The 72,089-nt window shown below is 42.9% G+C and overlaps 3 long non-coding RNA genes across 6 annotated transcripts in view; 1 reads left to right on the top strand and 2 right to left on the bottom strand.

Moving 5' to 3' along the window:
* Positions 1–285, top strand: part of LOC112194788 — a 1,484-nt gene extending 1,199 nt beyond the window's left edge. The window contains exon 3 of the long non-coding RNA XR_005808606.1: positions 1–285. This exon is cut by the window's left edge and continues 53 nt beyond it. This is a non-coding gene — a long non-coding RNA (uncharacterized LOC112194788).
* Positions 286–706: 421 nt separating this feature from the next.
* Positions 707–1,346, bottom strand: LOC121052086. Its single transcript, XR_005807941.1, has 2 exons — positions 1,105–1,346; positions 707–1,012 (listed from the first exon to the last, which is right to left on the bottom strand). It is a non-coding gene; the product is annotated as an uncharacterized LOC121052086 (long non-coding RNA).
* Positions 1,347–45,351: 44,005 nt separating this feature from the next.
* On the bottom strand, positions 45,352–48,292 carry LOC112194937. 4 transcript variants are annotated; one of them, XR_005808156.1, is made up of 6 exons: positions 48,077–48,292; positions 47,750–47,815; positions 47,529–47,576; positions 46,816–46,988; positions 46,069–46,154; positions 45,352–45,598 (listed from the first exon to the last, which is right to left on the bottom strand). It is a non-coding gene; the product is annotated as an uncharacterized LOC112194937 (long non-coding RNA). The 4 variants fall into 4 exon arrangements; XR_005808154.1 differs by lacking the exon at positions 46,069–46,154 and having other exon boundaries at positions 48,077–48,289; XR_005808155.1 differs by lacking the exon at positions 45,352–45,598 and having other exon boundaries at positions 45,612–46,154; positions 48,077–48,290.
* Positions 48,293–72,089: the final 23,797 nt, after the last annotated feature.

Raw genomic sequence — 72,089 nt, 5'->3', positions numbered from 1 at the left:
AGGATGAGATTTTGGATGACGACCTGCTGAAGCTTATTTGCTTTTGGATACTGCTGAAGCTTATTTGTCTATAGAAGCTTTAGTCAACAGCTGATATTGTATTGAACTAGCAACCGTTAACTTTTCTAAAGGGTCCTTTTTATAGTTTAAGTTATTTTGGAGAAGACCGTGTATGAATGAATGTGCTTCAGTTTTGCTATCTGATTTTGGTGCAAAAGGTGTTCTGTGAAATGGAAAGTCCGTAAATTTAATAGAATTTGATTGGGATTTTACCCTTTTTCAAGATGATCGATTTACTCTTCAACTGGGTCAATTTGTGCCTTCGGATGTACACCCTTTAACAAGCTAGTTTTTGTGCTTGTGATTTACATTGTAACTGGGATAATTAATGCTTACTCATTTCCTTTGCAACTCGGCTTTTGTTCATTATTGTTCCACATCCTATACCAATATTTGTGTATGTTGATATCCGTTGTTGGTTTTCAAGCTTTACAACACTTGGTTGAACTTCTTGTGATTGTTTTAGAGAATGCGATCTTCTTGGACAAGTTGTTAAGCATTGTTCAATGATCCTCGTTCAAGCGATATATTTTTTCATTTCAACCCTTGATATACATGTTCCATTGGGTTTTGGTCATTACGGACATTTGGTTCTTCATTTATCATAATCTTTTTTTCAATTTCAATCCTTTGTGAACTTCTACTCTCTGTTTTTGCTGCGGTAGCAAATAATGAATACAATTGGCTATGCAGATTACTGCAACATTCTTACAAGATAACAACCAAAACCGCAAAGATAACAACCAAAATCCCAAAGATGTCAAAAATACATGTAAATCTCTAATAAATCTGAGAGCATTGATACACAAATTGCAAACCAAAATTGAACCATCACAGAACAAACATCGAATTCTACACGCATAGTAGAGACTCATTTGTTCTTCAATAGAGCAATCCAGACTCATTTGTTCTTCAATAGAGCAATCCAGTACAATTTTCACTATCCATTAACCTGCAACAGGGTATCCAATTAGAATCAAGTAACCAACTTTTGTCAAAGAGTTTCAAGAAGCTAAACGAGAACACAAATCGAAATCTAATTACCCAGAATTGATGATCGAACTCTTTGGATTAGAACATTGAAACAAAATTTTATACCACCCAATCAGTGATCCAGTACCCATCGTCTCGCTTCGATTCCAATACCCATCGCTCCATCTCTTCGAATCCAATACCCATCGCTCCATCTCTTCGAATCCAATACCCATCGATGGAAAGAAAACCCGCATTGAGAGAGAGAGAGAGAGAGAGAGAGAGAGAGAGGGGGGGGGGGGTTATCCAAGACGGTAAATGAGATCTATTTTCTCTGTTTGGGGTTTCAATTAGCAATTTTTTATTTTTTTATAAATGGACAGCTGTCAAATTTTCATTGGCTGTGGTCAGCCCACCCTGACCAGGGCTGGTCAGCGAAGTTCTTTCCTTTTCGATCAGTCCTCACTCCTCAGTCGTCCCTCCTCCCTTCAATTCCTAAATCTGTAACAATGGTTCTGCAAACATATGACCTACAAAAAATCAATAATATATAATGAATTTTTTTGGGTTAAGCAACAATTAACCATTGATAATTATCAGAAAACCAATCAAAAGACTTGGTGACAAAGCAACCATATGAAGAATCTTGTACAATCTAATTAGTCATCAAATACCAGACGACCCTTCATTTTGCAAATTAACTTATCATTATAGTTCTCTTATGCACCTAGAAATCACATTCTGACAAGAAGAGTAATTTGAAAATTTTAGTATTCTTCATTCTTTGTGGAGGTATATATAACGTTACCAGGAGGGTATAATATGGGGATCAGGTTTAATACATAAACTTCTCTCTTTCTTGTTGTAGGTACATAAGAGCATGTTTAGCAGACTTTCTATTTTTGCTCCTTAGTTATTTTGGAGAACATGTTTAGCTTTTTATATATTTTAGTTGCTGCACCAAACTCCTAAGTGGCTTTCTATTATAACTTTTAGTTATCTCACTCCTAAATATAGAGAGCGAGATGAGGCTCTCTATAATTTAAAACATTTCTATTGAGTTATTTTATATAACATATAAATATATTTAAATTATTTAATATTCATTTAAAAAATAATATAAATTCAAAAATAGTTACAATACAGAGCACTGATGCAGACATATTTCTAAAATGGCTAGCTAAAATGACTTTTTAGTTACTTTAGCTTAAATTTAACTCAAAAATAGTTAGCATTGCTAAAAATGCTCTAAGCGAACGGAAAAGTAGGGTTGGGGTTGATAAGTAGGTATATATGGAAGAACTAATTTTAATTCAGCAATTTGATTAGTCTAATCCAACTGCAAAACTTATGTTATTCTATTTTCATCAATAATACCCTACAATCTAATTAGTCATCAAATACCAGACGATCCTTCATTTTGCAAATTAACTTATCATTATAGTTCTCTTATATATGCACCTAGAAATCACATTCTGACAAGAAGAGTGATATGAAAATTTCAGTATTCTTCATTCTTTGTGGAGGTATATATAATATGGGAATCAAGTTTAATACATAAACTTCTCTCTTTCTTGTTGTAGGTACATAAGTGAACGGAAAAGTAGGGTTGGGGTTGATAAGTAGGTATATATGGGAAGAACTAATTTTAATTCAGCAATTTGATTAGTCTAATCCAACTGCAAAGCTTTTCTGTTTTCATCAATAATACCCTACAGACTTGATGACTCTCTAGTCTAACCTAGTTGTATGTCACTGTCAATTTTGATTACTCATTGTTCAACACTGAACAAAAATATTGCTTCAATAAGGACACGAACCTCCAACCCCATTGTTGGACCACTTGAGATAAGTAACAAATCATGTTTACTATACAACAATATAATATTTATGGTCAAACTAGCCTCAAATATAGTGGATAAAATATATTATTCAAAAATCAAATTTTTTAACAATTAAAAAAAAAAGAAATCTATTTGTTTAAACACTTCTTCCTTTTTCGGCAAAGAAATATTCATTTCAGACTGCAAACAATGACAGTAGAAAACAACCAGAAAAAAAATCCAAAAAACAACATTCTACCAAGTAAACAGAAAAGCCATAAAACAAATCATAAAAGAGGGGGAGCAGGTAGTCCATTAGTCTTAAGAACATGAAGCAAAGAACGTGGAGGGTGATCGATCCAGTCCCCAACGTCCACATTCCTTTTAGATTGCAAAGCAAGCCAATATGTAATAGCATTAGCATCCCTTCGAGCGAAACTCCAAAGTCCAAACACAGGATCTGAAACTAGCTGCTAAACTAGAAATTCTATGCAAGAGAGGGCGGATTTCCCAGTTGATTTTAGAATATGGATTCGAGACGGCTGTACAGAGTCAGTTTCCACGTCAATAGACTGAAAATCCTTTGACTTGCAGAAATCGGACCCTCCAAGGCTCCAATATATAAAGCATAAGCTTCAACAAGGTATGCAGAGCTGACATTTACCTTGGACATTAAATCATCAATCACATTCCCCATACAGTCTCTGGCAATACATCCAATTCCACCAGTAAAACCTCCAGGTCCCAAGCACCATCCACATTTTAATAAAACCCTGATTATGAGGTGATGTAGGACGAGATTTTAGCCAACTTCAACAAAGAATCACGAAAAGAAAGAAGCGTTTGCACATTAAGAAGAATGATTTGAATATTGAAAATTGGTATTCAAATAGGCTTCTTAATGATGGAATTAATCATAAATTACTATTTTGGATATATCGGGATTCTCGAGCGAAATCTTGGTTGGGATTCCAAATATATGTTTGCGTAATATTCTTTAATGTCTAGGATTTTATTTCCGATTTTTATTTAATTAGGTTTCCTAGTTTTAGTCTATAATAAATTGTTCTTTTTGTTTTCTAGTTGTATTAGGTTTATTCTATGTGCCCTATATAAGGCACCTCTTCGATTGTAATTTTCATTCAAGTTATCAATAAAAACCCAAATATTAGAGAAGTTTCTCTATCTTTCTTACGGCTGTGCCCGTAATTGCTAGTGGATTCTAGCTCATCTCATATGGCTTTCGACGCTTGACGGAGCCTCTTACTATCGTGTTCACGCTTCCCGCATCATTTGGTATCAAAGCGGGTATCGCTCGCTTCTTAGCAGACGACGATCCAAGGGAGAAGTTCACTACCACCAACCTCAACGACGCTGGTCGTAGAGTATCTATCAAAGAAAGTTTCGTTGAAGAGGAACATGCCAAGGGATTCGCCCTAGGACAACCTCATCAATCCAAAAAAAAAAAAAACAGAGAGAGAGAGAGAAAAAAAAAAAACATGGAACGTTGGATATTCACAACGCCGGATTACGACGACTTCCGAACTACATGTGTCATCAAAGACAAGGTATGCTCTGTAATAATTGACAGTGGTTTACGAGAGAACTTTGTAGCAAACAAAGTTGTAGATTATTTTCAATTACCGACAGTGAAGCTGAGTGATCCATACTGGATTCCATTTGGAGAGGATGAATATGCACAAGTAACAGAGGTTTGTAAAGTTCCTGTCTCTATAGGAAAATTTTATAAAGAAGAGATTACTTGTCATGTGATTGACATGGACGACACTAATGTACTTTTTGGAAGACCATGGCATGAAAGCGTCAAAGGTGGTTATTGCAAGGACAACACATATTTATTTAGGTGGGAGTCGCATAAAATTAAAATCAAGCCTGGAATGAAGAACATCAACAATGACCATCCTGAGGTCTGTGAAAAGGAACATGAAGATGCCACTTTGAAGATTGAAGAGAAACTCATTAAGGACAAGGAAGCTAATTCATTCATCACATCGATATCCATGTCATGCATGCCTAATTGTGTTCAAGATCAACCCAAGGAGAAGTCATTGCCCATTCCTTTTCAAGTGGAGGAGTTCAAGCTTCAAGATGCTGATTCTAAACTTGTCTACGGTATTGGATTCATGGTGATACCTTTTAATTTCGAAAATATTGAAGTTGATGGCTTATCATGTTTTATTCCTACTAACGATCGAGCTGCATACAAGAGGAACTCGAGGTCGAGTTCTTTTCAGGTGGAGGAGACTGATGTAGGACGAGATTTTAGCCAACTTCAACAAAGAATCACGAAAAGAAAGAAGCGTTTGCACATTAAGAAGAATGATTTGAATATTGAAAATTGGTATTCAAATAGGCTTCTTAATGATGGAATTAATCATAAATTACTATATTGGATATATCGGGATTCTCGAGCGAAATCTTGGTTGGGATTCCAAATATATGTTTGCGTAATATTCTTTAATGTCTAGGATTTTATTTCCGATTTTTATTTAATTAGGTTTCCTAGTTTTAGTCTATAATAAATTGTTCTTTTTGTTTTCTAGTTGTATTAGGTTTATTCTATGTGCCCTATATAAGGCACCTCTTCGATTGTAATTTTCATTTTAGCCAACTTCAACAAAGAATCACGAAAAGAAAGAAGCGTTTGCACATTAAGAAGAATGATTTGAATATTGAAAATTGGTATTCAAATAGGCTTTTTAATGATGGAATTAATCATAAATTACTATTTTGGATATATCGGGATTCTCGAGCGAAATCTTGGTTGGGATTCCAAATATATGTTTGCGTAATATTCTTTAATGTCTAGGATTTTATTTCCGATTTTTATTTAATTAGGTTTCCTAGTTTTAGTCTATAATAAATTGTTCTTTTTGTTTTCTAGTTGTATTAGGTTTATTCTATGTGCCCTATATAAGGCACCTCTTCGATTGTAATTTTCATTCAAGTTATCAATAAAAACCCAAATATTAGAGAAGTTTCTCTATCTTTCTTACGGCTGTGCCCGTAATTGCTAGTGGATTCTAGCTCATCTCATATGGCTTTCGACGCTTGACGGAGCCTCTTACTATCGTGTTCACGCTTCCCGCATCAAGAGGGCACCACTTCTTTTTTGCAATAGATGGCTGAGTCACATTTATTGTACTGTAGCTTTGATTTGATGCAAAACCGGAAGAGGATCTAAAGAATTATATGTTCCCTAACGGATTTGCATCTGGCCTTCCAAATAAACCAGAGTGAGAATGCAATCCAGCAAGACAAATCCAATTTTCAAGAAATGGTACTCCCCAGCTGGCACAAAATCAGTAACAACCAGTCATCAAAGCACTGAATAGCAGACAACTCCACCTTGTATGAGAATGGGAGACCAAACCAGACTAAACGGGTCCAGGGACACGAGAATGTTTAATGGATTCAGAAATTTCATTGCAAATTAAACACATGGGAGAGAAAGATGACTTCTTGTAGATTAAGTTGAACAAATAGTGTCCATCTTCCACAATTTAGAATAGTGATTGGACTGCAAAGTAGGTACTTTTTTGCCCATATGGAAACGGTGGTAACCAAATTTAACATAAAAAATCCCTGATTTTTCACATGGCCAAACCAGCTTGTCCTCCTCCCAAATATCTGATAAAGGAATAGATTGAGCAGTGCAATGGAATCAATCATCCAAGTTAAGGAGCTCCACTCAATTAAATGAGACACAATAAGTACTGATGATTCACACACATCCATAACTCCATACTCATATCATTAGAATAAAGTCGATAGTCACCAATTCCAAGAACTCACCTATCAGTCCATGGGTTAACATATTCACCATTATAAATTTTCCAAAAGGTATGAGAAGAAAAAGCCTGCCTCCCATCTAAGATACGACTCCAACCCCAAGACACTTTAGCTCCTTTCACAGCTGAAAAAAAACATCACATGTAGGAAAATATAACATGGAGAAAAACACGCGCGAAGACTAACCGCAGCAAACGTTTACTGCGGTGGATGCTAGAATTTTCGAAAATATAAACCCTTCAAAATCCTATAGCCATCTCCTCTAGATCCTCAACCCATTCACCGTTTTTGCTTTTCAACATTTTGATCTTATTCCTGTTGGAATTTTAGGTATGAATGTAAAGGAGGAAGAAGATGTTAGAAGGAAGAAAGATTTAGAGAGAAAAGACGACGAAAATTACAATCGTATTGATATTGTAATTGTTTCTATAACACTCAGAATTAACACGATGGAAGAAGTTTTAATTATATACTAACAGAGGCTTATAAGAGCAAGTTTATCCGTCGGGTCAGGGTTACTGGGTCATGGGGTCAAGACAGTATTCACTGTCACTGGACATATGTTTCCACCCGTTCTGTTTCTTGACCGGTCAGTTACTGTTCATGATTTTTTTATTAATTTTTTTATTGTAAAATTGAAATATATTTTATGTAAATAGTGTAAGTTATATGAGATGAGTCAGCAGGTAAGTCAACAAGTCAGCAAGTTAGCAAGTCAGCAAGAAAATATTGTTAGAGAAATTAGTTAGGGTTAAGCACAGTCAATTGCAATCTTTCCTATATAATCCTCATGTAATTAGCCGTATGGTCAAAAGCTTATCAACACAGTAACATGATCTTCTTCATTCTCTGATCCTATGATATTTCTCTCTCTTTTTGCTCTTCTTCAAAACCCTAGCCCTGATTTCAACATGGTATCAAGAGCCATGGAGTCTCTCTCCTAGCATCTCTGCAATTACTCCAATCCTTTCTTCCTCAGTCTTCTTCTTCGATCCCTCAATCCCTTCTGTTTGGCTCCAAAACCAGTTGGCGTGCAAACTGTCTCTTTTGAGCGTGTGTGCGGGCGTGCCAGCACCGTGGGGTGCAGTCGTCGGGGGAGTCCCTTGACCTGACTTCTTCTTCAAGCGCTGTGGACGAGGAGAGCACAAATCTCGCCACAAGGTTCTTCTCTAGCTTTCCAAGAAAGGACTTCTTGCCTTACGGATAAGGACTTTGGATGTGATCTCTTCGCGTCACCGAATCGATACTCAACGTTGTAAGCTGAGCAGAGCAATCACTGAGAAGTTTGGAGAAAGCACGGGTTTTGCTAAAGCATGACTTTAGCTTCGCTGGGTTGCGAGGGCGTTACCCTTGCTTCGGTGGTCGAGAGAGTCTCGGTGGCAGTAGTACTAGCAGTCGGCTCACGGAGAGACTGGGACTGGAAGTACGATCGCCGTGTTGATCTGGTGATGCTAACAGTCGGCTCTGGGAGAGACTAGGACTGGCGCGCGGTCACCGGGTTTCAACGAGGTTGAAAGTTTGCTCCGGGGAGGCTTTGTAATCGCTGGGATTGATTGATTTGAGAGAGCGCTTTTTCCGTCCTTGAAACCTGGTATTTATAACTAGGGTTTCGACTGTTCCTTGCTATAGAAGGATTATTGATTGAAGTTTCCTATTCAATCTCTGCTACTTGACTCCAATAAGGTTTCGTTTTCCTCATGGATTACGGAATGGGCGAAGCTGTAACCCCAACCCAAGTAGGCTTATTTTTGGGCCGCAGGTACCGACCCGCTGTGCTAAATCTACTAAAGGATCTTGCCAAAATTACTTTTGGGCTCAAACACCTTCTTCTTCGATCTCTTCGGTTTCTTCAAGATCGATTCAAGTCTTTTTCTTCCTCAAGATTCAATGAGGTGATTCATTTCTTGGCCTCATTGAAGATTTTCTCATTATTAGATACTATAAAATACTGTTAGTTAAGTTTCAATGGAGGGATATCAATTCCCCCTATTTCATGCGTGGATTCATGTTGTTAATGATATTCATCCATTTCCAAATAAAATAAAATAAATGAATGAAACCAACAATGAATCTTCCAGAGATCATGGTGTAGATAATAAAACACTCGTCCTTATCTGTTTTCCATAAGCTTATCAATGTTAATACACATATATATAGCCAACAACCCCACTTAGCTAAACGACAGCAGCTTTGTTCCTCACACGAGTTGCTTCTCGCATCTCTCCCTGCACAGAACACCATGACGTCACCCACGAGATGCCTTGGGCCGAGCTGGCAACCAGTTTGCCTAGGTCAGTTTCTGGGTCAATTTTTTGGCCTTCTTTGTGACTTGGGTCACTACAGGCAGCTTTGATGCCGGTGATAAATTTGCCGTTGGAAGGTGATTGAAGGCCCATGTCGATCAGCCTTGCTGGAGACCGGCCTAAATGGGTACCGGTGAACATGCTCTAACAGAGACTTGTGACTATTCTAGCTAAACTTGTATCCACTCCACTTCTAGATCATTTTCTTCATTACCAGTTACACTCTTTACATGCCCCCTCAAACAAGAGTGTTTTATGACGCAATTTTTTTATTATTTTTTTTTACGGCTCACATTTTGTGTGTCACAAGATAAATTTGTCTTTTATGACACACTTTTTTGTGCAGTAAAGTTGTCTTTTGGGCAACCAAGAACTAGTTTGTAGCAGAGTCATTTGGGAATAGTGTATCAACCAAGAGGAATGAGGAAAAGTGATCGCCATAGCTTCATAGGCTGAGAGGCCTGTCTACAGTTCAACATGGTAGTATATGGAGGAGAGGAAGGGAACCTCCAAATGCATGCTTTCAGTCTTCAAGGCTTCAATTTTCTCAAGTATTGCTTCACCTGGTAAGTCATGTGCTAAGGAAGATTGACAACCAAAATCATATCTAGAAACACCCACCTCAAGTTGCCTATGTGACTTAGGTTTGACTCCTGATTGATCTATATCCTTGGAAATTCTTTTCCATATTGTTAATGTTTGAGATTTGAGCAGTTGCCCAAGCCTCTGGTTAACGCTGATCCGGTAGGCGGATCATTACTTGCAATTTCTCAGAACTTTTGCTATCTGTCAAGTAAAATACAAAGCGGTGTCAGAGGGAGACCGCGCTGGGTGGTCTTCTCTTCTCCGATGCCTAAGTTAGTCAATGTATTTATATTGACAGAATAATAGTAGGTAGGTAATCAATGCGTAATTAATGAGGAGAGAGGAGAGAACCTTTTATAGGTGAGGAAGAGGCTGAACTCTTCCTTATTTTCGATGTGGGATTGATATGCATCAGTTCCCAGTTTGTGGAGCTTCTGATGCTGCCTTGGCGCGGCGCGTCAGCGGTGACCTGGGGGAGAGCCGGGGCTCAGGCAGTAGCCTGCTTGGCGGTGATTCCGTAGGTTATACCGTTGGCGGTAGTTGGTACCGCTGGTGTTAACATGAGCGTGGCTCATTCATAGCTAATTATGCTTGCAAATGCTCATGTAAGTACAAGTCCCCCAAGTCCCTAGTCAAGGAAGGCATTCTTGGTTAGGGAGTTGCCTAGCGGTTTGAAGCGTTACTTCTGCTAGACTTGCAAGAGCATAATTAGCGTCAGTGCGTTGTCAACCATGGACTTACTGAGCAAAGGCTTTATACCATTTCAGGTGGGCCCATGCTAGGCCCCCCAGAGAGTCCCCCACTCCCCGGCGAAGATAGACCTCCGTCTGGTCGGTATATTATTTGTTGAGGGGAAGCTGCACTGAGCAGAGGGTGTTGGGTAGCGAGCCCAATCTTTGATACCCTAGTGTCGGGGGTCAACGGGCTTAATCAGGGCCGTCGAAGACTGTCAACATGTCCCCTTACTTGTTCTGAGGGAAACATTGTTTGACTGCAACGCCGCGTGGCGGTCGTCTTCAGAGTGAGGCGTTGCCTCTGGAAGCGCCTTTGGCAGACATCCCGTCGATGATGGGGAGCGGTTTGGAAGTGTCACGGGGACCTGGTTTTAAGATCCGTGCATGATACTGTATTCGGCGGAGAAGTTCCACTAGCGGAGTTGCCCGTAGCGGGGACTCGCTTGCGAGATGCAGAGGGAGAAGTTCCTCTAGCGGAGATGAGCTTAGCGGAGACTCACTTGCAAGATGAAAAAAGGCAGAAGTTCTGCTAGCGGAGTTGCGCCTAGCGGAGATTCTCACTTGCAAGATGAAAAAAGGGAGAAGTTCCGCTAGCGGAGTTGCGCGTAGCGGAGATTCTCACTTGCAAGATGAAAAAAGGCAGAAGTTCCGCTAGCGGAGTTGCGAGTTGCTGAGATTCTCACTTGCAAGATGAAAAAGGGAGAAGTTTCGCTAGCGGATTGCACGTAGCGAAGATTCTCTCGTCCATTGGTGTGCCTGCCTTTTGTAGGTTACTTCGGATAGACGCTTCGTCTGACGGCGTTCGACACGTGGTCAACATGTACTGGGTTAGCGTGTGGAATAATGTCCCCACATCACGCCCGTCTCCTCGCCATTAATGCGAATAATTATTGATTTTGTAACCGAGGCGACGCCTCGGTTAATCGGGAGAGTAAGTGCGATCGTGGGGCACATGTGCGGCTATTGTGAGATATCGTTTTTCAGCGGACGGCCTAGATTTGTTTGATGTTGACATAAAAGAGAGGGAAATCACAGTGGGTTGGACACTTATGCACTTTGAACCATTATCGTTGTCTTCAAGCTTCGCTCTAATATCCAAGAAGAAGATTCTATAATTCCGTGAGGTTATCGATCCTCGGAGGACGATGACCTGCTAAAGCGAAGACGAGCATCCTCAAGCGCACCGAAGTTTGCATCTTTGAGGTTGGTAGCCTGAATCTCGTCCCTGTTGTACTGGGTTTTTAATTTTTGTTTGCTTCTGTCTATTTCTGCCAAGGACCAAAATATCGAGTTTCGAGGAAATATCGATGGTCCCGGAAACGGAAATTTTGACGGAAATATCGAGGATATATCGATTTCGGTAAATAATCAAGAAAAATGATGGAAATTTTAAATGAAACTTTTAGATATGTTTGTTTAATCAATTATCTACTGTATTTCAAAAAAAAAAAAAAAAATTCTTGAATAAGTGTTATTATATAGTGAGCTACAATAATCTAAGGTGAAATATTATATGTAGGATCACTGAGGAGTAAAGATTTACTTTAAACATCTCATTTTTTTTCTATAGCTGAAAAACTCAATCACGCTTTATATACATTTTTTTTTTACATAATACAATGCATATTCAAATATAGAGTAAAATTTTAAAAAGTCGTTGTAAATTTTTGAACGGCTAATAAATCTAAAGTAGTCATAAATTTTGAAAATTGGTTATTGATTAAATATTTCTATAGTTTACAAATTCTTAAAAAACAAAGTTGATAGTTTATATCATATATAGATGAGTCGCAAATAATAAACCAAGTGGAGGAGTAACATGGATGGCTAAGTCATCTGTTTGTTTCTTAGCCAAGCAGGGTTCGAATCCCATTTTTGTTGGCCTGTAATTGCCTTTTTGATTGGGAAGGAGCACGTGGCCTCAAGTGGGAGAGAGAAAAAAGGACACGTGGCAGGTATGTGGACGAGTGGTAGGAATATTCTCTTAAATCTCATACATATCGTGCAATTTCGGGAAATATCGATAATTTTGCGCGAAATTAATTGGTAAGTGAAAGATATATCAGGACATGAAAAAAAAGAAATTTTCACCGAAATTTCTGCGCTTTTTTCTATTTTTTAGTCCTTGATTTCTACTTTTGCTATTTGAATTGAGGTTTGTTATTCCCCGGTGTGTTTGAGGGTCTAGAATGGGTTTTGGGGATTTGTGTATTTGACAGGGGGTTGGGGTTTGTAATGGTCGAATCTGGGTTTTGTGTGTGTGCGTTTTGTTCTTGTTTTGGTATTTGTGGGTTTTGTCGTTCTTGATGTTCTTGACTGAAAACTGGTGTGGGGATAGCTTAGATCGATGTTGAACTAACTGGCCTAGGTTTTAGGGTTTGGGATGGCTAGCGTCATAGAGATCTCGAGCAGTGAGGATTCCGAGTCTGACGTATCTCTCAGCGTGGCGGATAAGATGTTTATTGACTCGTTACGTCCGTCTGCCCCTGTAGGAACCTCACTGTCTAACCCACTACACATCGAGCTGCTACAGACCATACCTGCGGACGTTGCAATGAGTCGTACCAGGCGTCCAGAGAGTTCTAGGGCGAGGGAGGGTATTGCCGCAGGCCACAGGCGTGAGGAGAGGCTAGCGAGCAATAGCGCTGCTAGCGGCTCCGCTGGTAATGGAGAGGCTGGCGGAGAAGACGTTGAGTCAGCGTGGGTTCTCAGGGACGGTACTATGGTTGATGAGGGGGGAAGGCCGATGACTACTGCCACCGTCAATGGCGTGAAGCGTGTATTTCGGGTGCCTGGTGTGGTAAAGTTGCGTCTGCCGAACGCTGATGAGAGAGCTTACGTTCTGCCTACGGGGTACGCTGCCATTCACGAGGCCATACTCCGCCAAGGTGTCACCTTTCCGCTACTCCCCAACCTTCAGATCTTGGTATGCAAGTTTGACCTCGCCTTCGGGCAAATTTGCCCTAATATGTGGTGGTTGCTGCTGGCGCTGAATTCTCTTTGGTGTTTATCAGGGTGCGAAGGGCCAACCGTGGTGGAGGTGCTGCATTTGTACGAACTTGTCTACGTGAGGCGACAAGGGTGTAGCGGACATGTGAACCTCATTCGCCGACAGGGGGAACCCAAGCTGATAGAGAATCTGAAAGATTCAATGTCTCCCTGGCAGGCGACTTTTTGCTTGGCGAGCTCGGGGTGGGAATATGACGCCGGAGCGAATGACGAGGCTCCGATGTATAGGATTAAGTCGGAGTTCCAGCTAATCCGAGGTTGTTGGTAGTCGCCACTAACAGTAGCTAGCGGGAATTTCTTAAATGATATGCCTGTGTTTTGCCTTTTACTAATCATTGCTTTGTTTTTATGTGCAGCGGGTCCTCGTTTCACTTTGACTAGTGAGGAGCAGTGCCGCGTGGCGAGGATAAAAGGTTGTTGGTAGAATCAGAACCTGCTGGATCTTCGTCTGCTCACCGGGTGGGAGTTGTTGGTCGATCTGAGGCTGACATGTGCCGTTGGTAAGCATTTTCCACCGACCTGTCCTCATACCATTTATGTTCCATGCTGACTAATGATATTGTTTAGATTTGCTGCCGGGTAACAAAGCTAGTCGGGAGGCGTTTGAAAAATCAATAGAGCGAGAGGAGCTGGATGATTTCCTGGAGGGCATGTACGCCGCTGGACTGGCTGCATAACAGACCACCGTAGATCCGCAGACTCTGGCGGTGACCCCTTCAGAAACTCTAGTGGTCTGCCCATGCCCCACCACTCACACATCCCTGCCTCTGTCCAGGCGGAAAGGTAGATTGGAGGTGGCACCTAACCAGGGCCTGTCGGAGGGAGCCAAGCTGTTGTTACCAAGGTTCAAAAAATCGCTAGGCGCTAGTCGGGCGGTGGGCTAGGGAGGAGCGCCTAGGCGGTTTTGTATTTTTTTAATTTTTAATTTTTATTTTTATAACTTTTATTTATATAATTAAAAATATATAAACTTATAAAGACTTGCAGAGTAATAAACTAAATATTTATCTTCCTCAAATAAAAAATAAACTAAATGGAAATTTGGTGGAGCGATGTGAGCCATAGATCCCCTCACTGCTTGATATGGGCCGTCCATTGTTAAATGGACCAATTTATTTATAGTTGTTGACCAGATCAAAGCTGTTGATCAGATCAAAGAGAGATGGAGAGAATAAGCTCGAGAGAGAGAGAGCCCGAGAGCTCGGTGCTCTCAGACCCGAAGCACAACCCGACCGGCGCCACTCCTTCCCGCCACGGCGCAGCGGCGAACCACCGGCATCGTCTTCGTCTCGCTGGCGCTAGAAACCTCATATCCTTGGATCGTACATGCACTGAACGGAGAAGGAGACTCGACGACTGAAAGCTCCGAGACTTCTCCGATGATCTCTGCAATTTCCGGCGATTCCGGCCATCGTTTAGGCCTCCTGTGGTCTAGGCGAGGTATTGTGAAGCCTTCTAGGCTGTAGCCCGACGAATCATCAGTTCATCACCATTCTAGTTTTGGCAGTGAGCTTGAGGAAACTAAGCTTGGGTTGATTCAAGGGATTTCCGACTTCCGAAGGTATAATTCGAATTCTTGAGCGGTAGTTTGGTTCTTGTTGTGTGGATCGAAATCTGTGGCTAGTATTGGAACTTTGTAATCAATGGTTGTGTATGCAATGACCTGTGGATTTGTGTGGGATGTGTGTTTAGCTTGCTAAGTTGCAACTCCAGAACGCCCAGAACGCCCAGAGCGCCCAGAATGCCGAGAGCGCCCAGGCGGACGCCCAGGCGGCCGCCCAAATTCTATCTGCCTAAGGCTTCCGATTTGCGGTTACTCGCCTCGGTCTGCTGCCACCCAGCGCCTAGGCGGCCTGGGCGGCCGAGTTTTAGAACACTGGCTGTTACTCCTGCCAGGACCAAGAAAGTTGCCGCCGAGTGGCGAGGGCCCCAACAAGAGAAAACGATGGCGCAGCCGGCCGTTACCATAGCCGATTTGGAGCCTCAGGCACCGCCGAGGTCTGTTGCCGCTGGTGCCACACTGGTGGTTCTGCAGAGGAAGCGACGGCAGAATGACAATGAAGAGGAGGAGGAAGAAACAGACGATGATGTAACCATCGGGGCCCCTCAGCAGAAGAGGGCGAGGATGGACGCTCCGCCGGTGACTGTGGCAGTTGCTGGGGAAGATCCGCAGGGTGGGCTACACTCGTTTGACGGCTATGCCGAATTCCTGACTGAGTCCGAGCGTGAGTTTCTCTTCCACCTCTGTGAGCGGCTGGGGTTTGGAGGATTGGATGGGACTGTCTGCCCGATCGATGTTCAATAGTCGCCATTTAGTTCGGCATTTGGACATCTGTCTGACGGGTTGCACGAGCTGTTCCTTGCAGAGTCAAGCCAGCCTCGGGTCGAGCGGCAGCTGAGGGAAGAGATCAAGGGTCTCCAGATAGAGCTGACAGATGCCTGGGGCAAGCTGGTGGAGGTTGAGTGGGGCCTGACCAAGGAGGAGTGTGATGCCCTGGATGCCCGCGGCAAACTGAAGGTGGCCGTCGAGCGGCACGTTGAGCGGAATGACCAAATATCTCACCTGGAGTAGGACATAACTCTGCTGAAGGATCAGCTGGCGGCGAAGGAGAAGAAGGTTGAAATCTTTCAGCGGGAGTCTTCTGCCAAGGGCTCCGAGCTGAAGAAGCTGGAGGATAAGGTCGCTTGGCTGCAAGATGAACTGAGCCGCGTCGAGGCCACAGCAGTGGAAGCGTTCAAGCAGTCTGCTGCCTACAAGCAAGCCCTGACGTAGGCGGCGAAGGCTAGTGCTGCTGCGAATCTGGACCTGCTGAATAAGAAGGGCTCCACTGATTGGGTCAAAGCGTCGCAACCAGCGAGTACGTCGAGGCAACTGCTGACCACAAGGGTGGGGCCCGCTCTGGTAGTGGAGATAGTGATCATGGTCCGGGGGACGATTCCCAACGGACTCCCGTAGCCACCCAGTCAGAAGTTTCCCGGGCCAACTTCCTGGCGGGCCATATGCGAGAGGATGGTACTATGGAGACTCCAAGTCCCACCACTTGAGGGTCCAATCAAATCAGCCGCTTGGCTCCTCTGCCGTTAGTTGAGGGTGAAACTGTTGACGCCGCTCATAACAATCCCTGAGGACTGCCCTAGATTTTTTTTTTTTTTTTTGTGTACTTTGACATTATCTTTAGGCGGGGAGTCCCGACCCTGAATATATGAAGTATTGTCCTTGGAACCTTTTTGCAAATGTGATTGCTAATGAGGATACTATTTTTGTGAATGTGTTTGTGCCGCTAGAGTTTTGACTTGAGCTTTTGTTAATCAACGAAACATTAAAAGAATTAAAATTGTTCCAAGTGCACGATGTAGCGGATGTGGTCCGCCGAATGTTGTTGGCGTTGCCAGTTAATTCTTGTGCTTGGACTTGGTGACAATGGTTTGAATAATTCCTCATTTCATTGATAGCTGATAGATCAACGTTTACAAAAGCGGGGTTGTACCCATTGGGTAGCTTCCCTTAGCTAAATATTGAACAAAAATTTAGCTAAGCCAAGATGCTCTTGGGTAGCGGCATGACTATTTGTAATAGTATCGAAGGTGTTCGCTATTCCAAGGGTGGGTCGTTGTGACGCCATCCTTGTCCATTAAGTAGAAGGTGCCGAGGCTAACGACTTCCACAATTTTGTATGGACCTTCCCAAGTTGGGCGGAGTGCCGTTGGTGGCGGAATAACTTCTTTCATGACCCAGTCCCCCAGTTGGAGGTTCCAGGCTTTGACTCTGGCGTTGTAAAAACGTGAGACCCGTTGCTTGTTTTGCTAGTTGTGCAAATCGGCCTTGTGGCGTTTCTCCTCGAGGAGGTCCTTGTCGAGGCAGACGCCCTCGCTGTTGGTCTCGGAGCAGTAGCCCTCGACTCTAGCGGTAGGTTGGGTGACCTTAATTGGTAAGACGGCCTCAGTTCCAAACATCATGCAGAATGGTGTTTCACCGGTGGCGGAAGTTGGGGTAGTCCTGATGGCCTATAGAACCTCCGACAGCTTCTCCGCCCATAAACCCTTGGCGTCGTTGAGTTTCTTTTTGAGCAACTTCTTGATTATCTTATTTGCTGCTCACTACAAGAAAATGACTCTTTTACCGTGCACATTTTACAGCGTGCATCAATGAGTGCCGTAATAGACATACATTTACGGCGCACTTTCGCAGCATGTCATTAATACCCTTTCTGATATAGTCTTTTACGGCGTGCATTAGATGCACGCCATTAATGTCAATTTTCATTTGGTCTTTTATGGCATACATTAGATACACGCCGTAGTAGTGTTATCTTTTACAGCCTGCAAGAATGTGCGTCGTTAATGTGGTTTTTAATATAGTCTTTTACAACACGCATTAATGTGTGCCGTAAAAGTATAAGGCACAAAATTTTCACCAAAGCTTTTATTTCCCCCCATCTCTTCCCTCTACACTTTCTAATTCTATTTTTTTTTTCATTTCATAAAACAAAACTTTTCTCTCTCCCTGACAGACCTCAAGTTTCCATCTCTTCCCTCCATGTCTCTTCCCACCGCCGAGTCGCCGTTAAGTGGATTTTCTCTCCGCCGAGTCTCCGGCCACCTCCTACCACCACAACGTTTTCTGCTCTTGTCATCGAGATGTCGTGGATTGATTGAGCTCCAAATTAAAGAACATTGAAGTGATCGATCACCGCTCTCGGAGATTCGGGCCACCGGAATCCGGGTCTTGAAGTTTCTGAAACCCATTTGGAGAAAATTGAGAACTTTGGCCTTGTCTTGCTCATTTGCTAACTGGGTTTTTTTCTCTCGCCAAATCAAGGTACAATTTTTTTCACTTATTGTTTCAGCTTTCATCTTTTGAATTGTGGGAAGGCTTCTTGTTTGCTTACTTTGCCTAGTTTGTTGGTTTGACTATCTGTACCTACATTTGAGAGTTTAATTTTGATCAATGTTGACTATTCTAAGCTTTAGTGGGGCTTTATAGTTTCATTTTGGGGAATCAAATCCCATTTTGGGTCTATTGAGTTGTGTTCAATATTACAGGGATTAAGCAGAGGTAGCGATTTGAGGAAAAGAGGAGAGACTGCAAGTTTGGATACCCAAGGTGAATTCGTGCTCTAATATCCTTAGTATGGTTTCATTATGTTTTGCTTCAGACACGATTGATTAATTCAAGTTTTGGGTTTATGGGATTCCTATCATTTTAAAGGTTTCAAATGAATCCCATTTTGGGCTGTTTAATTGGTAATGAAATATGGGAGTTAACACTAAGTACTAATGGAATTCATATATTTGTCTTAGGCTGAAAGATTGGTGGGGATTTGGGTGGAGTTTGCTTAGTCTACATTACCTATAAGTGATCTTCATCTTAGCTGGTGTTTGCTTTTCAATTACTGATCTTGGTTTACTGAATAGCTCCATGTATTTCTATATCTATAATTAAGCGTACATATATATAATTGTATATACCCGTTTATATATAAACAAATGCACAGCAATGATTTGGCCTCGTGGTGAGAGGTTTGATTCATGTAAATGGTTGATTACTGGAAGTATTAGATACTTGAAACTTTGTTGTAAAGCTTAACAGAGATCAAGCATAACGTTTCTTTTCCTGGTGCAAATTTTGCCATTTCTTTTGCTGAACAGAGTGAAGGTGACCCTGACTAACCTAGTTCAACAAAGCATTAGCAAAAGTTCTTAGGTAAGATCTATTTTGGTTTGTGGTTTTAGATGAGGTTGATGTACATGTCACATAGATGTTTATAGTAGCTAAATGAATGCATGTGCTTGTGTGTCAACATATAAACTGTGATAAGGAATCGTTTGACATATTTACGTCTTGGCATAATTACATTAGTCAAACATTAGTGTTGCTGGAGGTGTCTAGTATTAAGAAATTAAGAAATTTGACAAAGGAATGGAAGCTAGTTCAATTGTTTAAGTCTTATGGTAGTGAGCGTCGAACAATGTTAAGGTTTTGAACTTTAATACTTGCCATATTGTTTTGCTGCACATGTGATGGAGATATATCTTTTCCTGCTTTGAATTATATTTCTTAAGAAGCTAAAATTTTGCTTTTTGTCTAACTTATTTGTTTGACATCTAGACTATGCCTTATGGAGAGATCTCAAAGAAAGGTGCAAAGAGATCCAAAATACAAGATAAAGATGCACATGCAGCTGATGTTTCAGCTAGGCAACAAAGGCATAATCCCATGAGAAATTCTGAAGGAAATATGAGTTCTCCGTCTCATATGCCAGCTGATGCAGAACTGTAATACCCCAAAACCTTAGCGTAATATCTTCTTATGTAAATAAGCTGGTTTAGTGCTTGAAATTTTAGTTGTACCAAACTGTTCTTTTGTTTTTACAAGATGGTACAAAACTGCACGTGCTTCCCACCTCTAATAGAATGAGAGGGAATTTATAACTCCATTGTTTAGTCCCTTGTGTGTATTTTGCTGTCTGGAAAAAGAAAAATAGAACCACACTTCTCAAATAATGCCACTGAACCTCAACCCGTTCTATTCTACAAAAGCTCAATTCAGAGAAAGATCTTCTCTTTCTTCTTCATTCCAGTGACCTTATGCTTCCTAGAGCTAGTATATCCTTAGATTTCTTTCATACGTGGCTTTGAGGAACTAAAGGTTTCCATTCTCCATTGTACCATATTGACAAGGTAATGTTTCTATCGGTTGTACCTTGTCCTTGTCAATCCGAATTCAATTGCTTGAGTTGTTGAACCTTGATTATAGTTGTTTGTTTAAGTAATTTCATTTACACTTTGGTTGGGCTGCTAGAAAAACAGAGAAATAACCTTGCATGTTGGTTCCTAGTGCATGCCCACCAAATGTTTGTTAAAAGTCCCCAACTAGCTTAAGCTCAACACTAGGGAGTTGCTTAGTTTTTGGGTTTGAGACTTAATGAGCTATCTTTGTTTTAGATAAGCAAAAGGAGGAGAACAAATTGGAGCAAGCTGCCGAGCCCCTTGATATTACAAAAACCACCTGATAAACTTGAGGTAGGGAAGAAAGTTGGTTTTCAAGCTAATGGAGTTTGTAGTTTTGAAAAGAAAGTTGATAAAATGATTTTTGTTAAGTCCAACACTCTTCTTTCTTATGATTTCACTGACCACTTGGAACTGCATGTTTTATCTGTTTTGTTACCAAGTAATCAGAGGCTGCTTTGTTTAAGATCCTTGATGACAATGCTTGTCTTGCTTCTTTGTTCGATAGAATTTCTGCATGCTATGTTTTTCAGATTTCAAACTTACATGCAATAACTTCATTGCTTCTTTGAGCTTAAAATCGAAAGCTAGTGAAATTTGGTTTAAGAAAATGGAAGTGGTGAGTATGTAGCTTGGTTGATGATTGTGAAAGCTCGGGCACAATGACCCGTGAGCTTTGAGTTGTTATGGGCACAATAATCCAAATTCCCCGGGGAAGCCCCTTGTGAGGGCGTAAATGTGATGAGTTATGATTGTATGATAAGGTATGATGAGGTATGCTACACTCCCTTCCGATTGTTGATTTTACGAAATTACTTGTTTTATGTTTGGTAAGTCTGAAAGTTATTTCTCAATGAATGTTTGTTTCAGCCTTGTGGTGTGACATTTGTGGTTTGAGAAATTGTTGATATTTTCATGTTCAAAGTGAGCTTCTTTTTAAGTCGTTTCAAGAAGGCATAGAATGACTTATTTTTTTTTGAGACAAATGCGATTTCAAAATCCCTACTGGGCATCGTTTATGCTCATCCCGTTTCCCCTCAAATTTCAGGTGGTGGTTAGTCGATTTGATTGAAGTTGGGATTGCTCTACTTACTACTAGACTTTGTTGGAAGAGCGAGATATTTTGGTGAGCTGTAGGCTAATTCAAATTAGATGGTTAGATGTATTTTGTTGTAGATAACGTAGCATGTTAGTCATTTTGGAGCATACATCTGACCAGATTGCAGCTGGTTTAGTTTAATTACCACCTGGGATATGAAAAACCAAATGGGGTTGTAATCATTCTTGTACTTTCTTTGTATTCCCTTGTCTACTCTTCAATGCAGTAGCTATTCCTTTGGTTTGTAAGCTGGTTCTTTTTGTTGTGCCTCTCTTGTTTACTCTTAAACAAATCAACTTTAAAAATCAAAACTTCATATTAAGGTTAAAACAACTTTGCTGAATTTTCTGAGAAAGTTGCCGATCTGTTAACTTTGAGCTTTCTGTTGCCCTACTTACTGATCTCCAAATGTCGTGAAATTTTGATATGTTTCTGTTCTGTTAGTTAGCAAAGGATCTGGAAAGTTTCATTTAATTTTGATGTACAGTGAATCTTCGGTGATCTTTCTCTTAAGTCTAGTCTGCTATTGAAAATTCCCTAATTTTCTGTGTTCCCCTGATTTTCTGCTGAAATTTGAACTTCCACTTGAATTATTTAACCTCTGGTTTTTGTATATATTGAACCATACACCCCAATGCTCATTTCAGAACAGAATTATTGCCTTTCGAACTTACAATGAATTTTTGGCGAATTTTCTAAGTTGACTTTGCTGCTGCAATATTTTTCTAAAACCTGACAGTTCAGTCTATCTGCATCCAGCTTTTCCCTTACTTCTCGAACTCTGATTTGCTTTAAAATTTAGCATGTTTTTCTTTGACATCGTTACTTTTAGTCTAGAAAGTTTCAAGTTCATTGCTGCAGAATTGAAGTTATAGTAAATCTTCAAAGTGAAGTCGTTCATGCCTTAACTCTCTAGTCCACTTACGTCTCCCTTTCGTTATAACTCTATTGAATCAGCTTTCAGTTCATAACCTACATTTTTCAAGTTCGGATAATGTAAAATATTGCTTGTGTAACATATAGTTTCATTTGGTTTAAGGTTACTTATATTTCTTTCTTCAATGAGAACCCCTTAAGTTATACCCCGGGTTTGGGGTGTGACAAGAACCTATTTCACCTGAAGGTAAAGCTACAGAAAAGCCAAAAATACCACCTAGAGGTAAAGCAAAATTGTTGGACATTGGCAAGAAAAAGAGAAAATGTCCTATCCTGGTTGAATTAAATGAAAGGGTTCTTGATGTTTTGGAGGATATAGCTTTGTATCGACCAACCAGAGAGTTTGGAACACTAAGTATGGCTCAAGGAAGTACAATTGCATGGCCTATCAAGTACATCAAGTTGGTATAGCTAGTATTGAAACTTTGAGGTAATTTATTCTATAATCTCTTTCTTCCACATCTGTGTGCAGAAATAAGGTTACTTTTGTTCTCTTTGATTTTCTGGTTCTTACTTCTTAGTTTCATTTTAAATTATCTGAGTTTTCATTTAGCATCAGATTTCATTGCATTGTTGGAAAGTCTGAAAGAGCTGCACTTTTTTTGCTAGATTTTGGGTTTATATACAGGTTCTGTTTTACATAGTTCATATATCCTTGCTTGAGTTGAGAGATGGGGTTTTACTTTTGGTGTGATTGGAGGAATGGAAAAGCACTATGGATACTCTTTTTTTTAGTGTTTGTTGTTTCTTTTGTGTTTTTATGTCATTGATTGTTTTCAGAAAAGTTGTTGTGAAATATTGGATAATTGAACTTGTTACTATTATGATATCTTCATATGTATGTTTAACTCAGATGGTCATCTGCTATTAGATAGTTTGCTGAGTACTTGCTTTCGTTTATTATTAACTGTGTTTTACATTCATAACAGGGACTTCCAGTTTTTGAGGGATTTCCACTTTTTGAGGTTTATATTAACATGCCCTACTGATGATAAAGTGCTCAAAGTGATGGTCAATCAAGAGAATCTGCATTTGGATAGTTAAATGTTCAAAAGATGATGTGGTATATTTTGTAATATGCTATATTCTTAACATAAGTTTAAACTCAAGTTTGCTAGAAATTGTATTTAGGACTAAATACTGTTTACTCCCTATACTTATAGGGTCTCGACGTTTCAGTCCTTGACTTTTCAATTTCACCCAAGTAGTCCTCGAACTCTCAAATTTCATGCAATAGGTCCTTGTCGTTAGCTTTCCGTCAAAAACTCCTTCAAATCGCTAACGTGGCATTCATTCTACATTAAAATGTCCATTATACCCTCACACTTTTTTTTTTTAATTATTTTTTTCTCTCTTTTTGAATTTTTTCTTTTTACCTCTTCTTCTTCCGCATCTATCTCCTTCTTTGTTTATCTGTGTCTTCTTATTCCAAAACCAAACCCAGCTCTCTTTCCATCTCCAGACCTTTAACGAAGCCATCGCTAACGCTCTCCAAAACGGCGACATTTCCAAGTAATTTGTCAAAGAATTCAACTCCCCTGTCATTGCTCTGATCGAAAACGAATGGTGGAACAGACCCCGGAAGCTTACTGGTTTTGCTTCCCTTAGCAACACCAGATCTGAGCTTCGACCGCGCAGCGCTCTCCACTCCGCCATCGGCTGCCGGACCCTCCTCTGGGATGTAATCCGCCCCAGCCCATGTTCCTGTGCCGGAATCAACGCCAGTGTTACTCTTTGATTTAGGCTTACTTGCAAAGGAACTTGTTCTCCGACGAAATCCCGGAGTTTCTGTACAGCTTGCATGGTTTGGTCCAGCTCAACTTGGCCTCCACCAACTTTTCCGGCTCGATCTCATCGTCGTTCAAAAAATCTCACTCTGATAAGGACACTGTACCTCGAAAACAATAAACTTTCGGGGTCTGTTCTAGTGTTGCACCTCCCCAACTCCAGCAGCTCAACATTTCGAACAATTTGCTAAATGTGGTTGTTTCTTTAAATTTAGGTTATGGTGGTTTTTTTGTTTGTTTGTTGCTGTTTAGATCCAGCGTTATTTGGCACTGATTTGGGGTTGTGATTTTCTGATTGGTTTGGGTTTTATGAGTCTGCCGGAGTTCGAATTGAGCCGGATACTTTGCACATTAATTGATTTTTTGTGATTCTTTGGATTCGGTACTACTGGTTATGGACGATTGTTTGGGTTATTTTATTTTTTTGGGGTTAATTAAAGCTCATGAGTGTAGTTAGATCTGCGAATTTGGGGATATGAGATTGAGTGATATGTAGTTTTTTTACTTTTGATTCTGGTCATGGGTATGCTCATGAGTGTAGTTAGATTTGCTAATTTGGGGATCTAATATTGAGTGATATGTAGTTTTTTTACTTTTGATTCTGGTAATGGGTATGCATTCTCGATCCAGCGAGAAGATGTTGGAGGGTGCTTCTGGATAATAGTGGGTCTTATAACCAGACGAAGATAAACAGAGGAGGAGAGAGAGGAGGAAGAGGAAGAGGAAGAGGAAAAAGAAAAAATAAAAATAAAAAGAGAAAAAAAAATTAAAAAAGGTAAGTGAGGGTATAATGGACATTTGGGCGTGAAAGGGAAGCCACGTCAGCGATTTAACTGGGATTTTAACGGAAAGCTAACGGCAAGGACCTATTGCATGAAATTTGAGAGTTTGAGGACTATTTAGGTGAAATTGAAAAGTCAGGGGTTGAAACGTCGAGACCTTATAAGTATAGGGAGTAAACAATATTTGGTCCTTGTACTTAATTAGTCTGTAGCAGATTGGATATAACAAGTTTGTTAAAACCCTTTCTATTGTCTATGATATATATGCTGATTTACCTGTACTTTGAGGTTAATATTATTTTTGCTTAAGTCATTTTGTTAGTTGACCATTTTTGGATTATGAGCAGCCAGAAAACCTCTTTGCCACAAAGACTTTTATGGCAGGTTATGTGCGTCGTGAATGACATATAAAAATGGACAGAAAAGCTTTTTACAGTGTGCAAATTGGGCCTTAAAAAATTAGGCAACTACTTCTTTTACGGCATGCAAAAGTGTGCCATAAAAATAGTCTTTTACGGCGTTCATGGTAGGCAGTGAATAGAGTGCTTAGATAGTCTTTTACGGCATGCCCAGTGCGCCATAAATAAGTGGTCAGAAAGGTCATTTACATCGTGCTTTCTTGAAATTCACGGCGTGCAAACATCCCATAAATCAAATTGGATTATAGTTGAGAATATATTTACGGCCTGATTGGATGCACAATTACGGCCTTCTTATGAAGGCCGTTAAAGAGGAATGTCTTTTACTGCTCCGACATTTACAGCTTACTTTTGTGGGCCGTAAAAGGGTATTTACGGCACACATTGTGGGCAATAAAAGGCTATTTTTGGTGTAGTGGCTTCGACTTGGCCGTTGGTTTGGGGGTGAGCAACAGATGCAAAACTCATCTTGGTGCCCAGGTTAGCGGTGAAAGAGATGAGTTCCTTGTTGTTGAACTGTGTGCCGTTGTCTGTGATGATCGTGTAGGGGACATCGTAGCGGCAGTAGATGTTCTTCCAGAGGACGTGAGTTACCTTGGCGGTAGTTATGGCCGTCAGCGGTTCCGCCTCTATCCATTTACTGTTGTAGTCGATGGCGACAATGATGTATTTGAACTGGCCCTTGGCGGTTGGGAATTTCCCAAGCAAGTTCAAGCCCCATGTGGAGTGGATCCATGGGCCAATGATGATCGACAGGGGCTTCGCTGGGGCGTGGGGGAGGTCAGCGTGTTGTTGACACTTGTGGCAGGATCTGGAGACCTTCTTGGCGTCGTCGCCGAGCGTGGACCAGAAGTAGCCCTGTTGCATTGTACGATTGGCTAGAGACCTGGCGCCTGAGTGGTTTCCACATTCCCCAGCGTGTATCATGGCCAAAACGATCTTTCCCTCCTCTAGGGTCAGGCACCGGAGGTTGGGATGGGTCAACCCTTGGCGGTAAAACTTGCCATTCTGGACGTTATAGCGGGTTGCCCTCCGCTTAAGTTGCATTGCCTTAAACTTGTCTATGGGCAGTGTTCCATTACTCTTGTACTCTATGATTTCATCCATCCAGCTGGGATTGACCTCAATATTGAAGATTTCCGCCAGGGTTTTGGTGATGCTTGGCTTGTCAAGGCACTCCACCCTTGTGTCCGCTGGACTTTGGTGTGGTTGGGAGGTTGCTAGTCTTGCTAGTGAATCAGCCTTGGCGTTCTTTTCCCTGGGAATCTGTGTGATGGTGTGAAATTTGAATTTTTTGAGTAGTGTCTTGAAGTACCCCAAGTATGTAGCTAACTGCTGGTCCTTGGCCTGGAAGCTGTCGTTGACCTGGTTAACGACTAGTTAAGAGTCGCTGAATATGGTGACACTGTCAACTCCTGAGTCTATGGCGAGGAGTAAGCCGGCAATGAGTGCTTCATACTCCGCCATGTTGTTTGAGGCTTTAAAATTGAATTTTAACGCGTATTCCACGTTTAGTCCCCCTGGTCCCGTCAAGATGACTCCGGTGCCGCAGGCCTTGGTGCATACGGAGCCGTCTACGTGGAGGTTCCAGTCTGACTGCTGCTAGGGGGCTAGCTCCTCAGGGGTTACCAATTCTGTGCTGGCCTCCTGTGTCCATAGGTTGGGTTCATCAAGACGCTCGGTGAGCTCAGCAATGAAATCTGCCACTGCCTGGCCTTTCATGGCGGTCCTTGGCTTGTAGTCGATGTCAAACTCGCTGAGTTCTATGGCCCACTTGCTGAGGCGCCCCTAGTGCTCTGGGCTTTGCATTACCTACTTCAGCGGTTGGTTTGTTAAGACATGAATGGTGTGGGCCTGAAAGTATTGGCGGAGGCGTCTAGCGGAGATAATGAGTGCGAGAGCGAGCTGCTCTAGGGGGGTATATCTTGTCTCCGCACTATTCATGCCTCTGCCGGCGTAGAATACGGGGAGCTCCTCTTGGCCCGCCCGCCGCACAATGGCGCAGCTTACCGCCGATGGGGATATCGCCAAGTAGATGTACAGTACCTCCCTCGGTACATGAATGGCAAGAAGTGGGACTGATGCCAAGTATTCCTTCAAGCTCTGGAATGCCGCCTCACAATCTGGAGTCCAGTCAATGACCTTCTTGTGGGTCCTCTTCAAAACTTTGAAAAATGGGAGGCACCTGTCAGTGAGTTTGGAGATGAACTGAGAAAGGGCGGTTAGTTTACCCTGGAGGCTCTAAACGTGCACCTTCCATTCCGAAGCCTTCATGTTGAGGATGGCCTGCACCTTGTAGGGATTGGCCTCTATGCCCCTTTCGCTGATGATGTAGCCTAGAAATTTGTTGGCGGTGACGCCAAAGAAACATTTTCTAGGTTGAGGCACATGCCATAAGCCAAGAGAATGGCGAATATGATTATGAGGTTTGCCACGTGTCTGCTGGCCTTGATGCTTTTGACTAACATGTCATCTGCGTATACCTCTATTATCTTGCCAAGATGTTCTGCGAACATGGCGTTCATCAACCGCTAATAAGTTGCGCCGGCGTTCTTGACGTACACAAATTAGTGTATCAATTTAAAACCCTATCAATGTAGTAAGAATAAGTAGGGATTGTTCTCAACGGAGATTAGGGCCTAATTAATTCCTGAAAAATAAAACGTTAGTAAAACAAATAAAACAATATTTATATACATTATTCAAGAAAAATAACAAGAGTGGTTTAGGATTTATTTTATCTAACAACTAAGTATTTATATACATGTGACACATCAAAACCAAGAATCAAATAGAAATTATATGAATGGAACGAAAATAATATGTAATTAACTACTACTAACACGTTGGCAAGGGTTCAAACATCAAATCACAAATCAAAATATGTTTAAGCATAGAATCAATCAAGAACAAAGATGAACGCATACAAAGTTCTTTTTACTTCTCTTAGTTAAATTAACTAGATGAACGCACCATAGTTAACCCTATTAATCATGCAATCACTAGTGGTAGCTAATCACTAACAACAACATTCATAACGCATTAAGAATCATGAAAGTTTGATCAATTCAAGTCAATAACACAAGTTAGAACGCTAATCAAGCATGCAAGACTCATTGTTAATTTACCTAAGTAATTTTAGGTTTTTCCACCGAATTTATTAAAGCCTAGAACGCTAGCACCTTAATATGGATTCAATTACATGTTCATCAACCTAAGTATGCATCCAAAGATCAATTAACACACAAAAGATGGGATTGAAGTTCGAAATTAACAATCATGCAAGAACACATTGAAATCGCAATTTATCTTTTTGAAAACCTAAAACATGCTTCATATTATTCGAAAATCACATAACTAAATCCAATCTTTGAGCCACCATAGAAATCGCAAATTATCAATCCAAGAAAGAAAACCAAAATTGAAATTTAATAAAACCCGAAATAGCATTCTTATACAAAACCGAAAACAATTTATGGTGTTCATGGTTACACTTTTTGATTTTCAAGGACGCAAGAAGCTTCAAAAGGTGATGGAATGGATGAGAGCTACGGCAAGGATGCTTGAATGGATGAATGGATGCTCACGGCCTTGAACTTTGGATTTCTTGAAGTTGCCTAAACTTGGAAGAGAAAGGGGAGTGTTTGTGTAATTTAATTCTGAATTTTGTGGTGTGTAGAATGTCTTCACAAACTCCCTTAATATAGTGAACGGCAAGGACTTGAGAATCTAGGTCGAAATCTTCTTGTGACATCATTCAACCAATAAGAAAATTGCATCAGAAGTAGAGAACAAGTCACCTCCTTGCTTTGCCGAATTCTTCCATGTACTTAGACTCAATTTTGGCCTCCTTGTATGTAGAGTCATAAATCAATTCTTATTCCTCTATTTTCTCTCATAAAATCCCAAGAAAATCCAATAATATCCCATAATATCTTTTGCCGAAAATTCTTGAATATTTCTTTTATATATCACTGCAAAAAGCATGTAGAATGGGCCAAGAATACCTCAAGACGTCAAGGAAGGTTCTGGAGACTCATGTGCAAGTCACATGCTTCAAACTTCGGGCCAACTCTCCCAAAAAGGGCCAATTCGAAATCCATATAATGCATTGCCGAAATTCCTTCATTATTCTAGAACATTCTTCAACCATCTTGAGTCATCTTCAAGACACAGCATCTTCTAGCTTCACCAGAACTCCTAGTGGCATCAGGTTTCCTAGTCCAACTAGGACTCTTTCATTTCTCATTTTCGAACATCATTTTTCCGAGCACACTCCTAGTTGCATTAGGATTCCTACTTCAACTGGAATTCGTTTTCCTAATAGGACTAGGAAAGCTTCATTTCTCCATTTCTTTGTCATTTCTGTGCCACATTTCCTCCTTGCCTTCATTTCCATCATTTCTAGCTCTTCTTAGCTCATTTTTGCGTTTGGAGCTCAAATGTACCTAAAAACACAAAATTAAGTTAGAAATGATATTGTTAAGAGAATAACTAAGTAAAATGTAGAGAAAATGATAATAAAAACATAGAAAATATTACTCCGATCAGTTCTTCAAACCGAAAGGCTGACATTGTAGCAGTATAGGCCCTTGTCAGTAGTGAAGGTGGTGCATTCTTGGTCGCGGGGGTGCATCTTGATCTGATTATAGCTAGAGAAGGCTTCCATCATGCTGAGCAGTTCGTGTCCAGCGGTTGCATCGACCAGTTGATTAATGCGGGGAAGCGGGAAGCTATCCTTTAGGCATGCCTTGTTAAGACCCTTGAAGTCGACACACATCCGCCACTTTCCGCTGGGCTTCTTGACAATGACCAAGTTGGAAATCCACTGAGGGTAATTAACTTGGCGGATGAATCCAATGTTTTGAAGTTTGGCGACCTCTTCCCCTATTGCACGATATCTCTCTTCATCGAAGTCCCTTCGCCGCTGCTTGACAGGATAGAAGAACGGTTTTATGCTCAACTTGTGTGTGATAATCTCAGAGGAGATGCCCGACATATCAGTGTAGGACCATGCAAAGACGGTGGTGTTGTCACGTAGAAACTGCGTGAGTTCAATCGCTATCTTTGGGCCTAGTTGAGCGCCGATGCAGACTGTCTGCTCAGGGTGTTCCTCGGAGATGCTGATAACCTTCAAGGATGTTTATGGGTTGACAGGCTCCTTTTTGACATATTTCTCCTTGTCATCCCTAGGATCCTCGAAAATACTTTCAGACGGTCCCCTGTTTCCCACCGTTAGGATCTCGCGTCGACCGCGCCACAGTCATTGAGTAGCACTCTCATGCCAGCTGCTGACTTCCTTTCACACATCCTGTCCCGTTGGGTGTGAGGAACTTCATGAGAAGCATGTAGCTGGCTATGATGCACTTGAGCTTGTTGAGTGCCGGCGGGCCGATGATGCACTTGAGCATGTAGGAACTGAAGCAGTCGATGACGATGAACTACGTGTGTATCTCCGCTGTGCTTGGACTAGAGCCGATAACTAGTCACATGTAGTCAGAACCTAGCGGTTGCGTGATGTCATCTGAGCAGCGTCTCATGATCCTGGAGTAGTTTTCTGTTCCGCTAGAGTTGGTTGTAGCAACCATTGAAGATGACATTGACAGCGGATCTGCTGTCAACAAGGACTCTTCCCACTGACCACTTGTTGAGTACGGCATCGATCAAGAATGGATCATCGTGGGGCAGACGTACTCCGCACTCCTCCTCCTCCGAGAAGGTGATGGGTTCCCAACCGGACCTCGGGAGCTTAGTGGATCTCTCGTAGCGGATGTTGCATACTTCTTTAGGGTGGTTAGCGCGTGCATAGCATTTTTTTCCCTGTGAGACATGTTGGTGATTGGAGCACCGCCGTCGATGGTGTTGATTTGGCGCAGGGGTTCGATGTTGGCGACCACGGGTGGCGGTTAATGCACCTTGAATTGTTCCATCTTACCATCATAGTATAGAGTCTCAATAGCTGTTTTGAGAGCATTGCAGTTGTTGGTGTTGTGACCGCTGTCCTCATAGTATTTGGACCACTTGCCGGTGTTCTTGGGTTTCCCCACCCTTGGGTATTTTCTTGGTGGTGGTGGCGGAATCTGGTCCTTGCACTGGTCGTATATCTCCTTATATGAGGCTGTGAGGACCGTAAACACTGCGTACCGCTGAGAGGACTCTGTCGGTTTGTTACGGTTATCCCCATGGGATGAGCAGTTGCCCTTGTTGTAATGTTGGTCCTTCTGCAGCTTGCTTTGGTAGTTGCCCGATTGCCGCTCTCTCTTCTTATCAGTTGGCGGTGTAACAGAGGTTTTATTAGCGGTTTCCTGTTGGCTGGAGGAGGGCTGAGCGGGTTTTGCCTGTGTTGGCAGCGATGGTGAGGTTTCTCCATATGTGATAAATTCTGCCTGTGCATAGATGACTGCCTCGCCCATGACGTGGTCATACGTGGAATTTGGGTGATTGTAATTGAGGTGGTAGAGAAATGGCCCCTTGAGGAGTCCTTGCTTGAAGGCTGCCAGCGCCATTGTTTTGTCAAGATCGCGGCACTGAGATGCTGCCGCCCTCCACCTGGTGACAAATGCCTTCAACGCTTCCTCGGCGGCCTGTTTGACGTTGAACAACTAACTTGTGTTGTGATGTCCGGCGGCCAGGAGGATGAACCGAGAGAGGAAAGCATTTGATAGTGCCTGGAATGAGTCGATGGATCCTGGTGGGCACTCAAAGAACCAACTCATCGCCTCACTATCCAATGTTTCGCTAAACAAATGGCAGAGGGTGGCGTCATCAAATCCCTTGTTGTTAGTGACTTTTTTGAAGGTGTCCATGTGAATGAAAGGGTCGATCAAGCCGTTGTAATTTGACATCTTTAGCATCTTTGCATATGCTGGTCATTGGGAAGAGCATCACCTTCAAACACAACAAGGGTTCTGCGACTTCAGGTTGATGATCTGAACCTCATCCCCATTTTATTGCTTTCTATCACTTTCTGTTTTTTGGTACTTTGGGGTGATTTCTATCGTTCTTCCGTGTTTTGAGTGTCTAGAGTGAATTTTAGGTATGTGTGTGGGTGTTTGACAGAGGGTTGGGATTTTTGGGGTTGCTGGATGGTCGAATCTGGGTTTTGATATGTGCCATGTTCTTGTTTTGGTGTTTTCTGGGTTTAGTGGTTGCTGATGTTCTTGGATGAAAGTTGACAGGGGGATAGCTTAGATCGATGTTAAACTAACTATCCTGGATTTTAGGGTTTATGATGACTAGCGTCATAGAGATCTTGAGCAGTAAGGATTTCGGGTCTGACGTGTCGCTGAGAGTGGAGGATAGGGTGTTTATTGACTCGTTGCGTCTGTCTGCCCCTGCAAGAACCTCACTGTCCGATCCACTAGATATCGAACCGCTACAGACCATACCTGCGGACGTTGCCATGGGTCGTGCCGGGCGTCTAGAGAGCTCTAGGGCGAGGGAGGACGGTGCCACCGGCAAAAGGCGTGAGGAGAGGCTAGCGAGCTATAGTGCCGCTAGTGGTTCCGCTGGCGGGGAGGAGACTAGCGTGGAATTTGAGTCAGCCTGGGCTCTTCGTGATAGTACCCCAGTGGACGAGGCGGGCGGGCCGATGACTGTAGCCGTGGTGACCTGAGTTAAGCGGGTGTTTCAGATTCTTGGGGTGGTAAAGCTGCGACCGCCGAATGCTGATGAGAGAGCCTCCATTTTGCCGGCGGGGTATGCTGCCGTTCATAAGGCCATATTCAGCCAAGTGGTCACCTTTCCGCTGCTCCCCAACCTTCAGATCCTGGTATGCGAGTTTGACCTAGCCTTCGGGCAAATTTGTCCTAATATGTGGCGGCTGCTGCTAGCGCTGAATTCGCTTTGGTGTCTATCTGGGTGCGAAGGGCCGACAGTGGCCGAGGTGCTACACTTCTACGAACTTGTCTATGTGAGGCGGCAAGGGTGTAGTGGACAGGTGAACCTCACTCACCGACAGGGGGCACCCAAGTTGATAGAGAATCTGAAAGATTCGATGTCTCCCTGGCGGGCGACCTTTTGCGTGGCGACCTCGGGGTGGGAATATGACCCCCCAGAGAATGACGAGGCTCCGACGTATAGGATTCAGTCAGAGTTCCAACCAATCCGAGGTTGTTGGTAGTCGCCACTGACCGTGCTTGGCGGTAATTTGCTAAATGATATGTCTGTGCTTTTGCCTTTTCCTAATCATTGCTTTGTTTTTATGTGCAGTGGGTCTTCGTTTCACTTTGACACATGAGGAGCGTTCCGTGTGGCGAGGATAAAGGGCTACTGGCGGAACCGTAACCTGCTCAATCTTCGCCTGCTCACCGGTTGGGAGTTATTGGTCGATCTAAGACTGACTCGTGCCGTTGGTAAGCATTTCCCGCCAAAGTCGTTCGCTTTCTTTTTGTGCTTCATGCTAACTAGTGCTATTATTTTTAGATTCACCGCCGGGAAATAATGCTAGTAGGGAGGCGTTTGAAAAATTGATGGAGCGAGCGGAGTTGGATGACTTCTTGGAGGGCATGTAAGCCCCCGGCTTAGCCGCGCAGCAGACCACCGTCAATTCGCAGAGTCTGGCAGTGATTCCCTCAAAAATTCCGGTGGTCCTGCCCATGCCCCACCACTCACACCGCCCTCCCTCTAGCTAAGCGGAAAGGCCGATTGGAGGCGGCGACGAACAAGGGGCTGTCGGCGGGAGTCAAGCTACTGTGGCTCTTTCCAGGACCGAGAAAGTTGCCACCCAGCGGCGAGAGCCTCAGAAGGAGAAGGCGGTGCCGCAGCTAGCCGTGACCATAGCCGGCCTGGAGCCATAGGCGCCGCCAAGGTCTGTTGCCTCTGGTGCCACACGGTTGGGCTTGCAAAGGAAGCGTCGTCAAAACGACGATGAGGCAGAGGAGGAAGCGGACGATGTCGTGACCATCGGGGCCAGCCAGCAGAAGAAGGCAAGAAAAGATGCTCCGGAGGTGACTGTGGCCGTGGCAGGGGAAGTGCCGCCTAGCGGGCTGGACTCATTTGCTGCTTATGCCGAATTTCTAAACGACTCAGAGAGGGAGTTTCTCTTCCACCTCTGCGAGCGGCTAGGTTTTGGCGAATTGGATGGGACTGTTCGTCCGACCACCGTCCAACAATCGGCTTACAGTTCGGCGTTTGGGCATTTGTCTGTCGGGTTACACGAGCTCTTCCTTGCAGCGTCGAGCCAGCCTTGGGTCGATCGACGGCTGACCAAGGCAGAGTGTGATGCCCTGGATGCCCGCAGCAAACTGATAGTGGTCATTGAGTGGGATTTTGAGCGGAACGACCAGATATCCCAGGTGGAGCAGGACATCTCTCTGCTGAATGATCAGTTGGCGGTGAAGGAAAAAAAGGTTGAGGTCCTTCAGCGGGAGTCTGCCGCCAAGGGCGCTGAGCTGAAGAAGTTGGAGGGTACAATCGCTCGGCTGGAGGCTGAGAGGAGCCGCTCAGAGGCTGTCGCGGTGGAGTCGTTCAACCAGTCCGCGGCATACAAGCAAGCTATGATGGGGGCGGCAAAGGCTGGTGCTGCCGCCAAACTAGAACTGTTGAAGCAGAAGGGCGCCATTGATTGGGTCAAGGAGTCGTAGCCTATGAGTACGTTGAAGCAGCCGCCAGTGCCAGCAAGAGGGTCTGCCACTGTTCAAAGGGGTGGGGCTTGCTTTGGTAGCTGAGAAAGTGATCATGGCCCGGCGGATGACTCTTAGTGGACTCCCATGCCCACTCAGTCCGAAGCTTCTCGAGAGAACTTCCTGGCGGGCCATATGCTAGAGGATGGTACTATGGAGACTCCGAGTCCCACCGCTTGAGGGTCCGATCAAACCAGTAGCTTGGCTACATTGCCTGTTGAGGGTGAGAATACTGACACTGCTAGCAACAATCCCTGAGAACTGCCCAAGCTTCCCCCCCCCCTGACAATGTCTTCTTTGGGCGGGGAGTCCCGACTCTAAATATATATATGAAGTATTGTCCTTGCAATCTTTTGTAAATGTTATTGCTATGAATGTGTTTGTACCGCTAGAGTTCTATCTTAAGTTTTTGTCAATCAACGAAACATTAAAGGAATTAAAATTGTTCCAAGTGCACGTTGTAGCAGACGTGGTCCGCCGAATATTGTTGGCGTTGCGAGTTAGTTCTTGTGCTTGGACTTGGCGACAATGGTTTGAATAATTCCTCGTTTCATTGATTAGCTGATAGATCAGCGTTTACAAAAGAGGGGTTGTACCCATTGGGTAGCTTCCCTTAGCTAAATATTGAACAAAAATTTAGCTAAGTCAAGATGCTCCTGGGTAGCGGTATGACTATTTGTAATAGTACCGAAGGAGTTCGGTATTCCAAGGGTGGGTCGTCGTGACGCCATCCTTGTCCCCTAAGTAGAAGGTGTCGGGGCTAACGACTTCCACAATTTTGTATGGTCCTTCCCAAGTTGGGCGGAGTGCCATTGGTGGCGGAATGACCTCCTTCATTACCCACTCCCCCAGTTGGAGGTTCCGGGCTTTGACCCTGGCATTATAAAAACGTGATATCCATTGTTTGTTTTGCAAGTTATGCAGATGGGCCTTGCGGCGTTTTTCCTCGAGGTGGTCCTTGTCGAGGTTGATGCCTTTGCCGTTGGTCTCCGAGCAGTAGCCCTTGACCTTAGCGGTTGGTTGGGTGACCTCAATTGGTAGGACGGTCTCAGTTCTGAACATCATACAGAATGGGGTAGTCCGGATGGCCCACAGAACTTTCAGGAGTTTTCCGCCCATAAACCCTTGGCGTCGTCGAGTTTCTTTTTTAGCAGCTTCTTAATGATCTTGTTTGCTGCTTCGACCTGGCCATTAGTTTGGGGGTGGGCGATAGATGTAAAGCTCATCTTGGTGCCCAGGTTGGCGGTGAAAGATATGAGTTCCTTGTCGTTGAACTATGTGCCGTTATCTGTGATGATTGTGTGGGGGACATCGTAGCGGCAATAGATGTTCTTCCAGAGGAAGTGAGTTACCTTGGTGGTAGTTATTGCCGTCAACGGTTCCGCCTCTATCCATTTACTGTTGTAGTCGATGGCTACAATGATGTATTTGAATTGGCCTTTTGCGGTTGGGAATTTGCCAAGTAGGTCAAGGCCCCACGTGGAGTGGATCCATGGGCCAATGATGATTAGGGCTGGCTCAAATTACCATACCTACTAGAACCAACCGAAAACCGGCCGAACCGGTGGTGTCGGCGCCTACAAATCCGGTACCCGAAGAGTCGGTACGGAAGTACTGTACCGGAGCAATGTTTTCGGCTCAATAGTGGTACAACCAATTGCATAGGTTAGGTGTTACCGAACCAGCCGAGATAGAAATTTCTGGATTTAATTCCCAAAAATACTACCCCTCTTGCGTCTGCCAAGGATCGAACCCTTGCCAATCTCGCTACAAACTTGAGCCACTTACCACTAGGCCACAAGCTTGCTTGTTGTCAATTGCGCAAAAACTAAAAAAATATACTTGAATCAAAAATCATGAAAATTAAAAACTCTTTCGAGTCTTCTACTTCGAGACAACTCTCTCTCTCTCTTCTTCATTCTTTCTCAGTTTCTCTTCCTCTTCTGTTTTCTTACTTTCTGCTATCTCTCTCTCTCTCTCTTCATTTCTAACTTTTGTTCTTCCTAGATTCTTGTTCTTCTTCCTCCATTTTCTCATCATTTTTCTTATTCATCCTTCCACTTCTTCTTTCACCTCTAGATATGAATCAAAAATCGGATCTCCAACTGAATTCTAGATCTGGAATTATAAGGGTTGTTGTTCTTCTCTCACTCTCAGCTTCTTACACCTCAACTCTGTACTCTTCCTTCTTTCTGTTTCTTCTTCCTCCTCATACTATAATCCTCAACTCCTTCACTTGGGTTACAAATCTGAGGTAGATTTCATAAGAGCCAGATTATCGCCAGATTTTATCTCTGCAGTCCTCCAAATTCTGAAGATCGGACTTTTTAAATACCGGCCAAAACCAACCATTGAAATATGTAAATCGAACTTCCGGTAACCGAAAGCTCCAGCACGGTTACGGCAACACATTTGGTGAAACCGATGACTTTCGGTAGGTTTTCGGCTGACGCCAAAAAATCCGGTAACCGTACCACGGCCAGCCCTAAGGATGATGGACGAGGGTTCCACCGGGGCATGGGGAAGGTCGGCATATTGTTGACACTTGTGGCAGGACCTGGAGACTTTCCTGGTGTCGTTGCTGAGTGTGGGCCAAAAGTAGCCTTGTCATATTGTGCGATTGGCCAGAGATTTGGCACCGAAGTGGTTTCCGCATTCCCCAGTGTGTATCATGGCAAGGACAACCTTCCCCTCTTCTGGGGTCAGACACCGAAGGTTGGGATGGGTGAATCCTTGGCGGTAAAGCTCGCCATTCTCGATGTTGTAGCGGACTGCCGTCCGCTTGAGTTGCCGCGCATCGACCTTATCCGCTGGCAGTTTGCCATTGCGCTTGTGCTCAATGATTTCATCCATCCAGCTGGGATTGACCTCAATGTTGAAAATCTCCGCCAGGGTTTTGGTGATGCTTGGCATGTCAAGACCCTTGTGTCCGCGGGACTTTGGTGTAGTTGGGCGGTTGCCAATCTTGCCAGTGAGTTAGCCTTGGCGTTCTTTTCCCTAGGGATCTGAGTGATGGTGTGAAATTTGAATTTTTTAGGAGTGTCTTGACGTATCCCAGGTATGCCTCCAGCTGTTGGTCCTTGGCCTGAAAGCTGTCGTTGACCTGGGAGTCGCTGAATATATTGACACCGTCAGCCCCTGAATCAATAGGGAGGAGTAAGCCGACAATGAGCGCTTCATACTCCGCTATGTTGTTTGAGGCTTTGAAATTGAACTTTAGCGCTTATTCCACGTTTAACCCTCCTGGTCCTGTCAAGATGACTCCGGCACCGCAAGCTTTGGTGCAAGCGGAGCCATCTACGTGGAGGTTCCAGTCTGACTGTTGCTGGGGGGCTGGTTCCTCAGCGGTTATTATTTCTGTGTTGGCCTCTGCCCTTGAATTAGGTTCATCCTACTGCTCTGTGAGCTCAGCAATGAAATCTTCTACTGCCTGGCCTTTTATGGCAGTCCTTGGCTTGTAGTCAATGTCGAACTCGCTGAGCTCGATGGCCCACTTGCTGAGGCGGCCAGAATGTTCAGGGTTTTGCATTACCTACTTCAACGGTTGATTGGTTAGGACATGAATTGTGTGGCCTGGAAGTACTGGCGGAGACAATGAGTGCGGGAGCGAGTTGCTCCAGTGGGGGATACCTTGTCTCTGCCCCATTCTTGCCTCTGTCGGTATAGAAGACTGGAAGCTCCTCGTGGTTCTCTCGACATACAATGGCGCAGCTTACCGCTGTTGGTGATACCACGAGATATATGTACAGTATTTCACCCTGAATAGGAATGGAGAGAAGTGGAACTGCCGCCAAGTATTCTTTCAAGCCCTAGAATGTCGCCTCACAATCTGGGGTCCAGTCGATTACTTTCTTGTGGGTCCTTTTCAACAGCTTAAAAAATATGAGGCATTTGTCGGTGAGTCTGGATATAAACCAAGAAAGGGCGGTCAGTTTTCCTTGTAGGCTTTGAACGTGCACCTTCCATTCAGGAGCCCTCAGGTTAAGGATGGCCTGTACCTTGTCAGGGTTGGCTTCTATACCCAGTTCACTAACGATGTAGCCCAGAAATTTGCTTGCGGTGATGCCAAAGAAACATTTTTCTGGGTTGAGACGCATATCATAAGCCAGTAGAATGGCGAATATGATTCTGAGGTTTGCCACGTATCCGCTAGCCTTGATGCTTTTGACCAACATTTCGTCTACGTATACCTCTATGATTTTTCCGAGATGCTCAGCGAACATGGCATTCATCAACCGCTGATAAGTTGCACCGGCGTTCTTCAAACCGAAGGGCATGACATTTATCTTCCGCTAGCTATCCACCGCTGGACGACCTCCGCTGGACATCCACCGCCAGCCAACCTCCGCTGGACATCCTCCGCCAGCCAACCTCCTCTGGACATCCACCGTTGGACATCCTCCGCCGGACAACCTTCGTTGGACGTCCACTGCTGGACAACCTCTGCTAGCTATCCACTTCCAGTGGAGAACCTCAGCTAGCCATCCACCTCTGCTGGAAATCCTCCGCCGGACAACCTCCGCTGGACATCCTCTTCTAGCCATCCACAGTTGGTCATCCTCCGCTGGACATCCTCCGCCTGACATCCTCCACCAAACAACCTCCGCTGGATGTCCACCGCTGGACATCCTCTGCTAGCCAACCTCCGCTAGCTATCCACTTCTAGTGGACAACCTTAGCTAGCCATCCACCTCTGCCAGACATCCTCCGTCGGACAACTCCGCTGGACATCCTCCGCTAGCCATCCACCACTGGACAACCTCCGCTGGACATCCACCGCTGGACATCTTCTGCTAGCCAACCTCCGCTAGCCATCCACTTCTAATGGACAACCTCAGCTAGCCATCCACCTCTGCTGGACATCCTCCGCGGGACAACCTCCACTGGACATCCTCTGCTGAACGTCCACTGCTAGACATCCTCTGCAAGCCATCCACCTCCACTGGACATCCTCCACCGGATAACCTCCTCTGGACGTCCACCGCTGGACATCCTCTGCTAGCCAACCTCCGCTAGCTATCCACTTCCAGTGGACAACCGCTAGCCATCCACCTCCGCTGGACATCCTCCGTCGGCCAACCTCCGCTGGACATCTATCGCTGGACATCCTCTGCAAGCCAACCTCCGCTGGCCATCCACCACTGGGCAGCCTCCACTAGTCATCCATCGCTGGCCACCCACCGCTGGTCATCCATCACTGGCCACCCTCCACTGTACATCCTCCGCTGGCCAACCAAAGCAAGGGAGCCTCATGCTTGGACAACTCCAACATTATTTGGGTACTTATATCAATTCCAACTCCAACTCGCTCCAAATCGACATAAGATAAGTAACATTATCTTATCTTTTACGCTCTGGCAATTAGAGCCATTACACGCTTTCACTACTTTAAGCATGCTTATAATATATCACACTTGATATGCATTTACATGCTTCCATGATAAACTAATCATGCTTATAACACATGTTATTTGTTTTAGTAGCACACCTACTATGCACACATACTAGTGTAATATGCTTCAAATGTCTTCACGACCCTTAAGCATGCTTGCACTATGCTACTCGTACATGCCGTACACATATGCCATGCTTATTTATTGTTCATACATTTGTACACTATATGCAAATATCTTGTCTAGCCTCTTGGCCACCATATTTTGTCAAACCCTTCCCAAGGGAAAGAGACCTAAATGGGTCTAAGACTCCACGAGTCTATGGTCTACGACCAACCGCCATGCGGTAAGGTAATGCCTCATAATGACAATGACCGCTACGCGGCGTTATAATCAAGCTTTTCTCCTCCGGGAAAGAGTAAAGGGACCGGTTAACACAGCCCATAGCAGCCATTGATCGGGCAGTTAACCCCCGACTCTTGGGTATCAAAGATTAGGTTCGCTACCTAACACCCACTGCTCGTACGCAGCTCCCCTCATCAAACAATTTTTCGACCATAGGGAGGTCTATAGCCAGGAGTTGGGGACTCCTTGGAGGGTCAAGCAGGGGCCCACCCGAAAGGGCATAGGCGTTCGCTCCGACCAATTCTAGATGGACGACGCACTTGCACTAATTATGCTCGAAATACGGCATAAAGCTAGGCTCTGGTATCAACTCTGCAAGAAAACCCTCTGGACTTCGGGGACTTGTACATACAACCCAGCATAATTAGCGACGGTTACACTCATGCCTTCCATGGCATCGCCGAGCTTTCACGCTCTCGAGTCCACGGCATCCGCCAAGCTTTCACGCTCTCGCCTCAGCGGCACCCACGAGGTTCGTCTCACGCCTTCACGGCACCCCAGAGCTTCCCGCTCACGCCTTCGTGGCAACCCCCGAGCTTCTCGCTCATGAGCTTCTGCTCACGCCTTCGCGGCACCCCCGAGCTTTCCTCTCACGCCTTCGCGGCAACCCCTAGCTTCCGTTCACGCCTTCACGGCAACCCCCAAGCTCCCGCTCATGCCTTCCCTGCAACCCCGAGCTTCCGCTCACGCCTTCACGGAAACCCTCGAGCTTCCCGCTCACGCCTTCCCGGCAACCCCCGAGCTTCCCTCTCATGCCTTCCCGGCAACCCTCGAGCTTCCTGCTCACGCCTTCCCGGCAACCCCCGAGCTTCCCTCTCACGCTTTCCCGGCAACCCCCGAGCTTCCCGCTCACGCTTTCCCGGCAACCCCCGAGCTTCCCGCTCACGCCTTCCCAACAACCCCCGAGCTTCCCGCTCACGCCTTCCTGACAACCCCGAGCTTCAGCTCACGCCTTCCTGACAACCCCCGAGCTTCAGCTCACGCCTTCCTGACAACCCCCGAGCTTCAGCTCATGCCTTCCCGACAACCCCCGAGCTTCCCGCTCATGCCTTCCCAACAACCCCCGAGCTTCAGTTCATGCCTTCCCGACAACCCCCGAGCTTCCCGCTCATGCCTTCCCGGCAACCCTCGAGCTTTCACACTCTTGCCTTCCGGCATTCCCAAGCTTTACACTCACATCCCCTCGACATAATACACAGTAATGGAACATTGAATTCTTCTACCATCTGTCCTTTGCAACAAATTGAATTCTTTTCGCGTTCCATTAATACGAGGGAAAACCAAACAAACACAAGCGTTCATGTATTCATCGTTCACGAATTACAAAAGCTTGCCTTCATGGCACTCATGCAACTTAAACCGAGTGTAACCCCGTCAACTCGACCTCGTTCGTTTTTCTTGCGCGCATCAGGCATTTAGCATATGCAATTCATATGTTCACACAACCACGTAACCTCAAGTTTATACGTCATAATCGATCGTACTCGGCACCATTCGCATGTATACATCAACATGTATCATGCACCTCGTACATTCGTATATGCCAACGCATATCAATGCAACTTACATTTGTTGCCCCAATACGACAAAGCATTCTACATATGCGCGTTTTTTGTCTCATTGTGCAGGTTAGACGAGTCCCTTCTTGCTTAAGGAGTTCGGGGACTTGTAGGGGCTCCGTGCCGCCCGGTTACTTATGCTTGATGACTTCATGATTATAACTCCCCAACCAAGAAGCTCCTCTTACTTGGGGACTTCGGGGACTTGTAGATACCTTTGACTATGCATGGAGGATTTGCTACATCGCCAAGCATAAGTAACACCCTCTTTGGGACACCCACAAGCCATGGTGAGGCCCAACCGAGACATGCATCCCCTAGCCTGTGAGCCCCGGAAAAATATATCGAGCCTAGCGGAAAGCGGAAATCGTACGAGAAATTATTCAACGATCTCGATAAAGGTCAAGATGCTCGAGGAAATTTTCAGCAATTTTCATAAAGTGAAATCCTCAATTTGAGGGTTGGATGATAAAGTACACGACAGAACGAGTTCGTGGAAATTTTCGGGGAATTTTTCGGATACCCGAAGTATTTATAATGAATTTCCGAAGTTGTGGGATTTTAGAAAATGAAATAAAGAAATAGAAATTAGGTGGTGCAATGAGAGCCGTTTATCCTCCCACCTCTTGATCATGGCCGTCCATTGTTAATTGGAAAAATCTATATAAAGGCCTTTGATCAGTTGGAAGGACCAGAAAGATCGAGAGACAGAGAGAGAGAACCAGAGTTCTCTGACCCGGAACGCGACCCGTGACTGGGTCCGACCGGAAACCGCTCCTCCGGCCACCTCACGACGGCGCGCGGCCACCAGAAGTTTCATCTCGGTGTCGCCTACATCCGTATGGTTCCAGATCATACATGCGGCGACTGGGAACGAAGAATCGACGATCTAAAGCTTGAAGAACCTCCGGCGAGTTCTGCAGTTTCCGGCGACTCCGGCCACCGTTTGGGCCGCCTGTGGTATGAAACCTCACCTCCTCTTCATTCTCAACACCCCAGTATGATTAGTTTTTCGATGTAATCAAGTTTTGACGATTTTGTTTCTGGGTTGCTTCTGCCTCCGTCACGGTTCCTCGACGCCTGTGTTTTTCCGGCTCTTCTCGGCTTAGTTTTTGGCTTGGTTGCACCTGTAGGCGAAGGCAGACCTTGTTTAGGTATGAAGTACGAGAATTGTTGGTTGAGTGGCCATCGGGTCGAACTTTGTCGTCGGTCGAGTTTCGAAAGTAGGCTGGACGGAGTTGATCAACTCGGCGTCGACTAGGCTATCTCCAGCAACTGTGTCCTCCGCGCTGAGGTCTCACCTACGTGTTGACTAATGAAGGTAAAATCGAAGTCTGCTCTGTGGTACTTGTGACAGTTTGGATGAATTATGGTGTTGGAAGTGAAATTGAAGTTTGAATGCATGTGTGAATCGGGTGTTTGAGTCTTAGAAGGAATTGGTTGAGTTGCATATTGAGAAATTGATCTGGATTGTGGAATAGATCTTGTGTACGTGAGGTTCCGGTGAAAATTGATGATTAGTGATGAGTGCAAATTGTATTGTTGTTACGATTGAGTTACGGTTGTTGTTAGTTTGGAGTAAAGGTACAGAAATTATGAATCGGCTGTGAATTTTGGGAATGGCCTAAATAGTATTATGGGTGTCCATAGTAAATTCTGTGGAATTACTATGCGGCAAAACGGTTAAGTAAATTAGAGATATTTCGTTAGTGAAGTCGTTATTGGTTTGCTTGTGTATTTCGTGGCTTGATAATAAATAAGGAAAAGAAATTAGTGTATATATATGTATTGGGTGGCCTTAGTAATCGGGTGCACTCAATATATGTTTGGTCGATAACGTAACTTCAAGTCAATGTTCGATAATTGAGGTAATTATCGAATCTACCTCTATTGGTCAAACATGATCAAATGGTCAAATGTGGTCAACCCTTGGTCAACTCCTGGTCAAACCAGGAAAAGTTAGGGTTGGACGATATATTAATCGTTGAGAATTCGTTTAACTGTTCAAAAGTTATTAACTATAGAAATGTCGGAATTTAGGACTCCAGTTACCCGAGGAACAGGAGGTTCGCAACTCTCGGAGTACGTGAGAGAACGCATCGGAATCCAGGTAGGGATTCAGGACTCTCCTCGGTTGGTGATTTTCTTTTATATTTTAGTAATGTGATGCATGATAAGTGGTATGGGTTGGTTATGTAAAATGCAATGCATACTAACCAATCCGTGAGAAAATGTGTGATGGCTTGAGAGCGAAGGGTGGCTCTGACTTCCTTGGGTTCGATCCCCTTAACCTCCGGAGGGTTAGTTACGCCGGTCGTCCGGGTATTCCGATCGTAATAACGGGCCCGGTACGTGTGTGTGTAGCTGGGTAGTGGACGCTCTCGCTACGCTTACCTGATGATAAATTAATTTGAGGTAAGGTCGTGTAGTGGGTCTATGGGACCGGCCATCAGGTAATACTTGGTTTTGGCGCCGTATTTATTTAAGCATCATGCATCGGTTTTCAAGTTGAAGAACATTAAAGTTTGTCGTTCTTTTAAATATTTGGTTTAAATATGTTTTCATACTGGGCAACCCAAATACTTGTTTATTGGTTTTAAATCTAGTTGAGGTAGAGTTCCTGTTGAGCAGCGAGGACGAAAGCTCACCCCTACAACAGTATGGATGCAGGTACCGTGCACTGGTGACGGGACAATGGCGGACGGAGCTGGGTGTGCAGAACAAGTTTGGTAAACCACCTTCTGGGCTTTATTCTGATTTCCATTTCTCAAACTTTGTGTCCTGGAACTTGTGTGAAACTATTCTTGGGTCAAATCTAGCTAAATTCTTATTCCTTAAATTATGTACCTCTTGAGTGAGCATTCAGTCCGAGTCTAGACGAACAAATTGAACCTAACGATTCAAGGATTTTCACCTCAAAATATTTCTAGCTCCCGCTGTGTTTATACGAAAAGTTTACAAACAAAATGCCTAGCGGTCCTCTAGAATGTGAATCGAGCTTTCGGTTTATATTTTAGAGCCCCGCGGCACTGTGATGTGCCCAAGCTGGTGAGGTGCGGTTTGGGGCGTTACATAGCCCTATGTTCAAGCTATGCTACGATATCCGGAAGTGGCAAATACGTCGCCGGAAAGCCACCTTCCCGGCCTTGCCAAGTTGCCTTCACAAACATGCTTTCTAGACTAGAATAGTGATTTCTACAGCCCACATCTAAGAAAATGTAAAGGATATGGCTTCCTTCACCTATAAAAGGAACTCTCCTCCCACATAAACATCATCCCATTACATACTTTGTAATCCCCCTTGGGCCGCAAGGCCCAAACACACATAGTACAATATTCAAGTGGACGTAGTCTCTCGCTAAGGCTGAGACGAACCACTATACTTCTCATCTCTCTCTCTCTAAAGCTAACTAGAGACCCCTCGGATCTCTAACGTTAACACCAATCGTTAGCTCAGTTTTTGCTGGAATGTAAAACATGGTCTCAGCAAGCACACCACATTCTCCACTTGAATCCATTCCGTCGTAATAGGACCCCAAATTAGGCCAATCACGTTCGTGATTACAACTGAAGCAATCAAAATAAAGATTTTATTGACTGAGATACAAAGCAATTATTCATCTATAAATTACAAATTGAAAGAAATATGAAATGGACATTTACACAAACCTGCCAACTATATATGAAACAATTGATGAAATTATGGCATATGAAGTGCCCAAAGGGATATGCATCAAATATCACTCCAAAATTAAAGGTACTCATATCAAGAACACATAACTTATATATTGTTTAAGCACATGTTAAAGTCATGAAAGACGAAATTATGCCAAAATGAGCAACAAATGGGATTACTAAGATCCAACCACAAAATGCACTGTTATGTCAACTATTCAAATCAAATCTTGACTTGGGAGCAAGCTTAGATCGAAGACAACTCAATCGAGAGGAACAAAGATCATGTAACAAATCAATGAAATTGTTCCAAATAACAAAGGGTTGTTATCGAAACAAAACTTGAAATGTATAGTGCTTACTCATAGTCAAGGCTCTCAATGGGGCCACAAACTTGCTAATGTAAGCCACTCTAGAGCCTTGGTGTAATTTTTCTCAACCCCAACTCCTATGGCATAAATATCACTAAACAGACTCGAGAAACCACAACACTGCCAAATAAATTTTAGGATCAAAATCATCTTTAACTCCCATATATAATAATTCAGTCCAGCGAACATTCTGAACTCCATACCTTCATCCTTCATCTCCTCTGTTTCTTTTCTATTCCTCCCTCAATTATTCTCTTTCTTCTTCTTTTCTTACCTTTGTATTCATTTTCTCTCTCCCTCATGTCTCAGCTCTAGCTAGCTACAGACTCAAAGATGAGTATCTCATGTTCAATAAATTAGAACGGCTAACCTCTATTTCTAGGCAACCCCCACCCTTCCTAATAACTAATAAAAAATCAAAACGAATATTGAACACAGGTCTGGGATAATTATACTCAATTAAGTTGAGAAACTTTACAAAATAATCCTCATCAGCTCAGGTCATGTGTTACTAAATTTCATCTTTTTAAATTATCCCCATACCCATGCTTACATTTATAAATTTGCAGTTGTCATGAAGCAAATAGTTACTGAAAATATACTTAAAGGTTATAAGAAACTAATCTTGTTAGTTCTGACCTCTCAATACAGATATACAGATAGATTTGACCAACCATATAAAGTTAGCAATGTCTTGAAACAATGAAATCAATTTGAAGAAAAGTACAAGTAGCTTACCACACAGGGTGGTGCTAGAGGAATAAATGTGAGATTTTTCTTTGCGACCTTTGGTTGTATATTTAACGTTTAAGGACAAGGAAACAAAGGATCAGTTTTCTAAAACACAAATATCCAAAGGGAAGATCTTGTTGCATTATGTAGTGATGATCTTCATCAATATATATGGTTCACTGCACAACAACAAAACATTCTCAAGAGTCAAGATACATATATGCACATGCATGGATGTATGTATGTGTATTAATGGAAGTGCTGTGGACCTAAAGTACTTCCACCCAGACATTGAGTAGGCCTAAAGATGTGGAAAGTATCTATACTTAACTGATAGAGATTGTATCAAAATCATATCCAAGTTTAAGTTATTCTGAGTTCTTAAACTTCAGTACAAACATATAGACCAACGTTTTATCAAATTAACAAAAACATGACAGATGAATGTAACCCAAGTGCTCAAGTTAGGCATACTAACAGTATGTTACTTCTGCTTTAGTTACCGAAAAGACCGATTACTAACAAGCCGTGATAGAACCCAAACAATGCAATGTCCATTTCAGAAATAAAGGAGCTTATATTTAATATAACAATAAACCACAGCAGCGTCATGCCAATGCAAAGTAATCTAGCCAACAATGATAAAAGAACATTTTCATACTAAACATGTGAACACATGTAACAAACTACCATAGAAGTAAGCAAGCATATATGCTTACCTTTTGACGACTCTGAAAACACAGACATTGGGTCAATGATGCATCTCACTGAAAAAAAATTAAGAGTAGAGTAAATAATCCAGAATACAAGCTTAATTGCAAAATCAACTTCTAAACTTCCTAAATCCCCAATGTATAGAAGTGATAATACAAAAGAACACAAACATAGATGGTCAAGTTATATGGGAGGGAAAAAAAATCGAACTACTTGCACTTCTTACCAGACCCAGAAATACGAAAAGCCAATCGTTTATTTGTTGATCCTTCTTCGTTGTCTCCAGCTAACCCTTGAACCAGAAATATGAAAAGCCAAGTTACATCTATAGTCACATTAGCCGAGCAACCTGATCATTAAAAATTAGAAATCTAGAAAATTAAAACCCAAACACCCATAACCCTAAAATTAACTCAAGTACCAAATTGCTTCATGAAACCTCTCAATTCAAACCCCAAAGTCAATTTGATTGCCAAAAACACAAAACCCAAAGTCAAATAGCTCAACCATGGAGTGGAATCAGTTCAACAAGCCTAGTGAAAGAGATACTTACAATAGGAGCGGTGAAGAAGGCAATAGGAGCAGAGGAGAAGATTTGAGTCAGAGTCCGAGTCAAACACGATGGGTATCACAATATCTAGCTTTTATTCACAATTTGGGAATTGGAGCGCGCTTGCAACTTTTTGGAGACCGCGAAATTTCTAGACTACGAAAAGTTGCCACTTGAAAATTCACCAAATAAAAATGAAAAGTAGGTCACTAACTCTAAAACGACAACATTTTTCTGCAGGTGTTTAATAACACATAGTGAGCAAACCTAAGCTGGTCACTATTAATTATGCATTTGGTCATTGCAATAAAATAATTAGGCGGGAGTTTGAAAAAAATTAGTGCTAACTAGTTCAGTGACCAATAGGTAATGTTGGTCACTAATTCCATTCTATTAATGACCAAGTACAAGTTGGTCACTATCATTTGGTCACTAATGCCCATATTTTTTGTAGTGGTTGAATAGCACTCCCATGCCAACTGTTGGCTTCCTCTCACACAGCCTGTGTCGTTGGGCGTGGGGAACTTCATGAGGAGCATGTAACTGGGGATGATGCACTTAAGTTTGTTGAGTGCCGGTCGCCCAATGATGGTGTTGTACAATGTTTTAAAAGGCTGAGGCATAGCCGGGAGAGCCTCAGCAAGGCGTTCGCCTTGAGGCGTAAGGCGTAAGCCTTATGTATAAATTTCCTGTATTTAAGTATAGAACTAGTCTTATATATAGAACATGTATTGTAACCAAAAAAAACATTATAAATTGTCATCCATTCATAATAAGCAAGTACTAAAACCATATGATTCAACAAAATCACCAAACCTATAATAAATCCAAAGATATAAAGGAGAGAATATTACAAAGAGAGAATATTACAAAGGAATCAAAGGTAATGTTCATTCATAGTCACAAACTAGGCAGTCGTGATCATCAGCTGCTTTGCTAATTGGTTTAACAATACTGGGGAACAAAATTACAAGCAAGACAAGCAGAGGCAGGATATTCATCTTAACTTGTTTACTCTCTTAGCAAAAATTCAGCCTATTAAACCTTTGAAATTGAATGTTCAATTATAAACATCAAAGCATCCAGGTTGTGGATCCGGGTCTACTAAGGGATGCCATTTATCAAATAACCATGTGTGAAGTCATGAAACAGCTATGTTCACATCCATGATACACCATCCTTCCGAAACACCATCCTTCCAACTACCAAGCAGATCACATCCACAGCCGTACATGCAATGCACTATCAGAAGTTCAGAACAAAATCTAGGATATGTAAATCAAATCAACACACACAATTCACATGAACAAACAACTCACCTACAGTATGAACAATCAAGCAAAAACACTAAAGCTAATTTAGTAATCAAATTAAAGAACAATACGAACTCTTAAAAGAACAATGAACCTTCAATTGCACAGACGCAGTAGTCGCCGATCCGAATTCGACACTAAACTCACCGATCCGATTCTATATCCGGAGCTCCAATTCGCCTCTCTCGATCGATCTGTGCGTGTGTGAGAAACTGAGAATTAGAGATAGACAAAGAAATGAAGGAAAGCAATATGAATGGGAGAGAAGGAGACTGAATTCGAATGAGAGCCAAATAAACACGAAACATCCAAAGAAAGCTGAGAGAAAAGTAAGATCATACCTCCTTCTTATTCCAATTCTTCAAAAAACATATGGGTTTTTCATGATTTTATCAACTTTTCGAGTAAGGGATTGGGATTGGGTGCTCTTGAGAGTGAAGAGTCGGGGAGGAGGCTGTTGAGGGATTTGGGGCTTCGCTCGGGTATAATACACGACCAAATAAATGAAAACCCTCTCAAAACACCAAAACGACGTCGTTTTGGTGTGTTAAAAAAAAAAAAAAAAAATTCCAGGCGTACACTCAGCACGCCTTAAGGCTCGATTTCTCCGCCTTCCACGCCTCCATCTCCTCCTCCTGAGCCTCTGCGCCTCATTTGCAAAACAGACTCACTTTTCTTCACGCCTCATGCCTTTTGAGCTTGAAGGCGCGCTTGACGCGCGCTTTTTAAAACATTGGTGTTGTACGAACTGAAACAGTCGACCACAATGAACTCTGTATGAATTTCAACAGTACATGGGCTGGTGTCGATGACTAGGCAAATCTAATCAGATCCTAGCAGCTGTGTGACATAGTTAGAGAAGCTTAGCAGAGGCTCTTGATCTTGAAGCAATTTTCTGTTCCACTGGAGTTGGTTGTAACAGCCATTGAAGATGACATTGACAGTGGATCCGCTGTCAACCAGAACCCTTCCCATTAACCACTTGTCGAGCATGGCGTCAATCAAGAATGGGTTGTCGTGGGGTAAGTGCACCCCGCGCTCTTCCTCCTCTGAGAAGGTAACTGGTTCCCAACCAGACCTTTGGAGCTCGGCAGATATCTCATAGCGAATGTTGCAGACTTCTTTGGGATGGTTAGCACGTGCATATAGCTTTCTTGCCCTATGAGACATGCCGGTGATTGGAGCACCACAGTCGATGGCGTTGATGCCGCGCATGGGTTTGATGTTGGCCACCACAGGTAGCGGTTGGTGCATCTTGAATTGTTCCATCTTGCCATCACGGTATAAAGTCTCAACAGCGGTTTTGAGAGCATTGCAGTTGTTGGTGTTGTGACCGTTGTCCTCGTGGTATTTGCACCACTTGCAGGTGTTCCCGGGCTTCCCCACCCTGGGATATTTTCTTGGGGGTGGTGGCGGGATCTGGTCCTTGCATTGGTCGTATATCTCCTCATACGAGGCTGTGAGGACTGTAAACACTGCGTACCGCTGGGAGGACTCTGTCTGTTTGTTACGATTATCCCTGTGGGATGAGCGGTTGCCCTTGTTGTAATGCTGGTCTTTCTGCCGCTTACTTTAGTAGTTGCCCTATTGCCTCTCTCTTCTTGTCAGTGGGTGGCGCAACGGAGGTTTTGTTAACGGTCTCATGATGGCTGGAGGAGGGCTGAGTGGATTTTGCCGGTGCTGGCGCTAACGATGGGGTTTCTCCATATGTGATGAATTCTGCCTGTGCATGGATGACTGCCTCGCTCATGACGTGGTCGTACGCCGCATTTGGATGATTGTAATTGAGATGATAGAGAAATGGTCCCTTTAGGAGTCCTTGCTTGAAGGCTGCCAATGACATTGTTTTATCAAGATCGTGGCACTGAGATGTTGCCGCTCGCCACCTGGTGACGAATGCCTTCAGTGTTTCCTCTGTGCCTTGCTTGATGTTGAATAATTGAGTAGTATTGTGGTGTTCGGCGGACAGTAGGATGAACCGAGAGAGAAAAGAGTGTGATAGTGCGTGGAATGAGTCGATGGATCCCAGCAGGCATTCAAAGAACCAGCTCATTGCCTCACTATCCAACGTTTCGCTGAACAAGTGGCAGAGGGTGGCATCATCAAACCCCTTGTTGTTAGTGACTTTTTTGAAGGTGTCCATGTGGACGAAGGGGTTCGTCATGCCGCTGTAATGTGACATCTTTGGTGTCTTTGCATGTGCTGGTCTAACGGCCTGCAGCATTCTGGGGGTGAATGGTCCTGGCCTGGACGCAAAGAGCGGGTTTGGAATTGGCGTTGGGGCGCTTGTCTCCCCTCGGATTAGCCTTTGCTCTAATTGTTGCATCCTTTCCAAAATTAGGGAGGTCGCATAGCCAACAGCACCCGCCTGGAGATTCCGCTGGGCCACCTCTCCCTTGGGGATAGGTGGATTACCCTCAGTTCTAGCCCTAGCCGCCGGGCGGTTGGTGTTCGGTTGTAACTTTGCTTCTTGCTCCATCATTAGGCAAGGCGGGGGTGGTGGACCCATTCCCAATAGTTCTGGTGGGTTAATTGGTACCTGCATCTATATGATTGGTACGGGTACCAATCCACCAGTATTGGGTCGACTACGTCTGGTGCTCAGCGATTGCTCGCTCTGTGCTGGGTTAACGTTTGCCTCAAGCACCCTCTTTAACTAGTCGAATTTTGACATCAGCGTCGCTACTTGCTTTTGGGCTTCGGCCTTTTCTCTTCGCTCTTGTTCGCGCTCCCTGTTTGCCTTGTGGAGGTCCACTAATGCCAGCTCATACATAGCGGCGAAATCCTGGCCTGGTGGGCGACTGCTGCTAGGTTGAGCCTCCGCCGCACCCTGGGTCAGCTGTACCTGGGATGAGCCCTTGGGTTCCGCGCCTGGGTTGATTGGAGTCTTAAATAGTGCTCGGTTAACGTTAACCGAGGGGTTGGTGGGATGGGGGTCGGCGGATTGATCCGCTTGCTCTTCAGCGTTTACCCCCACTACCGTTAGTCATGGTGATTGTTGTGGTGGGATGGCCTTTTGCTCAAGGATTCCCACAGACGGCGCCAATGTTAATGCTTTAGACTTGGGCGGTAGCCCAAGCCTTTGTTTAACGCTAGTCTGACGGGCGGACCGCTACTTGGATGTATAGATGACCTCTGTTATCTGTCAAGTGAAATACAAAGGGCTTCAAAGGGAGACCGCGTTAGGCTGTCTTCTCTTCTCCGATGCCTAAGTCAGTCAATGTATTTGTGTTGACATAATAACAATAGGTAAATAGTCATTGCGTAATTAATGAGGAGAGAGGAGAGAACCTTTTATAGGTGAGGAAGAGGCAGACCTCTTCCTTGTTTTCGATGTGGGACTGATATGCATCAGTTCCCAGTTTGTGGAGCTTCTGATGCTGCCTTGGCGCGATGCGTGGCGGCGTGTCAGCGGTGATCTAGGGGCAAGTCGGGGCTCAAGCGGTAGCCTGTCTGGCGATGATTTCATAGGTCATACGGTTGGCGGTAGTTGATACTGCTGGTGTTGATATGAGCGTGGCTCATTCATAGCTAATTATGCTTGTAAATGCTTATGTAAGTACAGTGCCAAAACAAGAACACAGCGCATATATATATATATATATATATATATATATATATCCAAAACATAGATTCGACAATTTTGCTAATCCATAAACCCTAATCCCCTGTCAAACAATCACACCCATCCCCAGAATCCATTCTAGACCCTCAAACTCACTGGGGAATAACAGAACTAACCCCAAATACCAAAAAATAAACAAACAAAAACCAAATAATGCAAGGACGAGATTCGGATTACCTACCTCAAAGATGGGAACTTTGATGCGCTTAAAGGTGCTCGTCTCCACTTCAGAAGGTCTTCGTCCTCCAAAGATCGATAACTTCACTGAATTACAGAATCTTCTTCTCTGCTGTCAGAAACAAAGCTCGAACACGACGACTAAGAGTTTGAAGTGAAGAAGATGTCAAAATCACTGTGGTTTCCCTCTCTTTTATGTCAACATCAAACCAATCCAGGCCATCAGCTGAGAAACGACATTGCACGACAGCTGTACACGTGCCCCACGACCGCAATTACTCTCCGGATTAACCGAGGCGTCGCCTCAGTTACAAAATCAATAATTACTCGCATTAATGATGAAGACACGGGCGTGCTGCGGGGATGTTATTCCACACGTTATCCTAATACATGTTAGCCAAGTGTCGGACGCTGTCAGACGAAGCGTCTAGCCAAAGTAACCATCAAGGGTCACCAAACCTCGAAAGTCTCCTCTAAGCACCACACTGCTAGCGGAACTTCTCCCTTCATCTTGCAAGCGGAAGAGTCCGCTAAGTGTCACACCGCTAGCGTAACTTCTCCCTTCATCTTGCAAGAGGAAGTCTCTGCTAAACGCCACACCACTAGCGTAACTTCTCCCTTCATCTTGCAAGCGGAAGTCTCCATTAAGTGCAACATCGCTAGCGTAACTTCTCCCTTCATCTTGCAAGAGGAAGTCTCTGCTAAACGCCACGCCGCTAGCGGAACTTCTCCCTTCATATTGCAAGCGGAAGTCTCTACTAAGCGCCACACCGCTAGCAGAACTTCTCCCTTCATCTTGCAGGCAGTTCCGCTGAGCTCAACACCGCTCACACTAGTCTACCACCAAGCAGGTCCCCACGATACAGCTTGCCGCTTACTATCAGCGAAGGGATTTCCGCCAACAGCGATTCCCAAGGCAACGCCTCATCCTGACGACGACCTTCACGCGACGTTACAGTCAGGCTACGTCCCTCCGGGACACGGGGACACGTCAACAGTCTACGACGGCCCTAATCAGGCACGTTCACCCCCGCCACTCGGGTACCAAAGATTAGGCTCGCTACCCAACACCCTCTGCTCAGTGCAGCTCCCCTCAACAAACAATATACCTACCAAACGGAGGTCTATCTTAGCCAGGGAGTGGGGGACTCCCTGGGGGGCCTAGCAGGGGCCCACCCAAAAGGGTACAAAGTGTTTGCTCAGTAAGTCCATGGTTGACAACGCACTGACGTTAATTATGCTTTTGCAAGTCTAGCGGAAGTAACGCTTCGAACCGCTAGGCAACTCCCCAACCAACTTGTTCAGACATCAGGCTCGCAGCTGACGATTTGAGCTATGATCTCTACACACCCAACCATTTCGCTCACCAACTTGAGTTAGGCCAATTGATACCCTTCCCCTTTTTCAATTCCATCAATTACTATACCTCCTGGCAAAGAATAGGCCTTCCAACCGGGCCTGCCCCAGCTCAAAGTACGCTCATCCTGATAGACCTTCCTTCTTGGGCTACTATTCTATATCCCGTCAACAGAGTTGACGAGGATTATGACGAATGGTGGGTCAAAGTTTCTATCAATTGCTGGGACCTGCTAGATGATGAACTTTTCGCTATGATCTTCTGCCATCTAGGTTATCTTTGCAAGACGGATCTTCAAGGCGCAACCTCTACGACCCGTGCAGACTAGAGTAGTCATTCACAATAAACCAAGGCTGGAGGTATGTTCCACTATACCCAATCTCACAATCCCTTAACTTTCTTATTCTACTTGATGTTTCTTTTCAGCGGGTCAATACCAGGAGTAGAGGTGTGCCGTCAACTACTGGTGGTCAATAAGCTGGTCCTTTCACCACGACCACTGGTCAGGCCATGAAGCAAAAAGCTCTGGTGGAGGAGCCTGAAGTCGAGAACTCTTCCGATGACGAAGATCCTACAGAGGTAAAGTCTCACATGGCTTTCGCTGGCCCTTTTTGTTCCAGGCCACATCAACCATGTTTACTCCTGTGTCAGGGAAAGGGTTCAAATCCACTAGGGCTATTGCACTGGTTGGGGATTCGACTTGCAGACTCCCATTATTCAACCAAATCTGGATCTGGTCCTTTAGCTTAACATACTCAGCTGTGTTGTGGTTCCACAAATTATGGAATTTGCAGTATTTCTTCCCTTTGAGCTGATCTGGTCTGGGAAAGGGCCCAAAGTCAGTTTTTACCATCTTCGCAGCTATCTTCTCATCGAGTATCTCATGCGCTTTGTTCGCATTGTATGTATAAGTCGCGAATTCAAGTTTGGTGAAAGCCACAGACTTGAGCTTGACTGGCTTCAATTACTTGAGTGTGGAACTCTTTTTTCCAGTTAGCTTGAAGGCAGAAACATCATTTTCCTCCTCTTCATCCTCCTCCGGAAACAACTCTTCATAATAAGGATCATATGTGTTTGCTTGATAATTTATAGCAGCCATTGTCCGGTGCTTTCCTCGAACGTATGTCCCCTTGGATGCATTCTTTCTCGCATCAGTTTCCTTGAGGAGATGCTCAAAACTGTCTACCTCTGTGATCAGCTCTCCCATGGATTTGAACAAGCTACCATGTTGGTTCTTTCGTTGGCGTGGCTCCAAGCCCTTGATCGCCAGTTTAACCAATTTTTTTTTTCCGGTAACACCATGTTTAACTTGGCTTTCTGAATCTGGAATCACTGGAGATAAGCAACAGTAGACTCATTAGGCTGCTGAGCCGTCTGGGTAAGAGAGGCTAGGTCAACCTCGGGCTCTATAGCCCCGAAGGTCTCCCTTAATAACTTTTCCATCGAGGGCCAATTAGCAACTGATCCCGGCTTTAGTTTGGAGAACCAAGTGAAAGCAGCCCCTGATAGAGAGGTGCTAAAGATTTTACACTTCAAGCTGTCATCGTTCTGATACTAGCCACATTGCACCTTGAACCTGGCCAAATGAATTTCCACACTCTCAGTATCCTCTCCTGAAAAAGTAGAGAAAATGATATTCTTATAGCCCTTAGGATAGGGCGCGAGCATTATGTGCGGAGGAAAAGGCCCCTCATAGAACTCATCAAGGTTAGCCCTTAGATTGGCCAATCTAATCATCTCTTTCACCTCCTCACGCCTTACATACTCTGGTCCAGGAGGGGGAAGCGTCGCCACAGTTTGGCAATTAGTTTGCAAGGCAGGCGCAGGTTGACTAGCGGCCACCCCTTCTCCTATGCGAACGACATGTGGTGTATGCAAAGGTTAGAGAGTGGGAGTTGGTCCTGACACATCTTTGGCCAGAGTTATGATCCTGATCAGGTTGCCTGCCTGGTCAATCCCATAATAGTTCCCCAAAAGCTCCTGATAAACATTCTCCACTCCATTGCTGTCATATTGGAAAAACTCGATAAGATTAGTGGGAGTGCCTTCACTGATCTTCAGGGTCTTGCTTTTCTATGCATTCGCTGGCGCGAGCTTATCTTTGCTAATTACCAAGGCCTTATCCTTACCCTTGGAAGATGAAGAAGCAGTCCCACCAGGGGGTGGGATGGCTCCGCTGCTACTACCCTTTTCCCTAGCATTCGGAGGACTGTATTTTCCTGACCCACAAGGCTGGCCGAGAGTGCTAAAGATAGCGTTAGGATCCCCTATTGTCTTCTTCAACACTTCCGTAGCCCTATCCAACTCGGCTTTCTACATGGCGACCTGAGTAGCTAGATTAGGGCTGCGATCTCAGTTGCAGTGCTTTTGCCTTGGGTGTTAATAGCATTAAAGAGTTGTAGGTACTGGTCATGACTTTTGTCAGTGATTCTATCTGCATGCATCTTGGCCTCATCTGCAAGTCGCTCAGCCTGCTTCTTAGCCTCTTGGGCATTCTGGTCAATGCGTTGGTCTAAATTGCTTAAATGCTGCTCTGTTTTCACGATCGAACTGGCCAGCTGCTATTTATATTTATCGTCGTTGATCTTTAGGATGTTGAGTTGTTCCTCAAAGCTTGCACCCTCTGGGATAAGGAGAGGAGCGAACTCATCAGCTTCAGTTGTTTCGCCAGCCACAGTGGCATTAGTGGCGGCAGGAACATCACCAATCTCTTTAGGTTGGGCGGTGGCAGAGTTTTTGCCCTAAAAAACAAGCGGTGGATTTCCTCCCTATTCTGGATTCGACATCTCAGATGATGGCGGATTGAGAGAAAATCTTTAGATTACCTGTTCTTTGGAAAGACCACAACAGTCTGCACGAGGGTGTGGCTTGTAACTGGAGGTCTTGTGCTTTGGGTAGTTGACATAAACCTTTTTGTAAGGGTTTCCGCTAGACTTCCCAATGGTGGCGAACGCGAAGAAACTCTAATGCAGGTCCCACTGGGCATGCCAAAATGTTTGGCTCCAAAACCAGTTTGGGTAGCAAACTATCTCTTTTGAGTGTGCGAGCGTGCCAACACTGTGCGATGTAGTCATTGGGGCATCCCTTGACCTGACTTCTTCTCAAATGATGTGGACGAGGAGAGCACCAACCTCGTCACCAGGTTTGCCTTTCGGAAAAAGACTTACACCGTACTGATAAGGACTTGTGGTGTGATCTCTTGCGTCACCAAGTTGATACTTAGTGTTGTAGACTAAGCAAAGCAATCACCGAGAAGTAGGAGAAAGCATGGGTTTTGCTAAAGCGTGACTTTAGCTTCGCTAGGTTGCGAGGGTGTTACCCTTGCTTCACTGGTTTCAACTAGGTTTAAGGTAGGTTGCTCCGAAGAGACTTTTGATAATCTGAGAGATTAGTTGATCGAAGAGTTGTGTGTTGTTGTCCCTTGAAACCTGGTATTTATAATAGAGTTTTGACTGTTCCTTGCCATAGAAGGATTATTGATTGAAGATTCCTGATTGGTTTCTGCTACTTGAATCCTATAAGGGCTCATTTTCCTTATGGACTCCGAAATGGGCGAAGCTATGACCTAAACCCAAGTAGACTCATTTTTGGGCTGCAAGTATCGGCCCGCTATGCTCAATCCTCTTAAAGGATATTGCCAAAAATACTTTTGGGCTCAAACATCGACATCAAACCTCCAAAAGCCCCCATTTTTGGACTTATTCAAATCATACATGAGAATTTGATAAACAAGTAGCAAAACAAACATTTATTCATAGTAGATGAGAATCCTAATTTGAAAGAAATCTGCTAAAACTCCATCCAAAACCAATATTAGGATTCTAACATCAAACTAGGCCTCACGTCTATTGACAGTTGCTTAAGGTTTGTGTTGGGTTTCCAGCCCATGAGTATTTCCTAAGACAATTATCTTAGAGTATGAGAATTGTTTACCCAGTACGTTTTGGATTCCTACTGATGAATGGAGTTCCAATGAGGAATGAAAATCCTTATTGATGTAGGATTACATGTAATCCTTATTAATTACAAAGAAGGAGAAGGCATAATTACCTATCACCAATAAGAATAGGTTTCCTAGATGGTGAAGAAAGCTGATATCCTTATGTCTATATAAGGAGGGGTTTTGCTCTTGGTTTTTCATCACAAAGACAGAGAGCAAAATGTATTCCATTCTCGGAGTTAGAGAGTGAGAGAGGGCAAAGAAGAGAGAGACAGGAAGAGAAGAGAGAGTCCTTGTTTTCTTATTCTTTCTGGTTGTACCCATTATAAATATAGTGGAAGATCGTTTTTCTTCCCGGTGGACGTAGGCAAAAGTTTTGTTGAACCACCTTAAATCTGTGTTCTTGTGCTCGTATCTTTGTGGTTGTTTCTCTTGGTGTGCTGTGCTTATTTGTGGTTTTTGACTTCACATATTGACCGATTCTCAACAGTTTGCCCTAGTTGACAATTGCTTTGTTAGTTTGTCACTTTGTCTAAAGCTCAACAAAGGGTCTCATTCTCGACTTTCAGCTCCTAGCATCTTTGTTTTGTTACCAAAATTAATTTCCTTATGTTTCATCATTGCTGCTTGTGTAGCTCAGTGGTGTCTTGCTTCATTAGTTTGACCATGGATGCTAGATTTGGTGTGTGCTAGATTGAGTTTGTTGGCTAGGGTTGACATCTTGAACGGGGAGTTGTGTTATATATGCTCGAGCATGGTGTTAAATGTGAGAAAGAAAAAAATTGTACGATTCCTACATACCTGCACTACATATTTTGTCTAATCCCATATAGGGTACAGAGTCATAGGTCAAACTACAGTAGAGCTCGTCATTTGACCCGTGAATCAATGGGCCGATGAAGGTCTGCCCGGTCCAGTGAGTGATTAGGCTTGCCAAAGCTCTACCCGTTCGACTCAAGGGTTGAGCAATGGGCCGGATTTTAGTTAGTCTCGTGATAAGCCCCAAAAAGCCCTCTCGGCCTGGCCCTTATAAGCTCGGCTCGAAGGCCTAATTTTTTGTAATAAAAGTTGACTAAATATATAACATTTCAATATAGTAACTTAACTACTATTAAGTATATAGAGATATTTAACTTCTATATCATTAAGAGTTGTGTGTCTTTCTGTAAGAACGTGAAACAAGATGAGTTGGCAACCATGTTGGATGTATTATGGTTGATAGGCACGATAAGTACCTTGGGCTACCCATTGAGATTAGTTACTTGAAGTCTGAAGCATTTAAGTTTTTGACGGAGAAGGTACGTAAACGTACTCAAGGCTGGAGGGAAAAGACACTTAGTGCAGCAGGTAAGGAGATAATGATTAAAGCAGTGGCACAAACCACACCTACCTATATGATGAGTTGCTTTGAGCTTCACTAGTACCTTTGTTTTGAGATACATAGCTTGATGGCAATGTTTTGATAGGCTGATAAAGTAATGAGAAAAAGATACATTGGTTAGCTTAGGATAAACGTTGTGTTCCAAAGATGGAAGAAGGGTTAGGTTTTAGAAACATGGTGCACTTTTACCAAGCTTTACTTGCTAAGCAAGGTTAGAGGATTTTACAAAACCCTATCTCTTTTATTTCGAAGTTGTAGAAGGTCTGTTACTTTCTGGATACTGATTTCTTGGGGGCTAAGTTGGTGAAGCGTTCATCATATGCTTGGCAGAGTATTGTTAATAGGAGAGAATTATTGTATAAGGGCAAGTGGATAATGGGAGTATGATCTTGGTTTGGAATGATCATTGGCTCCCTTTCCCTCACAACTTGAAGCTGTTTTCATTATTACCTATGGAAGGATGGGAGACCCTCAAGGTTGAAGATATTATTGATCAGGATGAGAAGGAATGGTGTCTACATCTAATAGGTGTGCTTTTTACATCTATGGAGGCTAACCTAATTGCTCGCATACCTTTAGCATTAGGGGGCTGATGACAGACCCATATGACATTTTGATAGAACGGGGTGTTACTCTGTAAAGAATGGGTACCATGTAGCACGGATGACTGAGGGCTTTAATGATCATACTGATTGCTCTACAAGAAGTGTTGGCATGAATTGGAAGTACTAGAAACACATTTGGGGTGCTTGTGTTCCTCCTAATTATAAAGTTAGATCCTTCATGTAAAGGATGCTATGTGGAATACTGCTTACTAAGTGTGCTTTGGCTAAAAAGGTTAACCTAAATGACACTCGGTGTATTTTTTGTCATGGTTCTGTTAGATAAACTACATGTGTTTAGAGACTGTGAGGCCATGTTGTGCTATTGGTCTTTCAACAAAATTGGGTTGAAAGCTGTTAAAGTCCTTCGGAGTGTTCCTAGAAAATTGGCTGAAGAATGTAATGGATGTGTTTTCAATCCTGGAGTGCAACATGTTTTTCATGTACTCATAGGCTTTATGGGCAGAGGGTAATAACGTGGTTTGGAATAGGAATGTCTTCAATGCTTATAATAGGGATGTGTATGCAATGAAGTATCTGGAAGACTACCAACAGTTTCACCCAGATGGGAAGGGAAAGTGTTACACCACGTATCTAGATTTACCCGCTTACTAGTCATTCGGATGGTAAACAAAATTATCTTTACTTTACTTTCGTTTCGAAGTTTTAGGGCTTCCAAATGTTGACTTTTTCTTTTGTTTACTTTTTGAGAAAATTTCCTTCATGAAAGTTGTAAAGCATGTTAAACTGAGTTCCTGAACATATGGCACGCTTAAATTGGATGTTCAGACTAACCAGGCTTTATTTGTCTTGCCATGCTCTACAAATCCACTAAGTTTCAAATCTCAATTCAACCAGAGGAAGTCGAATTTCGGATTTGAACAATTTTGGCCCCAAATCCTTTCAAGGTAAATTTCGACTTCTACACTTAAAATTAGACTTGGTCTTAGTTGAGAAAGTTGTTCAGGATGTTGAGAGGAAGAATTTGGTATAGGCCTTGCTGCCCAATTTAATTGGAGTTGGAGGTGGCGGTGGTGGTGCATAGAGCCCATGCACGGCCGCTTGTGCCGACACGTCCAGCCACTTCAGGCCTTCTGTTTTGGTCCATTAGGTAGAGTGTAGCGTTACGGACATGTGGATATAAATTTTGTATCGATTGGTGAATGTTTTGAAAATGATCGGAATTTCTGAAGTTTCGGAGATTCAGATTTCGATTCAGGAAGAATCGACCGTTGGATCAACCCATTTTTCAATAGATTGTTTGAATAATCGAGTAAACGTGATCCATGCAATTTGAGATCGTTCCAATTGATCTCGAGCATTTGTAGAATTATCGTTTTAGGGTTTCGATTTAATTATCGTTGATTTATTTTCGAGAATCGAAAATAATTATTCATAGTATCAAATTGTTTAGACGATGTATAGATCAAGTTTGAGGTGGAAATCATCAAACTACCATCATAGCCACAATTCTATGAGTGGACATTTATTTTTAAAATAAATGAGCGTGTAGTATTATTTCTTGAATATTAATTTATCTTATTGTTTTAAATTGATAATAATTGAGTTGATAATTTATTTTACAATTTACTTATAATTTATCGGGATTTCTTGATATTTGTTCTATATGTCTCCTAAGACTACTTGTACCACTGAAGGAAAAATCACAAGCAAGGTCAGTGCTATAGTACTTACATTTTGCTTGTTTCTCATTTTCAACTTATTGTTGCTTCCTATCGATTTCACCGAATATTGGCTTATCCATCTGGTTGAATATTGAGGAAATGAATCTCATATGATCTGGAGTCTTCGTTATTGGGATCTTCTGTATCATCACAAGTTAATTAAGAGATTTGTATTACTATAGTTAGTCCTATAATTGTGGATAGAATTAGCATCTTTGTTGTATAAAACGTTGTAAACCATTCTGAATGAATAGAAGTTATTACATATTATTCACACTATCAAATCTCTTTATGGTATCAGAGCAATCGCTCTTGAGAACCTAGAAATCTACACAAACAAAATACCTCATGGCTGGTGACGAAGACTCCAGATCATATGAGATTCATTTCCTTAATAGAAATGATCCCAAACCCACGACCTCGTGGTTGATTAATTTGTCTTTGTTTTCCTCTCTGCTATCTTTCTTTTATTTTGCAAAGATTTTGGTGGACACTAAGATGCCATCATGGGTGCTTTCTTAATCTCAGCTTGTTCGAAAATTAAGACAACCTATTTTCCAATTTCAGGTTGTAAAGCCAGACTTTGAGACTCTAGATTTGGAGATGACTGGTGAGGATTGAGGAGGCCATGGACATTGAATTTAGGGATTTCAATTTTTGATCTTTCTGAAGAAGGTTGATAATTAAATTGGACAATTCTTAGGTTCAACCCTTGGGTGAACGAGCATATTCAGCTCTGTTGTCGATTAACATACTTTTATTTAATATATTTATTATCCAACGGTCCATATCTTAAATTAGTCTTTAACAATCATCTCTATAAAAACATTAAGCGAATCAAAAATCGTTTAATTATCTAATTGAATCAAACAAATGGATGGTTCTAACAACACTTACTACTATTATGATGAACCGTCCATGTACTTCATAGAAATGAATAACTAAAAGGTCTTCAATTTGATTGATTTTTTACAGAACTAATCTTTGTATAATGTCATGTAACATGAATGTTTGGATTAGAAAATTATAAAGTTAAAATGCATTAATCGCATTAGAGAGTGAATATGCTCATTCACCCTAGGAGTGAACCTAAGAATTGTCCAATGAAATTGAAAAAGGGATTAGTTTAGAGTTTTGGTTTAGGAGAAGACTGAGATGGGATTTCTTGAAATGGACTTAATCAGTTTGGTTAGGGATTTTGGGGTTAATGGGTTTTGGATTTCCTGCAGTGAAGTCTATGCGAAATGTATAGCCTTGCAAAAATAGCCTATATATATATATATATATATCTATACTATAATTAAGAGAACAGAGCTCTCCAAAACAGAATTTTTTTTTACCAATTTAACCTTTATATATTAAAAAACTATGAAATATAATTAATCAATAAGGATAATATGATCAATTGTAAAATAGAAGAAAAAAAATTAAAAGCAGAAAATGTGGTAGTTGTACGGAAAGTTTTCCCACTACTTTAACTTCTCTCCACACATATAGTGGGTGGGCATACCAATATATATATATATATATATATATATATATATATATATACATTTTTTTTTTTGGTCCAACCAAAAAATCAAACATAAGGACTCAGATCGACACAGATAATTACCATAATGAAATCGAACCAAACCAAAGTGTTTTATTTTAGGCAAAAAATCCATACCAAACTGATCGATTCGATGCAGTCTTTCACAGTTTCACTCTTTCGTCTTTTTCTATTCAGGCCTATCTTCATCCCACCATTAATTGAAAAAATGTTTTATAAATACCTTTCGGAGGTTGTAACACACTCATGACACAGGTCGGAATCGCTTGTGCAACTAATTTAATGAATACTGATTTACTGGATTTTGAAAGAATGATTAATCGTAAAGTTGATAATAGTCTAGAACATAAATGACAAGAATAGAAAAGGAAAATTTTGGGTAGAGGTAAGAATACTGAAAAATCCAATCCACCAACCACAATGTCCTTGACTTTTGGAACCCTCGAACCAGATTTATAAGTTGAAGCGAAATTGAGATGGTGTGAGACAAAACAAAAGCTCTTATAGTGTGTTTAGGAGTTTACTTTCCATTATCTGTGTAGACACCAAAAATTTAATGAAAATAAATTCATTAAATAATTCGGTCAACACTCAAAATTATGACCGAACAAATTTAGTCGGCATGTGGGTCTCACAAAAAGTTTACGTGGCTTGTGAGTCAGCAAAATCACGCAGACTCAGAGAATGACACTTGGCAACACATGAAAGGCCCGACGGTAATAAATGAATTTGCTCCAACTAAATCAACTGATATTAAAGCGGATCAATCAAATTAAATCAATTGATTCCGAGTCAAATCAAGTATTAAATCTCGTCTGCTGATTAGATATCAATTTATTTAAATTGATCAAGACGACAATCAGTCATCCAATTAATTGGCTAAATTTCTTAATAATCATAATTAAATCGGTTAACCAAAACGGATTGATTTAATTGTGATATTAACGGAATACAATTAAAATCAGCCATCAAATTAATTGGTTAATTCCTTAATAGTCGTGATTAAATCAGTTAATTAAGACTGATTGATTTGATTACGTAATTAAGGAAAATACAATTAATTACGTGTCATCAATGCATTCCAAATTGAGAGAGACGCCGACACTATAAATACCCCTTCTCAAATCAAAAGGAAGACTTCGGCCGGAGAGAAAAATCACTCCCAAAGTTCATAAGTCTTCAAGCGCGTGAAGAGCCTTCAAGCTGCCAAATAGCCGGTTCATCACCAACCTCAAGTCAAAGCACTCGTCACGTGTCAACCCTCGTCGCCATCATACGATTCAAGATCAAGCGTCAATCGCCCTTGAGCCAAGTACACCATCGAGGACGACGACAGACAGAGGGACGCAAGCAGACGGAAGAAACCTCTCCAAAGCTCAGAAGTCTCTCAAGCTCGTGAAGAACCATCAAGCTGCCAAATAGCCGGTCTCTTCACCTCGCCGACTTCAGACAAGCAAGGGAAATCACCTACAAGCTCGGAAGTCGTCAAACACACGGAGGATCAACAAGTACCAAACACATGTGCTGATTTATCCACCATCAAAAGCCATACTCGCCACGTGACACCGCTCGTGGTTCAAATCTGATCAAGTTCAAGCCTCTACAACCCTTGATCATTCGTCGTCTTCAAGTCGTCAACAAAGCAAAACTTCTGCCAAAGTTCTTCATCAAGCTCGTGGAGAATCAACAAGCACCAAACACACGTGCTGGTTCATCCCCTACCAAAGCCGAAGAATGCTCACCACGTAACACCACTCGTGGCCCTAAATTTGATCAATATCAAGCTTCTACAGCTCTTGGTCAACGTCTTCCTCAAATCGTCAACATAGCAGGAAGTCCACATTGCAACTGTTTGATTCAAGATCAAGTGCTCGCCACCCTTGGATTAAATCAACGTCAGAGATCGAATCAGAGGAGAATCTTGTGAAAGAGCATCTACAGAGATTGTAACCCGCATTTAAATTAATAAAATTATTATTTTGTACACGTGTCCTTCTTTCATTCGTTGCAGGATTTTTCGTGTTTACAATCTGATGGTTGAGATTTGAAGTTGTGTATATGTAGAAAGCAAAGAGATAGAAACAAAGATGATGCAAACAAACCTAGCATTTCTCAATAATCGAATCAGTGATTTACCAAAGGTACGTATAATGTTTTTTTTTTTTTTGCCCCTTATAATTTTCATCAGATTCTGCCTAGTAAAATGTTTCCTCCTTAACCCCATCTCCATAATGACAATCATGAACTGTTGTATTTGGTTGCAGGAGCCCTGTGTGTCCATTGCACTACTGATGCTAGAACTTTCTGTCATCATCCCAGATTGTTTTCTCTTTCCTCTCTTCAAAGAACCAAAGAGAGAATCAGTGGAGTTTCTAGCAATTTGGCTCATGATGTGATCATAAGAATTTCCATCCTCAATGGCTGCTGGCTGAGGAATATTCTTATGATCATGGTAATCAGTTAGCTTCTTGATCTTATCCATCTTTTCCTTCAAGAAAGAATCCAGATCAGTTAGTTCCTTGTGGTTGAATTCACGAAAAAAATTGCATAGGTGAATTTTTATTTCTATGATACGAATTGAAGTTGTTAAGCTTGAGATTTGTAAGATTGGATTTGTAATTTTTTGGTGTAACCGTTTGAGGTGATTTCATATTGTTTAATTGTCTTGGGTTTTGAGTAGTGCTCAGTATCAGGATTATTTCAATTAGGTCTGAATTGTGAGACTAGAATGAAAGATTTTGTTATCTGATCATATGGTGGTGAGGCTTAAATGATTGAGTACTCAATTTCTACCTTGTTATTACGTTGGAAAATTGATGAGAATTCTACAGCGCTTGATTTTGCTCTATGGAGTTATACAATTGCAAGTATAAAGAACAATGAAAAGTAAACCATAGTGTGATACTTATAACATCGTTTTATGAGTGATTTACTTTTTAAAATAGTTAGGTAAATAGATTTGTGGGTTTTTATGTATGTTTTGGCATGTTGTTGGTGGCCAAAAATTCATTGAGTAAACGTTTGGTGACACAATACTACTATTTGAGCATGACTGAGGAAGCTCAAACATTATCTGGGTGTGACTGTGGTAGCCCTACGATTTTATGAGTATGACTGTGGTAACTCAGACATTATTAGGGAAGGACAAAATTCATATATGAGCATGCGGATAGCGGCTCAATGTTTTGGACATAAATTGTGTAATGGCATGATTTCTAATTGATTTTAATTTTAAAAATTAATAGGAAAATTGAGCTAATAATGATTCAATGGTTTTCGAATAGATCTTGAGATTTGGGTCGTTATAAAGGTGGCTTCGCTGATGATATATATCTCCCTCTCTCTTAATATAGAGAAGAGATTTTATTAGCTAAAATCTAAAATTTTGACAAAATTGACCCTAAAAGATTAATAAATTTTGTGTTCAAGTAAATCTATATTTGTGTGTCTGGCTCAAACTCTAGGTTACTTGACCTAGTGGTAATAGAGTTTTAATTAGAGAGAATATCTTAGAGATATCCATTCATTGTATGATTACATTTCCTTGTACAATTCAGATTCTATGCATTGTAATCCTCTATATAAAGAAACCCTTATTATCAATGAAAACACACAGCAATTTTCTCTCAATTCCCGTTTCTCTAAAACACGTTATCAGCACGAAGCCTTAACCCTGAAACAAATAGCTAAACCGTTATTCAAGAAGCTAAAAACCTTGAATCCGAATACAAAACCCTGAAGCCTTTTTTGCCTCCACCTCACACCTTGAAGAACTCGATCCCAAGAGTCCAGAACCGGTGGCGCCACCCCAAGAACCGGCCAAAATCTACCGAACTGGCCATCAGAAGCTCCATACAACCCGCAGCAAATATTCCACTGGTTCACCATCTTTCGGACATCCAATTTCCACCAAATTTTGTCACCAGACACCTCTCAACCTGACGATTCAGGAACCGAAAGAAAAGGACCAAAAACCGGTCTAGAAGTTACTAAACCGGCAACCAAAAGTTTCTGCAGAAAACCGGCAGAAAAGAGGAAAAAAAAGGGGGAGGCAGGCCAAGCCACGTCAGCAGCTACGTCAGCACTGGACCCCACGACCACGTCAGCAGTTAATGACCACCGGAGACTTTCCCGGCCAATTTTTCGGGCGACTTTTCTGGCCATTTCCGGCGACTTTTTCCCGTCAAATTTTCCAGCGACCTATTTCGAGGTATTTTTTTTCTAAAAGTTCCCATTTTTTAGAGTTTTTTAATTCAATTTCTCTTCTTTTTATTGGGGACTTGCAACCTCCCTTCTTCTACCCCACCCCCCCCCCCCCTCTTCATCATAGGGGAGGGTTTATGAGGGTTCGTGCTCACTCTAAGTTTGGAGATCACTCTAAGCTTAAAGCTTGTTGAGATCTCCAAACTTAGACTTTGTAGAGAATTTATGATCGACCACTTACATCATTGTTTCGATCTAATCCAATACCTCTTGGAATTTAATTTCTTAGAAGCGATTTACGCTAAGAAATTCCTAATTTCTTGGAAGCGATTACGCTCAGGAATTTTATATGTTTTTGTGTTAGCTTTTTACACTCCAAAACTAACCTTTTTTTCTTGTTTCCTTTCAGGATGAGTAACCTGAACAAATTGGACTTTGCTCCATTGGGAACAACTGGCTTTGGATATCACAGGTGGGTTCATGATATCCGCCAGCATCTCAAGGTCGATGGAATCCTAGATATGATTTTCGAGCCTAGCCAGGACGTGCTAACTGTTGAGCAAGCTCAAGCTTTGGAAGCAAATGAGCAGCCTTAGAGGCAAATAAGGCGAAAGCCATCATCCTAATGACTCGTCATACGGAGGATTCTCTCCAGTACGAGTGCATGAATGAAGAAGACCCCAGAAGACTGTGGGTCTCACTCGAAGAAAGATTTGGCAACGTCCATGACTCCCTGCTTCCTGACCTAGAAGTGAGATGGCATAGCCTACGATTCTGTGATTTCAAATAAGTTCTTGACTACTACTCAGAAGCACTTCGCATTAAATCCTTAATGGAATTCTGTGGTAAAGAGATCACAAATGCGATATTGATTGAGAAGACTCTCTCCACCTTCCCCATCTCTGCATTGATGGTTTTTAAGAACTATCGAATCGATGTTACTGCAGGATGGATCATAAGGTTTCATGAACTCATTTTAGCTATGAATGTCGCTGAAAAGCATGACAACATCCTTGTGAAGAACTATAATTCGAGATTCGTGGAAACAAAGCATATTCCGGAATCCAATTATTGTTGCGCCCCTAAGAGAGGGTGCCAAGAATGAAACCCTAATCTTACGGATATTTCTGGACGTCTTAGTCCATATAATCGCTCTACTTGGGAAGGTAACCGCCAAAATAGGCGAACACGGAACTGAAGAGGTCAACGTGGAAAGAGAGAGGGAGGCAACACCTCTGGCCATGTTGGTGGCGCCACCAACACTAAGAGCCATCTAAATGACGCTTTCAAAGCGCCTCAATCAATGGAGTCTTAGTAAAGAGATGTATGTTCTCGATGTGGAGTATCCGGTCATTGGGCACACATTTGTAGAGCTCGTGAAGAAATTGTCACCGCTTACAAAGCATATTGTGAAGCAAGAGAAGCTCACTATGTGGAACAAGAGGATCAAGAAAATGATCTAGAGTGAAGGGTTTAAGACTACAAATCTGGCTGGGATTAATAGATCGCCAATTCTGTCTAAGTCTTTATTTTTCCAAGAGATGTAAGAGGCAATTGCCATATACTTTGTAGTAAATGCCATTGGTTTAGTTTTTCTTCACATAGGCTCATTCAAAATGATTATGATGTCTAGGAAGGTTTTGAGATAAGTGGTACTTAAGCGAGCTTTGCTCCACCGACATCTCTCTACTCACCTGGTCATATTTATTTTTGAGTTACCGAAAGAAGTCAAACGACTACCTTTGTTTTGCATTACCTAGCATTTGGATTAGATTCTCCTAGTGGTTAAGAGACAATGACATATTCCGTTGGCTTATGAATAAAATTTTGAGTTCTTTTCATTATGACTCAATTTTGATTCTGAGCATATTACTTTGTGACTACGATGGCTGGGTCATCAGTATTAATTCAAGGACATGGAATAGCCCAAGTTCCACTTGCCAAATGGCACCTTAATTACTGTCACAGAAACTCTCTACGCTCCTAGGGAAAATCGCACTATGAATAGCCAACAGATTCCATGCAAAAACGCGTGTAGAGAACGGAAATGAGTTCCTTTGCAATACTTCTAATGATTGTGAATAAAGGCGCATCTTAGAGAAGTTTATGTGTCTCTCTAGTGGACTCTATGTCACTATTCGAGCTATTAAATCCAATGAAGTTATGAGAGAAGATCTCTTGGATTTAGACACATATTGGCTTTGTCAAGTCAAGATAAGTCATCCTGGTCATGATATGATGATCCGTCTACTAAGGACTTCACATGGACATGCTTTCTCTCGAGCGAAATGAAGCATGAATCAAAAGTTGATTCCTGTACTAAGTGTGACCGACGTTGCTGCCTAGGGCACCGCCTCCGTCCACCACCAGCCTAGGGCTGGCATAGTCCCTATCCATGTCGCCATGGATGACGTCCATCATGGTGATGGCACCCCAGGTGCTGCGGCAATCACCAACTTGCTTCAAATAGTGTTTCAGACGCTCAGGCCTAACCAAAATTCTCATTGGTTGCTTCTAAAGCCTCTCGCTCGTATTACAAAGCCGGTTCCTTAGAGAAACTAGGACTGAGACCATCCTATGCAAAGGATATGAAAATACTCATTCTGTTCTTACATAAAATCCATGGGGATTCTACTGACTGATTCAACCAACTTGCGGACGTTTAAATATCTCATGATATCGGTTGACACGCAAACACGCTGGTCACGTGTTGTTCCATTGTCCACTTGTAATGTTGTTTATGCTACACTCCTAGCACATATCATACAACAACGGGCTCACTCCCCGAATCATCCTATTCCGTCAATTGGACTTGACGATGCTAGAGAGTTTACATCGAAGACTTTCAATGGTTATTGCATTGGGACTGATGTTGGACATTATATTCCCGTGAACACACCCAAATGGTCTCGCAGAAATGACTACGATGGTAGTCCGAACATTGGTAATGCGCACCAATCTCCTTATATCTGCTTGGGGTGATGCAATATTGCATGCAGCTATGCTACTTCATCTACGACCCACCGCTACTCAATCTACCTCTGCGTTATAGCTAGTGACTGGGTACAAATATCGTACTTACGCATATTTGAGTGTGCTATTTATGTGCCAATTGCGCTGCCACAACGCTCAATGATGGGTCCTTACAGACGAATGGGCAACTCAGTTAGATTTGAGACTCAAACAATCGTCCGCCACTTAATGCCCTTGCAAGGCGATCTCCTTACCGCTAGATTTGCGGATGTCACTTTGATGAGACAGTCTTCCCGTTGTTAGGAGGTGATAAGAACACGAATATCAGCAGGAATGACAGGAATTGTCGTAGTCTGTCCCCACTATGTCTCATCTCGATTCCCGTTAAAGTGATGAGATCACACAAATATGCTGCAAACAAGCCTGCAAGGAAGGACGTCCCTATTAGAGGACGTAACACCACCCTACACGGAGGTAGGCATGGCGCCAATGCCAAAGAGAGTGGCACTCTGGTGTTACAGACCATGGCCCCAGCTAGGATGCGTGGGAGGCCCGTGGGTTCGAATGATACTTTGGCACATTTTAATCCTTTGATCATCAAAACTCAAAATCCGTCTCATGAGAATCTTCCGGGTTATGGTTATCGTTGGGGGATGCCTCAATGTCAGAACGTTTTCCTGAGAATATAGAGCTCTATGAAAATTACACTAGTGTACATGAGACGTGGGATAGAAACTCAGTCATAATGATGATGTAGTTGCACACGCGCATGAGTTTGTTGAGTCCGATGATATTGAACCACACTCCGTTGATGCACTACAAAAAATAATTGCAATGGCCACCCCAGTTAGCGTCGGCGCAAAAATGCCGTCGCCATTGGTCATAGATTTGCTACGGGAAACAAGGAGTCGCAAAAAAAAAAAAAAAAAGTTTGCGACGGCAAAAGAGAGCCGTAGCATAAAAATGCTTCAATTGCAACGGCATTAAAAATGCCGTAGCAAGATTTTTCCTAATTCTTGCTTCACTGCAGGTGCCGTAGCCTTTATTTACTTTTCAACTTATTTTCCAGATATGTTGAAAAGCAAACTTAACCTAGCTCCAAGGCGCCAAGAGACGAAAATTAGGCGCGTCTATCTTTTAGTTCCCGATGAACTAAACACAAACTCCCTAAGATTTGAAACCTAAACGCAAACTCTCTTCTTCTTCCT

This window comes from Rosa chinensis, chromosome 3 (assembly GCF_002994745.2).
Source record: "Rosa chinensis cultivar Old Blush chromosome 3, RchiOBHm-V2, whole genome shotgun sequence".
NCBI classification, from domain to species: Eukaryota; Viridiplantae; Streptophyta; class Magnoliopsida; order Rosales; family Rosaceae; genus Rosa; species Rosa chinensis.
The sequence above is the reverse complement of the archived record's forward strand: the minus strand, read 5'-3'. Positions and strand labels throughout refer to the sequence as shown.